The sequence below is a fragment of the Rhamphochromis sp. 'chilingali' genome (assembly GCF_963969265.1).
Source record: "Rhamphochromis sp. 'chilingali' genome assembly, chromosome: 18".
NCBI classification, from domain to species: Eukaryota; Metazoa; Chordata; class Actinopteri; order Cichliformes; family Cichlidae; genus Rhamphochromis; species Rhamphochromis sp. 'chilingali'.
Window position 1 is genome coordinate 25067608 of NC_137945.1, and position 65681 is coordinate 25133288.

The 65681-nt window shown below is 40.7% G+C and overlaps 1 protein-coding gene across 4 annotated transcripts; it reads right to left on the minus strand.

Moving 5' to 3' along the window:
- Nucleotides 1–50673: 50673 nt before the first annotated feature.
- LOC308386114 (uncharacterized protein) lies at nucleotides 50674–55983 on the minus strand. Of its 4 annotated transcripts, none has more exons than XM_080865434.1 (5): nucleotides 55882–55983; nucleotides 55780–55804; nucleotides 55547–55653; nucleotides 53387–53496; nucleotides 50674–52412 (listed from the first exon to the last, which is right to left on the minus strand). In XM_080865434.1, the coding sequence occupies exons 3-5, from the start codon at nucleotides 55651–55653 to the stop codon at nucleotides 52402–52404; spliced, it is 228 nt and encodes a 75-aa protein (XP_080721560.1). In that variant the 5' UTR covers nucleotides 55780–55804; nucleotides 55882–55983; the 3' UTR covers nucleotides 50674–52401. The 4 variants fall into 4 exon arrangements, 3 of the variants coding, with proteins under 3 accessions (XP_080721560.1, XP_080721558.1, XP_080721559.1); XM_080865432.1 differs by having other exon boundaries at nucleotides 53374–53496; XM_080865433.1 differs by lacking the exon at nucleotides 53387–53496.
- Nucleotides 55984–65681: the final 9698 nt, after the last annotated feature.

Consider the following 65681-nt stretch of genomic DNA (forward strand, 5'->3'; position numbering starts at 1 on the left):
ACTTTATACATAATGATGATAATAGCTGGTTGGTTTCTACAGGTTGGCTACAGCAATAACGCGATCAAAGTAGCTTTACAGTGCAAGCTGTTTATGATGAAAAACACTGATTTGGCTGATTTCCCATACGAGTAAAACGTGAATTTTTAATCATTTGTGAAGTTTTACATATTGCTCACAAAAATGAGGAGGGGGGTAGAAGTTCACATCTGAGGGGGTGAAGCTTCTCTGCAGAAGTTCTGTTTCATCAGATGGTGTAGGGTTGCATCAGCAAACAGCTGGCTTCTAGTTCATCAATGAAGCATTAAACTAATCCACCGAGTTCTGTCACTGCAGATCTGAGGGCCCCAGTTTGATTAAAGGAGGGGACCGGGGAAAATGGCTTTACATAAAAGCATTATCAGTTATTTATTCAATAAATGTGATGATTACTTCAGGATAACAAAGAGGGTAAAATGTGAATAACAGACCTATCGTTACCATGAACACAAAATAATTATCTAAACGTTACTCAGTGTTGCTCAAACGTTACTGGGACATAAAATCTGCACGTGAAGGATCATCAGTCAAATCTGGTGATTAAAAAAAAGAAGAAAAACATTTCTCATCATCAAAACGTCTTTCTGCTATAACAGCTCTCAATCGGACAAAGGGACTTGATGGCCGGCGCATGCGCATCTGCCCATGCCCTCATCCACTGAAGTCCAGCGAGGAGCCATGGAGGCGGCTCTGCTGCCTGTGTGCGGCTTTAACGTGGCCACACTCGCTCGTATCGTGATCACACACGGCTCCGCCACACTCCGGTCTCAAATTCATTTACCTGGAGACGCTAGAACCATTCATAATCAGTAGCGATCACACGTGCACGCGATTGGTCACCTTCTCCCTTGCCGTGACGTATTTTTCCCAGCATGCTCTGCAAGACCAGCTCTGGCTCAAATTTTGATACACGACGCTATTAAATAGCGGTAGAGATCTTTTATTGCAAAGTAGACGTGCTCCGGTTACCCACGGGTGTAAGTGGGCAGGGGTGCATAGAGACAGTCACCGCTCTGTAGAAAGTAACGCTAACACAGGGCTATAAATAAGCCCGGACAATGAGGGGATGTTCGGCTGGTCCGATGGTGGTGAGATTTCAATTGATTGCTACAGTGAGTTACAGAACCTCTACGTTTCTTCTCTCCCCTCCCTCACCTCCGGCATTGACTAGCCTTTTGTGGGATTTAACAGACTAAACTAAAATGTGAGATATACTTAATCAGCTTTACTGCAAGTAGAAGATCAGAAAATGAATTCTGCTTTTTCCTTTTCAGGTATTTCTTTTTCCACAGATTTATTACACCTGACAGTGCAGCAGGTGTACTGCAGAGTCTCATCATCTAATACCTTCGTCTCTAAAATCTTGGCTGAATTTTCTCTACTGTTAAATCTTTGCGTTTTTATAGAACTTTTTTCTGCCACACAAGAGAGTAGGCGAGATTTATAGCATGACCTGATAGACTTCCTCTCACACCTGTACTAAACCCACAGTACAGATTTGGGCTCAGCTTGTTTTTCTCACTCAACTGTTGTGGTGGCAAAAGGGGCCTCAGAATATCACCATGACACACTGACCACGACAAAAACACTCAGAGGAATCTTATTCTGAGTGGATGAGCAGTGGCAGAGACAAGCTGATAGAAAACACAGACACAGTGACACTGAACACTGGGTCATAGAGTGTATGTATGAGAATACAGAAGCTCAATATCTATGTTGACTCATGTTTGTGTGATTTACAACAGTACTTCAACACAGCTCACACTGTTACACTGGAGGCAAAAAATAACCCCCAAAAAGAACAAAGCAGGTGATTCTATCAGCTGTAATGGTGTCATCTGTCCACAAGGTGTCAGGATTGGTCCATTCACTGTTCAATCCTTTGATATCCATGAATTTGAAACACTTCTTGAGGCTATTACATCAAAGTGTGAACATTAAAGCCAAACTTTTCTGTCTTTTTTAAGGATGTTTCAAAACCAATATTTGCAGAAATAATGCAATTTGTTGTTGTTATTATTATTGAAGATATTACAAATTATTAAACTGCTGCTGAAGCAGTTTTCATTGAATAAAAACTGAGCTGAGAGTGCTCCACCTGTCCACCTGGAGTCTGCTTCTGTCTTGGTGACACAGGTCTGTCAGTTTGGTTTAGGGATTTGATTCTGGCTTTGGATAAGAGGGGGCCTGCTTTCAAATTCCATAGGAGCCCATGTGGTCCCTAATTAACTCTATGAAAATTTATGCAGTCCATGTTTAGTTAGCAATTGATCCAGGTTTCGTCAGTGTTTTACCTATGTTACCGGCAGCTGCAATTCACAGATGTTCACTGAACACCTTATTTAGGGTCAAATAAGAGGTGTGAGAAGAAGTTTCCAAAATACAAGAAAAAGTCATTCAAACAAATTAATTCTCAGTTAAAAGCTCTGTTACATCCAGTTCGATGAGCAATATAGTGTTCTGATTATTACAGTCCTACCTGAGAAGAAATGACCTGCTCTCATTATACAGAGTGAACAAAGAAAACAAACAATGAGACCTCTCATCCAAGAAGCTTCTTCAGTTCTAAAAGCAAAGGGCTGCTTTTTTAACCCTAGTAGGAGTTGTCCCATCATTTTTTCTGTACAGTGACCTGACAACTAAGAACAGACAGACAGCATCTACTATCTTTTAGACACTACTGGGATTTGAGCCCGGGGACCTCCGACTTACTATATTGCTTTCTCGGCTGGCACTTTAACCAACTTAGCCACAGTGCAACCTAACCTCCCACAAAGATACGTAGCTAATCAACACTGAGAAATCAGGTATGTAAAAGCTCTGCGCTACAACCAGATCATCAGGATAACAGTCTGGTGAGGAGTAGTGGTGGAGACCAGGAGTGCATGCCAAAAGTACCTATGATCTCCAATTTCTAACCTCTTTGAAAAGTTGGTAGGGGATTTGCTAAGGACATAGGAAAAGAGAAGAGACATTCAGTGAGATTTGGATAGACCTTAAACTAGCCTGTCCTTAACAGTGATGTTCACCATTATGAAACTACAATTTGCATAAGATGGGCTACAAAACAAAACACTCAGTCCACACGTTGAGCAGAAATTAAATGAAGCTTATGCATAAGTTCAGTAAGGAAGATCTGTAGTCATTCATATGCCTGCTTTCCTGGGTGTTTGGTATCACATGTCAGCACAACAGGGACAAATGTCAACATAGTATACTCAAATAAAAGAAAAGAATACTTCCGCATGCCAGTAGATTTCAGGTTTTTTTTTACATCCCCCACTTTGCCATGCCAGATGTGCCACCTCCTTCAGCCACTGAGCAAGTCTTTTCATGATGTTGTGTTGACTGTTTTTCTACAAACAAGTAAAATATAATGCCTGCAAACTGTAGTTGTGTACTGTCTATGGGGGAAAGTGTCAAAAATATGTGGAACCAAAGATCCACACATCCAGATACCACATTGGTCTTTGCTGTTCACTGACAAGTGAACTGATTGTGTTCATTTTAAGCAGTTCGCATCACTGCATTAATCGGGTCCTTTTGACTGTACTGGGGGCTGTAATTCACACAGTCAGTGTCCTGTTGCCATGAATATGATCTGAAACCAGCAACTGAGCCCATAAACTCATCACTCTCTTTCCTGTACTTTCTCAAATAAAGTTGGCATTAGAAGCATGTATTTTGTTTAGTTATAACTATGAAGGCTGGTGTAATTGTACTGAGTACTGCTACTGCAAATCAAAATCAAAAATCTAAGGTTCATTGAGATGTGCGAACTTGTAGTACTTTTTTATGTTGAGACTTAAAGTTTTCATTATTATTATTATGTAGTATAAAATTTAGAATGTCATGACAAATACGTTAAACCACATAATTTATGGAAATATGCTATAATTTAATGACCAATACATTAATTGTCTTTAGTGTATAGAGATGGTGGCATTTGGACTTTGATCGATTATTATGTGCAGATGAACTGACTGAAATTTTGTATGTATGCATAACTTAAATACATACTTTTAAATATGTCACTGGCAGGACGGCTCTTTCAGGGTATCATCATAAGTTGAAAGAGATTTCCAGTGATGGTCCATCTCTCTAACAACAATCTTCTTTTCCTCCTCGAGTCTTCTTACTGCCATGATGATATCGAATGCCCTTCTCTTTGCTCTGAGGCTGACAGAGTCTGAAATGCATTTAGAACAAAGTTAGAGACCAGTTCACAAAGAACGTCTGAAGTCATAAGTGATTTTAGGTTGACAGCTGAAGCTTGTGCTTCACGTGTGCTTGTTGTTGCTGCTTAGAACGAATAAGATAGCTGCACTTAACATAAAGTCATTGTGCAATCAGCATCAAACTTTTGAATCTGTTTTTGCTCAACTTCTGCCCACTCCTTTATATCACCGACACAGTCATCCAGTTGACTGTCAGTCACTGCCAACCGAAGCTGGCTTAGAAGAGCTTTTGTGGCCCACATTAAAAAGTTGGGATTAAAAAACAAAACATTAAAGACATGTTTACTCCAAATATTTAGAACACAGAGGAGTAAGCATCTAAAAATACAATACCAATATCATTATCTTCTGATATTGGTGGGTCAGAGAGGTGGCCAGGTTGTCTAACATTTGTTGGTTCCAGTGCATGGTCATAAGAGTTAGCATGTCTGTCCTGCAAACAAAGGAAACATAATGTTACCATTTTCTCTCGTCATAGTTGGACACTTCAAATCTAGTGCAGGATTTGGCCTTCTCACATGCTTTGGACTAATGTTTTGTGGTAACTGCAATCCTTGAAAGAACGACACTGCTCCACCTCCTCTCCTAGTGTCAAACCAGCCCCATCCTGATATGCTCCACTCCATTTCACCTGGATATAAGCACACGCACACACACAAATGCACATACAGGTGGCGCTGTCACTTGGTGTTCGCTCGCTCTGTGGTAGAGTATCACTTCCTGTTCCTGCTCAAACACAGTGGTGTTTCTGAGTAGCTTATTTGCTTAGCGATTTAATTAACAACTTTTAAATACATTCTTCTTTCATAGTATAATCTTCACGTGCTTCCTCCGAAGCACACTTTCTGTGTACTCACTACCTAATTTATAGCCAAAGTATTCACTCACTGTCTCTGTACTGTCTCGCTAGCCTAGCTTAGCTCGTAGCCGACTCATTAGCACCATGGCTACTTCACCTGTCCCTCCTGCACTTTCTTGCTCATTGTGTCAGATGTTTAGTTACTCCTCGGCCTCCTTTAGCAGTAATGATATCTGTAACAAATGTAGCATATTTGCAGCTCTGGAGGCCAGGATTACTGAATTGGAGACTCGGCTTCGCACCCTTCATTCACCCGCAGCTAGCCAGGCCCCTGTAGCTGGTGCAGCCGAAAATAGCGTAGGCCCCGCTAGCTGTTCCCCGGCAGGTCCCAAGCAGCTGGGGAATCAGGGCGGCTGGGTCACGGTGAGGAGGAAGCATAGTCCTAAACAGAAGCCCCAGGTACACCACCAACCCGTTCATGTGTCTAACCGTTTTTCCCCACTCGGCGACACACCCGCCGGGGGTCAAACTCTGGTAATTGGCGATTCTGTTCTCAGACATGTGAAGCTAGAGACACCGGCAACCATAGTCAATTGTCTTCCAGGGGCCAGAGCAGGCGACATTGAAGGAAATTTAAAACTGCTGGCTAAGGGTAAACGTAAATTCAGTAAAATCATAATTCACGTCGGCAGTAATGACACCCGGTTACGCCAATCGGAGGTCACTAAAATCAATATTGAATCGGTGTGCAACTTTGCCAAAACAATGTCGGACTCTGTAGTTTTCTCTGGTCCCCTCCCCAATCAGACCAGGAGTGACATGTTTAGCCGCATGTTCTCCTTAAATTGCTGGCTGTCTGAGTGGTGTCCCAGAAACGATGTGGGCTTCATAGATAATTGGCAAACCTTCTGGAGGAAACCTGGTCTTGTTAGGAGAGACGGCATCCATCCCACTTTGGATGGAGCAGCTCTCATTTCTAGAAATATGGACAAATTTATTAAACCCCCCAAAATATGACTATCCAGAGTTGGGACCAGGAAGCAGAGTTGCAGTCTTACACGCTTCTCTGCAGCTTCTCTCCTCCTGCTACCCCCCCAAAAACCCATCTCCATAGAGACTGTGTCAGCTTCCAAAAAGACAAAAAACAAACTAAAAACCAGCAACAAACAACTTAAACATAAACAATCACAAAGAAAGAACAATACAGTATCCACATCTGAACCAAAGAGTAAAACAGTGAAATGTGGATTATTAAATATTAGGTCTCTCTCCTCCAAGTCTCTGTTAGTACATGACTTAATAATTGATCAACAAATTGATTTACTCTGCCTTACAGAAACCTGGTTGCAGCAGGATGATTATGTTAGTTTAAATGAATCAACACCCCCGAGCCATTCTAACTACCAGAAATCTCGAAGCACAGGCCGAGGGGGCGGTGTGGCAGCAATTTTTCACACCAGCCTATTAATTAATGAAAGACCAAGACAGACTTTTAATTCATTTGAAAGCCTGATGCTTAACATTCTCCACCCCAGCTGTGAAACTCAGAAACCAGTCTTACTTGTTATCATCTATCGTCCACCTGGGCCTTACACAGAGTTTCTGTCTGATTTCTCAGACTTTATATCTAATTTAGTTCTGAGCTCAGATAAAATAATTATTGTGGGTGATTTTAACATCCATGTAGATGCTAAAAATGACAGCCTCAACATGGCATTTAATCTGTTATTAGACTCAATTGGTTTCTCTCAAAATGTAAAAGAACCCACCCACCACTTTAATCACACTCTAGATCTTGTTTTAACATATGGCATCGAACCTGAACATTTAACAGTGTTTCCTGAAAACCCTCTCCTGTCTGATCATTTCCTGATAACATTTACATTTACAATAATTGATTACACAGCGGTGGAGAGTAGACTTTATCAAAGTAGATGTCTTTCTGAAAGCACTGTAACTAAGTTTAAGAATATAATCCACCCACTGTTATCATCTCCAATGCCCTGTACCAACACAGAGCAAAGCAGCTATCTGAACGCTACCCCAACAGAGGTCGATTATCTTGTTAATAATTTCACCTCCTCACTACGTACGACTCTGGATACTGTAGCTCCTGTGAAAACTAAGGCCTCAAATCAGAAGTACCTGACTCCGTGGTATAATTCTGAAACACGTACCCTAAAGCAGATGACTCGTAATCTGGAGAGGAAATGGCGTGTCACAAATCTAGAGGATCATCATTTAGCCTGGAGAAATAGTTTGCTGCTTTATAAGAAAGCCCTCCGCAAAGCCAGAACATCTTACTATTCATCACTGATTGAAGAAAATAAGAACAACCCTAGGTTTCTCTTCAGCACTGTAGCCAGGCTGACAAAAAGTCAGAGCTCTTTTGAGCCAACCATCCCTTTAACGTTAACTAGTAATGACTTCATGAACTTCTTCACAAATAAAATTTTTATCATTAGAGAAAAAATTACCAATAATCATCCCACAGATGTAATATTATCTACAGCTACTCTTAGTACCATTGATATTAAGTTAGACTCTTTTTCTCCAATTGATCTTTCTGAGTTAACTTCAATAATTACTTCCTCCAAACCATCAACGTGTCTTTTAGACCCCATTCCTACAAAACTGCTCAAAGAAGTCCTGCCATTAATTAATTCTTCGATCTTAAATATGATCAACCTATCTCTAATAATCGGCTATGTACCACAGGCCTTCAAGCTGGCTGTAGTTAAACCTTTACTCAAAAAGCCATCTCTAGACCCAGCAGTCTTAGCTAATTATAGGCCAATCTCCAACCTTCCTTTCATATCAAAAATCCTTGAAAGAGTAGTTGTCAAACAGCTAACAGATCATCTGCAGAGGAATGGTTTATTTGAAGAGTTTCAGTCAGGTTTCAGAGCTCATCACAGCACAGAAACAGCTTTAGTGAAGGTTACAAATGATCTTCTTATGGCCTCTGACAGTGGACTCATCTCTGTGCTTGTCCTGCTAGACCTCAGTGCAGCGTTCGATACTGTTGATCATAATATCCTATTAGAGCGATTAGAACATGCTGTAGGTATTACAAGTACTGCGCTGCAGTGGTTTGTATCATATCTATCTAATAGACTCCAATTTGTGCATGTAAATGGAGAGTCCTCTTCACACACTGAGGTTAATTATGGAGTTCCACAGGGTTCAGTGCTAGGACCAATTCTGTTTACATTATACATGCTTCCCTTAGGCAGTATCATTAGAAAACATAGCATACATTTTCACTGCTATGCAGATGACACCCAGCTCTATCTGTCCATGAAGCCAGATAACACACACCAATTAGTTAAACTGCAGGAATGTCTTAAAGACATAAAGACCTGGATGGCCGCTAACTTTCTGCTTCTTAATTCAGATAAAACTGAGGTTATTGTACTCGGCCCTGAAAATCTTAGAAATATGGTATCTAATCAGATTCTTACTCTGGATGGCATTACCTTGGCCTCCAGTAACGCGGTGAGGAACCTTGGAGTCATTTTTGACCAGGACATGTCCTTCAACGCACATATTAAACAAATATGTAAGACTGCTTTCTTCCATTTGCGCAACATCTCTAAAATTAGAAATATCCTGTCTCAGAGTGACGCTGAAAAACTAGTTCATGCATTTATTACTTCCAGGCTGGACTACTGTAACTCATTATTATCAGGATGTCCAAAAAACTCACTGAAAAGCCTTCAGCTGATCCAAAATGCTGCAGCAAGAGTCCTGACAGGGACTAGAAAGAGAGAGCATATTTCTCCTGTTTTGGCTTCCCTTCATTGGCTTCCTGTTAAATCCAGAATTGAATTCAAAATCCTGCTCCTCACATACAAGGTCTTAAATAATCAGGCCCCATCTTATCTTAATGACCTTGTAGTACCATATCACCCTATTAGAGCGCTCCGCTCTCGCTCTGCAGGCCTACTTGTTGTTCCTAGAGTATTTAAAAGTAGAATGGGAGGGAGAGCCTTCAGTTTTCAGGCCCCTCTTCTGTGGAACCAGCTTCCAGTTTGGATTCGGGAGACAGACACTATCTCTACTTTTAAGATTAGGCTTAAAACTTTCCTTTTTTCTAAAGCATATAGTTAGGGCTGGACCAGGTGACCCTGAATCCTCCCTTTGTTATGCTGCAATAGATGTAGGCTGCCGGGGGATTCCCATGATGCATTGAGTTTTTCCTTTCCAGTCACCTTTCTCACTCACTATGTATTAATAGACCTCTCTGCATTGAATCATATCTGTTATTAACCTCTGTCTCTCTTCCACAGCATGTCTTTATCCTGTCTTCCTTCTCTCACCCCAACCGGTCGCAGCAGATGGCCGCCCCTCCCTGAGCCTGGTTCTGCCGGAGGTTTCTTCCTGTTAAAAGGGAGTTTTTCCTTCCCACTGTCGCCAAAGTGCTTGCTCATAGGGGGTCATATGATTGTTGGGTTTTTCTCTGTATCTATGAAGCGCCTTGAGGCGACTTTTGTTGTGATTTGGCGCTATATAAATAAAATTGAATTGAATTGAATTGAATTGAATACACACAGAGACAAAATAAAAATAAATGACTCAAAAGGTGTTTGTGTTGCTGTGAAGTGTTCAGATAACGTGATTAAAGTCAGAATTCCATATCTGACATTTGAAATCATTGACTTTGGCATGAAATACTGAAAGAAATGGCTTCATGCTAAGAAGGTGCTGGAGCTCTGGACAGCTTTTTGTTACTCTTTCACGTTACGGCCAATACTCGCAGACAACATCCATGCAGAAAAAGTGATATGTCTATTGGCCAGCTTTTGTTGCAGGTACAAGGCATAAGCAAAAATGTCACCCCTGTACATATTTAGAGCACTGAGCAGCACTCCATACCTACACACTGCAAGCTCCAGTCCCTCCTCATCTACCTTGCTGCTGGATCTTTGGGAGGTCTCTCTGGCTGCTGACCACTCCCCTCCACAAACACCTCGTCCACAGACCTAAAATGCATTTAATTGCTGCTGACAATGATTTACGCAATCTCCTCAGGGTTAAAGGTTACCGTAATTCTATCTATGTAATTATAGTGTTCAGTCTTACATGTCTGGATGTGCTGTGCATGTAGTGCGCACATCGTCCCACATCTTCATCCTTTGCTATGAAGCTGCCGTCAAACATGGCCTGTTCCTCACATCTGAACAAAACAGCAATACATAATACATAATGATACAAACATTGCTACTACACATATTTTGCTGTACCCAGCTACATTCTTGAAATGGTAATGCTTGCGGTTTCCATCCACTGAAATTGCAAGCATGTCTGGGGCACATGCATGACATGTGAAGGGATCCTCCTTTAAAATCTTGTCTAATTCATATCTCACGGCTTCCCACTCAAAACAACCTGTCTGACAGTGGAGATCTTCCCCATCTGGTTTAAAATGAAAGACGTCAACAGAAAACAAATACGCTATAAGTGACTTTTAAATCCCCAATAAGATTCTGTGGTTTGTTTAATGTGCTTTTGTGTCAAAACAAATGACTTTCCTGTTTCTCTGTACAGATATTTCAATTAATTAATACATTAAATGTATGGATTTGTGTCCATACAATCTATATCTTCAAATTATCTTGAGTGAAACAGTACTGACCCTTATGTGAGTGAGTCCTGGTTGATCTTGACCCCGCATAGAGTCCATTTCCATCTTTGTCTCTTTTTTTCCAGTTTACTGTTGGTTCAGGTGGTTTCACTGGTACTGGAGCTTTCTTTTGCTTCAGCTCACCAAGTAAGTCATCAAGGTGTTAAAGCTCATCAATTAGTTCCTGCTGATCAGTCAGATTATCTAGGACAATTAAAGGTTGTTGAATTTTGAAGTCACTCATGGGAATAAGCAGAAACACACACACACACACACAGAGAGAGAGAGAGAGAGAGACCAATAGAGAGGCAGAAACAAAGACAAACAAATAAGGGCAGCAGTAAGCACAAAAGACTGACGTGGTTCTTAAAAGTGCCTTTGGGAGTTTTTCAAAAAGCAGATTTAGGAAGCACTAATAGGCTGATTGATGAAGAACTGTTGAGAACATTTTTCTTTGTTTTTGATGCAAGTTACCCAAAGTCATGCGCCCAGGTTCGGGAATTCCTTCACACTAGCATCTATCCCAGGAATACATGAATCCCAGGACATGAACCAAATATGATCAAATTAATGAGGGCTCGTTTAGCTCTGATGGAAGCGTAAAATGTCGCTCACAAAGGTGTATGAAATGATCTGAGAGGGAGATTCCCTCTTGCCACTTTTCCCAAGTGTTGATGTATGTTAAGCACTGAAAAATCATCAATTCATCCGTTTTTTAAAGTTAAAAGTTTTTACATGTAATTTGTTCTAAAAATAGAGCCGACTTTACATAGCATGTCTTCATGTTTGTTAACATGTACATGTGCTGTAACCAAAGACTGATTTTGTCATGAACTGGCTGTGTGGAGGCAGATGAGAACCCAAACGCAAAACTCACGGAAATAAAAAGCTGAACTCAAAATCACTGCTTTATTGCAGGCTTCACAAAGAAACAGAGCTAAACTGGGAATGCTAACTGAGGGAACACAGAAAAGCACACAGGTTCAGCGAGGAGACATTGACAACACGACACCAAACTGAGGGAGACATGCACATAAATACACAGAGGGTTAACGAGGGAAGTGGGAGCACACGGGAAACACAGCTGACACAGATAATCATAACAAGACACGGCAGGAGTAACACAACACTGACGGGAGACTGTCAAAGTAAAACAGGAAGTACACAGAGGTGCAGACAGGAGGAGAGAGAGAGACAGGAGAGCACAGGCATAGCGGGCTGGGGAAACATGGAATAACATACAAGGAGGGGAGACGAGGGCTCACAGATACACAGAGGGGCACACAGGGGGGTAAAAGTCACAAGGGGAAATCAAATAAGAAACAACTTAACAGAGCAACCCAAGAAGCATGGCCTAAATAAAGAACAAAATACAAAAAGACATGAAAACTAAGAATGCTGGGCCAACATGACCCGGGATCATGACAGATTTGAAGTAATGGATATAATATAATGAAGTATATACTTTTATGTTAATTGCATTTTACTTTCATTGATATATTTTTTATGAATTTTGGTGTCTATGTTCTGTGCATCACATGACAATAAAAAGATTTTTTTAAACAATCTGCTTTGGATCTAGTTTTTTATAATAAGTAGAAATCTTATGTTATGGTTGACGTGGAGGACTCACACGAAGCGCCTTGAGGCGACTTTTGTTGTGATTTGGTGCTATATAAATAAAATTGAATTGAATTGAACATGCAGGAATCCGAAGTTAGAAGCTCACAAGGAATTTATTTACATGGTTCTCAGGGTGTATATAGAAAAGGTGCAGAGATAGTGCTATGTACAAAAGTGGGGGGACAGGGCTCCAGGGAAATCCAGGGGAAAAGGCACTCGCTCCTTTCAAACAATCCACGCACACAGTCAGGCTCTCTCTCTCTGACACTCACCACACAGGATACAGGTAAACAGTCCAGGGATGCGAGTCAGCAAAGAACAGCAGTCACTTCCTGGCTTAAATGCTGGCCACACTAATGAGGCTCGGGTGTTGTTTCCTCTGAGGGGCGTGGCTGAGGGCGTGAGCCCGCAATGAGTTCCGCCTCAGCGAGAAAAAGAACGAGAGAGAGAGAGAGAAAGGCAGAAACAGCTGATCAGCGCCCTGCTGATCCTGGCTGTGACATTTTAACCCAAACGTTAATTGTAATATAACCCTTGTGATGGGTTTGAGTTTCGACCCAATTTTTGGTAACCTCAGCTTGGTCAATTTAACACAATTTTTGGACAGTTATCGTAACCCAGTGTGCTGGGTCAAACCAGTAACCAAACCCTGTTAAATTGAAAAAAGCCAGCGTTGGCTCGGTCCATATTTGACCCAGCGTTTGGTTACAAATTAGATCATTTTTAACCCAGCATTTTTTCGTGTGGTATATTTGAACTGGGACGCTCTCAACCAGTTGTGCGTGCAGTAATTTAAAGACTGAAATTGTGCCTAAAAAGGATCGGATTATAATAGTTGGTGATTTTAATATTCATGTCTGTTGCCCTGATGGTCTGCTGGCTCAGGAATTTTTAAATTTATTCAGTCATTTTCCGTTTACAGTCCGTTGAAGGCCCTACACATCAGCAGGAGCACACTCATGACCTGGTGTTATCATATGGTTGTAATTGACATTTCTCGTGTGCATGAGTTTAAAGTTCACACTCCACCCCCGCCGCTGCTCTCTTCTCCTCCACTTTTATGAAGAAAATCTTTACCCTGAGATTACTTATTGGGCCCACCCCAGATGAGCTTCCAGGAAACCTGTACTCAGACCATGAACCCTGTGAACCCATTAAAAACCAGGCTCTCAAAACGTGTTCCTCAGCCCTGGTTAAATGAATCAACCCGAGCAGTCAGGCGTCAGTGTAGGAGAGCAGAGTGAAAGTGGAAGAAAGACAATTTGCAGGTTTCTTTTGAAATGTTAAAAGAATGTTGGAAATTTGATCAGAATACGGTGAAAATGAGAGAAACAGACATTTTTCTCAGATCATTGTGTTAAATTGTCATAATCGCCGTGTTCTTTAAGACTATCAGCTCTACTCTAAACAACCCTGAAAGCCTCTGCTGACACATGTCATCAGTTCCTTTCTTTCTTTGTAAACAAGGTCGAGTCTGTCAGGTCAGCAATAGTACTTCCTACAGATGACCCATCAGTGTTTATTCCATGACTGTAAACATGTTTCCATTTGTCACTTCAGTCTTTACTCTGAAATACAGGAAATGACATCATGGCTCAAAATTTTTGTCGTTCAAACAATTCTTTATTTAACATTTTTTTAACTTTATTTAACAAAATACATTCAATAAAAACTTGAGAACAGGAAACTGATTTTTACTCCAACCACTGAAAAAAAAAGGTAACAACTGAACACAAACAGAGGAACAATTTATAAAGATTAACATGGAACTACAGGAACAGTTTGATTCATGGCCTCATTTGAACTTTAAGGAGAGCCGACCTGAACTCTGTGGAGCCTGATCTCCAGGGTTTTAAGTTGGACTCTGAAACCAGAGGATGTTTCTCTCTCTTCAGATTCACTCTGATCCTGTGATGGGAACGATTTCAGCCCTGCGTGATCGCGCTGATGTTTGCACAGAGCAGATGATGAAGTGAATGTTTTGGCACATTGGTAACAGTGAAACAGTTTATTAGTAACGTGGGATCGTTTGTGTGCAGAGTATGAACTGAGATTACTGAAGCTCTTGTCACACTGCTCACAGCTGTAGTTTCCTTCCATGTGTGTACGTTCATGCTCGTTACGACTACCTGACTGTGAGAAGCTTTTGTCACAGTGTCTGCACTTGTATGGTTTCGCTCCTGTGTGGACTCGTTTGTGTGTTTTAAGCTGACCTGCAGTGGTGAAGGATGACCCACACTGATCACAGAGGTGCTTTTTGACCCCACTGTGAAAGAGTTTGTGTCGTTTTAAGTCACCTGATGTGGGGAAGCTTCTCCCACATTCTTTGCAGTATTTCAGTTTGTCTCCAGTGTGTTTACGTTGATGTATTTTTAGGCCGGCTTGCTGACTGAAAGTTTTTCCACAGATGTCACAACGAAAGTCTTTCCCACCACCACAGCGATGACAGGGTTGAGAAGTGGATCCATCTGTGTCGCTCTGCTTCTAAACAAAGACACAAAGACAGTGTAAGTCAGTCCTTCAACACTTTTATCCTGAAAGTCGCCTGAAATAAAGAGCATCTCTGCAGACGTCCAATTACATTTTACTGTTTCGATTAACACACTCAGTTTACTGGGCTACAATAACTACAATACTACCACCATAATACTACAGCAATACTTATTTAATATTACAGTAACATCTGACTTACACTTAAATGAAATGAAAACCTGAATAATGGCTCAGAGCTACTCTTCGGTGCAGTAGAAGTGCTAACATGCTAACACAATTTAATGAGCAGACTTGTTCCAAACAGTCAGACTGAACTTACAAGAATAAAATAAAAATACAAACCTCACAGTAACTGCACTTGTAGAGTCTCTTTCTGGTGTGGATCTGTTGGTGTTTTCTCAGGTACTGTGGAGTTTTAAAAGTCTTCTCACACAGGTCACATTGATAAGGTCTCTCCTCAGTGTGGGTAAACATGTGGTGTTGTAACTGTGCGTCTGTTGTAAAGTATTTACCACACTGATCACACCAGTACACATCTTCTCCGGAGTGAATGCGTAGGTGTATATTTCGGCTCCATAGCCGGCTGAAAGTTTTTCCACAGATGTCACAGCTGTATGCCTTAATTCCAGAGTGGGTAACTAGATGACTCTGTAAGTGGCTACTTCGAGTAAAAGCTTTACCACACTGATCACAGCTGTAAGCTTTAACTCCACTGTGGACGACTTGGTGTGTTTTTAGGGATTTCTTCCAGGAAAACGACTTTCCACACAAGTCACAGCTGAACGGTCTCTCTCCAGTGTGGATGAGCTGATGTTGCTTTAGTTTAAACTTCCAGGTAAAATCCTTCCCACACTCGTCACAGGTGTTTTTTCTCTCTCTCTTTCTTCTGTGAGGTTTGTCGGCCTCCTGAGAGCGCTGACTTCTCGGTCCATGTTGGTCCTGCAGTGACAGAGATACAAGCAGAGGCAGTGAGTGAAATGCAGTCATTGAACAAACTGAAGCTTCAAACTCCCTCCATTAACACTAGTCAGGGCTCGCAAAATTTCAAAATCCCTGGTAGCCCTTTGGGCAGGGACTCAAAACAAACAAAACATGAAACACAAATTACAACATGTATAAAAATTACAATCATCAACTCAAATACTTGGTTCTAATTGAACAGAAATTTCTATGAACTTGTAAGAACTGTGTAGAACATGAATCAGTCTGTGTCAGATCCTGAATTCAAAATTTCCACTGAAGTCACGGGTAAGTGACAAGTGGAACCAAGATCTAGGACATTTGCTTTTTGAAGTTTGCAAAGACTGCTAAATTTTGCCAGTGGTAGTTCACTCTTTACAACATAGTACGCTGTTCTAAACAGATTTTTCAGGTTTATTTTTAGTATGTTATTTGCAATTGTTGTTTGTTCTGGGAAAGATATTGCAGACTGAGCAATAATGCATTTCTTGCATTTCTCATGGGTTCTAATGGGGGCCTTTCTTAAAATGACTGGTCCCAGTAACAAAGGCGCTTGTCGACTCAGAAATCGAGGGAAAACCAACCACACACCCGGCAGAACATTATGTTATTTATACAGGTGCACATAAGTGGTCCGCATGTGCGCATTCGCTGTCAAAATAAAAGACGCGCACCAGATAAGAAGTTGCAACGCGCGTTTGCGTCCATATAAAAGGCAGTGTTTTTGTCCGCTAGAGTGGAATTTTCACGGCACATTCTGCACCACATCTCTGTGCGTTCATCATTTGTTTGAAGCCAGCTCACCTCCTGCAACCACTTTTCCGAGAATACGAGCTTCTTTTGTGGTTCGGACTCCTTCTGACATTTGTTTGGAGGTGGAGGAACACCAAAGTAATTGCTTAAAGGAGCTTCTTCGACATCTTTAAGAGTTCTAAACAAATGTCTGTCCTCCTCCAGAAAATCTTATGTACACAAACACGCGTTGCAACATCTTATCTTGTGTGCACTTTTTATTTTGACAGCGAATGTGCACCTGCGGACCACTTATGTGCAGCCCCGGTTATATAGCTCATCATATTGCAGCCACAGAAATTATTTTGTCCATGAAACCATAAAGCTGCACTTTCTTTTTGCCTTATAGTCTGATTTGTCATAACTTTTCCGTTTTGTGGTAAGCTTTTCTTTGGCTGTCACTTCTTCACCCTGACCTGTCTTATTTGGCTCAGCAGAAGTAAAACATATATCCTGCTGCTTTTACACACACACACACACATAACGGTCAGCGATTCTCTGCGCGATCAACCTCTCATTTTAAACCTGAAGGTGGAGTGTGGCACCAAACACCTTAAAGGTCCCCTATCCCCACCTACTGGTAGTAGTAACACATTACATCCAACCTGGTGTTAAAGATAATTAATCATTGTTCAAACACTCTAAAATCATGCCCATCCCTCCTACTTGTACACAAATATTAATGCTAACACTCAGAATAGTAATAAATGTTGTGGCAGGTAATTTCAAATGCAGCGATTCTATCAGCCCAACAAACATCAGTAAACACACAAACTGTTTGTGTGCAGTTTGTCTCACAATGTGATTTAAAGACTGCAGTAAAATCCTCTGCAGGTTAGTGCAGGATAAGCAGGTAAGTTTACTGTAATGTGATGGATTTAAGTAAAGAACAGTGTGTGACTGGTGCACAGTGACTGTGGTGCTCATGTCAGAGTTAGATTACATCAAGTGTAGCAAAGATTAACTTAAACTTAAGCTCATGATGCTGACATTCATTCACTGAGCTCCACCCACATACCAACAGTATAGTGTATAATATAAAGACAGTACTGTCAGTGTAGAGAAAGGAAATCAGCCAGGACAACTCATGAAACATCTGCTGACATCTGGATGAATTCACAGCTACATTAAAAAAATATATATATGTATTTTCTACTACTTACATTTTCAAAACAGGCTTGTTACTTTTGGTTTAAGGCATTTGAGGGGAGTTATTTCATCACTGCGGGCTTCAAAGATCAAACTGATTTGAGCCTAAACAGTAACACATGAAATCCAATCCTGCATCATACACCAGGCTGTGTGGTAAAGTCCTATAAATGGAGCATGTAACGATCACCGTAACACAAACCGTAAATTTTATCTGAGTTTAAAGGTTTAAATCACCGTCAATTTCATCCTTCTATGATTCAGAGTTTGGCGACATCCTTATCATACAGAGTTCCGTTGGCTGAGTTGGGAAAAAGTTCTCAATAGAGTTTTTGAGCTCAGCAAGGAAATCTGTCAGTTCATGGACATGACATGTATGATGCAGTGAAGGCATTTCAAGTGAAGCTGTCACAAATGCACCAGTGCAACCTGTCTCACTTTCCCTGTTGCCAAGTAATGTTGAACCAAGTCGGCGCACTTTGCTGATAAACTGAGCGCACTGAGTTCGCGGCGCTTTGATGACTGTGAAGCACAAACAGAGAATTTCGAGCTGCTTCTTTATGTGGAAACTGCACCTGTGCAGATTCAGATGGAGCTGCAGTGTAATGGTACACTCAAGGCAAAGTACGACACTGAATGGCCTGCACAGTTTATTAGTTCCATTCCTGCAGCAATGCCCCAGCTCCGTCTACATGCAGCTCCAACCTTGTGTATGTTTTCATTTATTTTTTCTGGGGTTTTTGCAGCATGTTCATATTTCTAACTTGCATAATTTTGACCGGATATATATTTATGAAGATCAAAACATTTAAAGTTAAAGTTGATTTTTTAAGTTTATTTATTCTGGAATAATATTCTTGTCTGTTTTTATTCATATTTATGTTTAAAAAACATGGTTTTAGTGTGTTCAATAAATGTTTATCTTGTTTGGCCCGCGACCTAAAGTGTGCCTTGAGTTTTGCTCCCTGTGCAGTTGAGTTTGACACCCCTGGTGTAGAGGATGGAAATCAGCCAGGACAACTCATGAAACATCTGCAGACATCTGGTTGAATTCAGTTGTGTACATCCACAGAGAGCAGCAGGTCAGCTGATCACAGCCTGTACATTAAGAACATCGACTGGAGCTCTCAACAGAAATGATTGTGAGCTGTGACTCTTTTCCCCACACTGAGCCACTACAGCTGATTTTAGGGTTGAATCCTGCTGAATCCCACTTTAACCTCTTCCCTGCCCATTTTCCTCTTTAGAGGCAAAGTCACCCTCTACAATGTAGGCATTGTATTATTACATGAATATTACATTACATTAATAAGATAAGATAAGATAAAACTTTATTAATCCCTCGGGTGGGTTCCTCTGGGAAATTCGGTTTCCAAAAGCACTGCACCGACAGAAGTTACAGAATATTATATATACACACACACACACACATATAAACACAGAGACAAATATAAATAAAATATACGAAGGGGATAAATAGAATAAATAGGAATAAATATAAAAATACAAGTGAATTGCACATTTCAAGTATTGAGTCTATTGCACCGTTGACTATTTACAAAAGTATTGCACAGTGAGGTGAAGAGGCACTACAGCTTAGTTGTTCCCCCCTCCTTTGTCCACCTGTCTCCCCTCCCTCTCCCCTCCAGAGAGGAGTTAAACAGTTTGATGGCGTGTGGGACAAAGGAGTTTTTAAGTCTGTTAGTTCTTGTCTTGGGGAGAAGCAACCTGTCACTGAACAGACTCCTCTGGTTGTTTATGGCCGTGTGCAGAGGATGCTCAGGATTGTCCATAATGTCCAGCAGTTTTTTTAGTGTCCTTTTCTCTGCCACTGTCACCAGAGTGTCCAGCTTCATGCCGACCACAGAGCCAGCCTTCCTGATCAGTTTTTCCAGCCTGGATGAGTCCCTCTTTGCTGTGCTGCTCCCCTAGCACACCACAGCATAGAAAAGTACTCCAGCAACCACTGACTGGTAAAACATCCTCAGGAGCTTCCTGCAGATGTTAAAAGACCTCAGCCTCCTGAGGAAGTACAGTCGGCTTTGGGCTTTTTTATACAGGTGCTCTGTGTTGCATGACCAGTCCAGTTTATTGTCCACCCACAGCCCGAGGTACTTGTACTTGTTGACCACCTCCACCTCCTCCCCCTCTATCTGAACCGGCAGTGGACCTGCTCTAGACCTCCCGAAGTCCACAACCAGTTCCTTAGTCTTTGAGGTGTTGAGTTGCAGGTGGTTTGTGCACAGCAAAATCTCCAGTGTTAAATTAACACTAGAGAGTGTCTATATGGGTCCACACCTCGGAGTGTTAAATACAACACTGTTGAGTGTTAAATGAACACTTTTGACAGTGTTATATGTTTAAAAGTAACCTAGTCAGTTTTGAAGATTAACAAAGACTAACACTGAGCAGTGCTGATTTTCTAACACTGGAATATTTCTAACATTTTGAGTTATTTTCCAGTGTTAGAAAATCAGCACTGCTCAGTGTTAGTCTTTGTTAATCTTCAAAACTGACTAGGTTACTTTTAAACATATAACACTGTCAAAAGTGTTAATTTAACACTCAACAGTGTTGTATTTAACACTCAGAGGAGTGGACCCATATAGACACTCTCTAGTGTTAATTTAACACTGGAGATTTTGCTGTGATGTGACTCCATGCGACAATATATAGCAATAATATAGCACAAGGTTCAGTTAGTTTTGCATAAAATATATATATCAGTACTTCATCTTTTAACCCTTTAAGACCTACCATAGAACCAAGTTTGTCAGAGCTTATCTTTATATTTTTACATGCCCTTAATGCCATTTTTGGGAGCATTTCAAGTTGCTATACATCAATATGACCATTATATCCCAAATTTTAATATTATGTATGCATTGAGTCCATAGTAACTACACTCAACAAAAATATAAACGCAACACCTTTGTTACTGCTCCCATTCCCCATGGGATGGACGTAGAGACCTAAAATTCATTCCAGATACACAATATAACCATCCCTCCCAAACAGTGGTCACAAATCAGTCCAAATGTGTGGTAGTGGGCACATCTGCCATATTGAGATAATCCATCCCACCTCACAGGTGTGCCACATCAGGATGCTGATCTGACATCATGAGTAGTGCACAGGTGTACCTCAGACTGCCCACAACAAAAGGCCACCCTGGAATGTGCAGTTTTTTGCGCTATTGGGGGTCTGGGGACCCAGAACCGGTCAGTATCTGGTGTGACCACCATTTGCCTCATGCAGTGCAACACATCGTCGCATGGAGTCTATCAGATTGTCAATTGTGGCCTGTGGAATGTTGGTCCACTCCACTTCAATGGCTGTGCGAGGTTGTTGGATATTCGTGGGAACTGGTACACGCCGTCGTATACGCCGGTCAAGCACATCCCGAACATGCTCAATGGGTGACATGTCCGGTGAGTATGCTGGCCATGCAAGAACTGGGACATTCTCAGCTGCCATCTGCCCTGAACAATGTGAACCATGATTCATCCGTGAAGCGCACACCTCTCCAACGTGCCAGACGCCATCGAATGTGAGCATTTGCCCACACAAGTCTGTTACGGCGACGAGCTGGAGTCAGGTCAAGACCCCGATGAGGACGACGGGCATGCAGTTGAGCGTCCCTGAGACGGTTTCTGACAGTTCTTGCAGAAATTGTTTGGTTGTGCAAACCAATTGTTCCAGCAGCTGTCTGGGTGGCTGGTCTCAGACGATCTTGGAGGTGAACCTGCTGGATGTGGAGGTCCTGGGCTGGTGTGGTTACACGAGGTCTGCGGTTGTGAGGCCGGTTGGATGTGCTGCCATATTCTCTGAAACGCCTGTGGAGACGGCTTATGGTTGAGAAATGAACATTCAATGCACGGGCGACAGATCTGGTTGACATTCCTGCTGTCAGCATGGCAATTGCACGCTCCCTCATTGCTTGTGGCATCTGTGGCATTTTGCTGTGAGACAAAACTGCACATTCCAGGGTGGCCTTTTGTTGTGGGCAGTCTGAGGTACACCTGTGCACTACTCATGATGTCAGATCAGCATCCTGATGTGGCACACCTGTGAGGTGGGATGGATTATCTCAATATGGCAGATGTGCCCACTACCACACATTTGGACTGATTTGTGACCACTGTTTGGGAGGGATGGTTATATTGTGTGTCTGGAATGAATTTTAGGTCTCTACGTCCATCCCATGGGGAATGGGAGCAGTAACAAAGGTGTTGCGTTTATATTTTTGTTGAGTGTACATAAAGTGCAAAAAAACAAAAAGAAAATAGGTTTTTTTGGTCTGTTTCTACACATATTTCTAGTTAGAGAAATTTCAGAGGTTTATCCCTCAAAACTGTAAATGCAAAAGAGTTGCACATTGTTTCCAACCACAGGAAATTTGTTTTGAGTATTTTTGAGATTTTTATATACTGCAGGAAAAACAAAAATAAATATTATAATGCAAATTTGCAAAACAAACAGCATGTGCATCAAAATAAACTATTACCAACAGTGCAGTTTGAGTTCTAAGCATCCCAGAAACAATACAGAAAAGAATAAAGTCAAACATGACTTTTAAAAACACCAGTATAGGTATCGCTGAAGGCAGGTTTTGGCAGGTAAAGTCGGACATGTGATAGTTCGCGCTGGCATCTATTCCAACGTAGGAAGTGCTATGAACAGCTGATCGGATCGGCAAAGCGTGTTTCTGGTATGTTATGTTTTTTTGCTGCAAGTGCTTTTTAAGCAATTTTTGTTTAAGTGCGGTTCTACCGAGATTTTAAAATTGTTACGCAAAATGGAGCATTCCTGCTCCAATAGGCCTTAAAGGGTTAATGGAGTATTTCTTAACACTAGTATCTGTCACCTTCTTTGTCGAACTCATTGTTTTCTCTGCAGTGGCTGAGCTGAGTCCAAGTAGCGTAAATGTTCCCCTGCTGCTCCGTCAGACTCTTCTCCTCCTGCTGATCAGCTGGGACACAAAACAGAACTTTGTTAGGCTCCACACTGCACTGAAGAGTCAAAGTGTCTCATATGTTCATCTGAGAGCACAAACAACAAATTTTAGCTTCCCTGGGTGGACAACTTGTTTAAAACATACACAAAATGTTTGAGCACTGATACCAAATTCAGCAGTATGGCACACCAGTACCAGGAGAGCAATTCCTCTTTAAAAAGGCCCTGGCAAAGAACGAAAACAGAACAATCAATGGAGCTGCATAAACGAGTACAGTGTTTCCCAACCACTGTGCCGCGGCATATATACGTGTGCAGTGAGAACTGATCAGGTGTGCCGTGGAAGATTAAACTATCTGAGTGGGTTTAGAAATCTGAGCCATGATCTGAGTAACCCTCATCACTCAGTCACACTCCGATTCTCTACTTGTCTCAAGTCCACTGCACTACTTTCAAGCATTCTGCAACCTGTTCTCTAATGTGTGCCTTCCTCCTCTTTGTATATACTCCTCTTATATGTTATTTATTCTTACTGTCTTACTATTTATATTGTTTTCCATGCACAGTTGGTGTGGAGCACCCACAATTTAGTTGAATATGTACAAAGACAATAAAAGACTATTTTATTCTATATATCTTTGTTCCTCCATTTCAGTTTTGTTTGGAGCTTTAAAAGATCTGCAGTACATTTAAATGTGATAAGAACACAGATTCCCTCTTAGGGTTCGAGGCTGTATTTGTTTTTAATATGCATCTCTGGCCTATCATTATTATTTTGCTAACAGTTAATCGGACTCATTTACTGAATACTGATCAGAATTTATCAAATTATCTTTGAAATGATTCTAACAACAGGCCTCTCAGAGTGAGGCCAGTTTTTACAATCACATGCCCTGTGGTGCGCTGATAAGAGAAAGGCAGCTGTGTTTTAGCCAGGAACACATTTATTTTTACCTTTCTTTTAAATGGATTTCATTATAGCACTTTTACCCCAACACGTTGGGTCTTTTGGAGCCGGAAGTGACCTTATATTGATGAACGGTGGCGCTAGCTAGCTTGGTTAGCAGGCTGCATTCATAAGCTGTGCAGGTGCCACAGAGATGCTAATTAGCGCTTAATAACAGACTAATAAAACAACAGAAACTCTGATTACAATGAGCTCATTTAAAAGCTTTCTTCTAATAAATTATTTTCTTCTCTGTGTTTCACAACCTTTTGCTGATATCTTTCTGTGAATTAGTTTAAAGCAGCTTGAGTCAATTTAGTCAGATTTTTTTTCCAACTGGTTCACAAAAACTTGAGAAGAGACACCGAGGAGAGCAACAGAAAGCCTCATTCAGGAGCTAAACTCAAGATTAACTAAACTCGGATTAATATTAGCTAGGTGCTTACCTTTAAATCAGTCTAGACAATAAACTGAGAGAAAAACGCCATAAAGCGGGAACTCGGCTTCTTCTTCTTCAGCTTTTGGATTTTTTGGCGGTTAAAGCTTTAAGGCGCATTACCGCCACCTGCTGGACTGGACTTTTCATATCCTAAACATCCTCAATTGGCCACAAATTTGTTGGAGTTTCTGTTAATAGAAAAGATGGAATTCAAGGATCTTGTTATTTGGTTTGTTTGTTTTCACCATTTACTCTACAATTTTCTGCCAGTGTATAGCAAACCCCACAGCTCAAATCAATGAAGAATTTAGTATTTTTAAAATATTGCTTAAGCTGGAACCAGCAGCTATATAGGCCTAAGTTTTAATCCAAACATGTGATAGAGGTTTACCACTTCGGCGCCAGCTGTGGTCTCAAGGCTGGAGCTGAACAAAAACACCCTGATAACAGAGCCATGTCACTACAACCAGGGCTGGAAAAGAAAGGTGGGCTTTGGTCCACTGTCTTCCATACAAAGGATGTTTGAAACACGGTCATTGACTGCAGCCATGCAGATAAGTAAGTGGTTGCAGTCAATAACAGTGTAGTGTACATCTGTATTGTTTTAAAATAAGTTTGACACACCACAGCTAAAGTGTAGCTTTTAATTACTGTCACCTGCTACAGTGTAACTAAGAATACAAAGTGATACATTAAAATTTCTGGGGTCAACATGAAGAGCTTAATTCCTTTCTTGCTCAGTGTGGTACTTAATGGATTGAAAAGAAAAAAGATGGCACCCTTGTAGTTCACACAAGGGTTGTAGTGATGATTCAGGGTTTTAATTTGTAAGGTATTAATTTTGAGCCATCATAAATGTTAAAACAGGAAAGTATACTATTTAACCTATGTTAAGCCAAACTTAATATAGCTGTTTATATATAGCTACTTATAATTTTAAGAGGTACAAACACCAATGAGTAGACCTCCCAGAATGGGAACAGCGCTCTTTGTGTGGTTTGAGTAAACAGTCAAGTTGTTCACAACTATGACTGAGAAGAATCCGCCTGTGTACAGCAGCAGGCTGCCTTCCTAGAACTTGGATATCCCCCGTGCCCTTGTCTCTGCATTGTGTGCATTACCTCTCTTGGAAAATTAAAAGTACAGCAGCTTTTTATGCTTTTTTTCATTCACTGTCTTTTTTTTTTTCTTTTTTTTTCCTGTCCCGTTTGGCTCTTTTGCCATCAGAATTATTGTCTAAAGGCAAAGAAAGATGCCCAATGGATTTACTTTACCAAATTGACCATCCCAGCCTTGCCATAATGGTCTATTTGATTCACCTTTTATTGTTTATTTTATTTTCACTTGCTGAATACGGGACAGACTTGACTGGAGGAAAGAAGGGGAGAAAGAAAGAGGGAAAGAGAAACAGCTGAGAAGAGGGACGGGGGAGAAGGGCAAAAAACAAAAACCAACAGAACTGGCAGAGAAAAAAAAATGCATATATCGATCACCTGGATCACCTGTTGAGAAAGAAAAAAGAAAACAAGCAGAAGAGAACAAGAGTAATAGAATAAACAACATCACAATGATCTATGGGAATATAACAGTAAATACTAAATATTAAACATTATTGTGCAGCACATAAGATCAACAGAACACAGTGTGCTTTGAGGTAGGAGCCAAAAAGGGTGTAGTTTGTGGGTGTGATCACCCATGTGTACACCTGTGAGCATGGACGCGCTTGTTTTTTTTTAAAAGGTTCCTTCATGTAATAATCTGCTAGAGGGTGTGGGGGGGCCACAGCCCCGTCCTCCAGGGCATGAAGCAGGTATGGAGGAGATCAAAACTCCAGACATCCAGAGGCCCCCAGAACACAAGAGACCAAGGAAGACTAACAGAGGGGCAGCCGCGCCACTGTCCCAGAAAGAGCTGAGGAGAGTCCCAGATGAGGGCTCACTCAGCAGCCGCGGAGCAGAAGCCAGGGGGGGTTGCAGTGACGTGCCCGTGAGCTCCGCCGGCAGCCAGCTGTGCCTGAGTGACCGAGCCCCAGGTCGAGAGGCCGGGGGCACCCCACCTCCGAAGTGGCCCGAGCGAGCCCCAGGCTCCAGGCCCCGACAAGCGGCCGCCAAGGAGTGAGCCGGTGTGTACCTGGACGCCCATCCCCGGACACAAAGAACCACCAACGCACCGATGTCTGAGGGAGTCCGCCACTGGCAGGGGAAGTGGTGGTGGGGGGAGATAGGCCTCCAAACCTTGGAGGGCCTGAGGTGTCCCCAGAGAGGTGGCGTCTGATACCCAACCTGACATATAGACACAGACATACAGGCACACACAGACACAAACATCCATTCCCACCCTCATGCTCTCATATGCACTCACTCCACACTCAACCAACATGGAGACAGACATAAAGAGACGCTGTACACACGATCACACTCCCCAAGCGTACTCTACAAACCGGGTCTAGGTACCCTTGCCCCTGGAGGGGGGAACTGCACCCAGACCCAGGTGGTGTTACCCTTTTCCCTGCGGTGGGGAGAGGCAGACCGCCCCGACTCCGCAGCAGCAGGGAGGCCCCACACTCCAGACCGCAGTCGGACGGCCAACTCCTCCTCCTAGCCCCCCTGCTCCAGCGGGCCGCAGAGAACGGGGGTGAGAGAAGACTCCAAACCTCCCTCCACCCGCTCATTGTAGTGTTGATGCATGTGTGTTCTAAGGTGCATTTAAATGAATTTTTCATTCACTGTCAACTTACACCACAGGTCTACTCTGAAGAAGATTCTTCAAAACATTCAACAGAGGCACTAATCTTTCTAGGAGTTGAAATCCCAGCAAATTCACCCCTAAGTCAGACTGTACAAAACAGAAAATAAAAGAGCTACATCTCAGACTCTACAGGCTTCAGTTAGCATGTTAAATGTGAAAGTTCAGTCAGAAAAAGACTGAACAAAAACAGCCTTAGTTTAGCCATTAACTAAAGTGACAAACATTGCTCTAAATAATACTCCCCTAATCCAAGTAGTCACCCAAACCTGGACGTGGATTTAGAGGCCTGAGGACCATCTCACACATTTATTTAGAATAAAACAGGTTTTTTGTTTGTGTCATGGAGGATGTCAACATAATGTGTACAAGTACCCAGTAAACATCGGTGCAGACAGCTGTCCAAAAAATCGCAGCGTTACAAATTCTATATTTGACCTGGATTTTCACTTTGTGTATATTAAGACATCCAAATGAAAACATGTTAAACAAGCAAACACACATGTATGTGAGCTCTGATAATGAGCAACTGTCATTCAAGATATTTAAGCTGCCCGCTGATTGAAGAAAAAAACTAGAATATAAAAAACTGAATTTCAGCACAAACACATTAGAATCTTGTGGACGTATGCCTTTTACATGTTGGTAAAATGTTTAGGATGAGATGGAGATATAACACTCATGCACCCTGAAAATTATGAAGGTCTAAATATGTATCAAAGGGACTCACTGAACATCAGTGGATTTCTATGGGGCAAACGTACTTAAAGCAGCCACTGTGACCATTGCTGCAGAGCAGAATGAAGAATACTGATGGGGACTGTGAGAGTTTGTAGGTAAATTCCTGCTCTTACAGGATCAGTGAGTGTCTGTTTAAAGATTATTAACATACTTTTACATGACTATGGAACACCAGCATTTCTGCAAAGGACAGAACCACCTGCTTTAAACTACCATGATGCTCTGTGATATGTTGTCATGGCAATATGAAGTCAAATAAATACATACAATACATACAATATACAAAAATGCACATTTGAAGGAGGACAAGAAGACAGGCAACTGGAAGAGCTTTTGAAGCAGGAAAACTTTTTTGGATTTCTCTTAATTTACCTGGAAATTTTGCGAATACAAGTCAAGGAGGAAACAAGGAGGCAGGTTGGATTATATTTGAGGACAGGACGCATGAAGGAGAAGCATGAGGAGAGAGGAAACAGCAGAGCGACGGTGCAGAGCTAATCACGGATCAAGTCGAAGAAGCAAGCATCAAAACTGAGTAAACATAACACACAAAGAGTTAAAAAATTACTGTGCTGATTAAGGAAACATTAAATTTGGTTAGTTTGGAGTCTGGAGCTTCAGGTTTGTGGGTTCAGTTGGTCTCAAAATTGAGGAAAGACAAAAATGTTTCTTTTGAAAGGTTGTTGGAAGATTTTTAATGTAAGAAATATCTGGGTGTTCATCTGCTTTTATTTAAAAAAAAAAAAAAGTTGAATTTTATTTATTCACATTGGAAAGGGAAAATTGGAGGATCAGAACAATAACGTGGCCAAATTTACTGTTTCCTTAATCAGAACAATAATTTTGATCTGAACTAGAAATTTTGAAATGGGTTATTTTCTTTCTTCTCTACTGATCACTGTGTCACATGTTGAGTTACTCGTCAGTCTACATTAATGTTAATGGTAATTTTAAAAAATGCAGTTTGTTCGTAATTTTGTAGAAAAAGGCTCTGCACCTGTGAAAAAATTAAGTATCCACACCCCCAAAATCACTGTAGATCAGAGTAGCTAAGCCCTGGTTAACTGCAATTAACAGGAGATGAAAAATATTGGAATGATTGAAAGAAACAAAGATTGCTTTAGGGTTTGAAGATTTGACTTTCTTATTGAAAGAGACGGAAACAAATCTATGTGTCACACTGAGAAAAAAACTGAAAGTTTAAAAGATCTGGAGGTCCAACTGTTGTTATACAAATGTGCAAACTTGTTTTAATGACATTAGAAAGAAAAATCAGATGTTTAAAAAGGTAATAAATCAAATTGATTTTTATATTACTTGAAAAAATGATGTTGGTTAGCGCGGCTGTATTTTGAAAACTGCTGGGTCACCAGTAGGCTGAGATTTAATGTGATAAACTGAGGATAGGTAATATAATCTACACACTCGCTATTATTGTTGTAATCCATACAACTCCTTTATTGTTGTATCCATACACCAGGTAATATTTTATCAAACATCAATCATAATTGGTGATCAATGCAAGTTTTAAGCAATAATTTTATTTGCATTCACAACTAATTTACAAAATATGAAAAGAATCTTGTTTTTTTAAGATAAAAAGACGTTTCTAACTGACTTTAAACTTTTGAGCTGTAGAGGAGATTGATGAGCACGCAATAAAGTGAACTTGTTAGGGAGAGTTTGCAATCAACTAAATTTTTGATGATAGATACAGCTAAAAAATTAGCGTTTTTTAGACACTGATGTGTGAACTGATCACATGGTTATAAACCAGGTGAAAATTGACTTCAAACTTTTGAGCTGTAGTGTAGATTGCAATGATAGCGTATAGTTATCTATTACAGAAGAATATATAAAAGTATGAGGACAGGGAGAGACTGTTAAAAAATTATGAGCTGTCTTGATGCAGAGAAAGTGGAGTTTGTCATCCTTGAATGATGGGATTCAAGGATTGAATGATGCTCTACCTCTGTGCTCAAGTTCAGACATAGGCTTTAAGCAACCATGAGCCACTGATACGCGTGATAGATTAATCAGCATGTATCAAGTGGGCTTCTTAAACAGCTCTGATAGGAGAAAGTCAATGAGCACGCAATAAAGTGGACTTGTTAGGGACAGTTTACCATCAGCCTTGCTAAAGTTGAACTTCATTTGTATTTAAAGACAGACTTTAAAGAAAATTCGTATTTGAAACTGGTGATAAAATCCAGGTCAGATACAGTTACATACAAACATACAGTACACACTACTGCTCAAAGGTTGGAGGTCAGTTAGAAAAGTCCCTGCTTTTAATAGAAAATTGGCTTTAATGTAACATCACATGAAGGTTATCAGTAATGTTTTCACAGCTTTAATCAAATCCTTCATCATCCATAAGTTGTGATGGAAAAATGTCTGCAAGCGTGCAGGAGCCCATTTTTAGAGACAATCACTCCTGTGTTATAATGTTCATTGAGGTTTATCAGGTCAGACGACCAACAGATGATAAGAAATATAATCTTACTAATTATTAGAGTTGAAAAGTACTTTGCTAAGCAAAATTCAATGAGGTTAGGCTGCAACTTGAAAAGTTTACATAAAAGGTTCAGTTGGTGATGCATGAAAGAAAAATAATTTTCTTCTACAAATCTATTGGAGAATTCTGATTGTAAGAAATGAAAAATATTCAAAGAGTGAAACTGTTTCACACAGTAGAAATTTGTGTTCATCTTTTATATTGGGTTTTTTTCTGATTTTATTGTTTATTTGTGAATGTAGTTTTTATTTGCATGATTTTATTCTGTTTGTATCACATTGTTTCAGTGTGTTATTTTACATTGTTTTAATCCACTGTGGATTGGCTGGCAATGGGACAAATTAGCTGATAGTGATCACATGTTGAGGCATGGGTGTGTCCAGAGGTGTCCTTTCAGCTGTTTAAAGGTCGTATTAAAAGGAAGCAAGCTGAGCACTGGAAGGAGAGAGGCCCTAGATTGGAAGAGGAACGCATGAAGGCCAGGTGGAAAAGAGGGAGCCGCTGTGTGATCGTGGGGGGTGCTGACGTTTTATTCATGACTCAATACTTGAATGGCTTTATCCTGTTTATAAATAAACATTTAAAAAGGACATTGCTTCATTGTATGATTAATTCTTTGTCTGTGTCAGTCCTTAATACACACACATGTATACAATAATTCTAGTTCCCACAGTCTCCGGAGATCCTATGCTCCGTTTTCTCATACTTTTCTTCACTGTTTACCTCATTCTGCCCAATAAAATGTACATTGTTGTAAACAATGACTTGTTTTGGGCCATTAAAAAAAACTATCTCCATATGAGGACGTACTTGAAGAGAAAAAGTCACCACTTTGCATTTTACAAATCAAGTAAACAAACACGGGGCTGTTTATCATATAACTAACTTTTAGGTCTGTGGGATGGAAGGATGGGAGCTTTAAATGTTGTGCCTCCATAATTATTCTAGAGTCTTTACAGTGTTCAGCCCCTGCTGTGATTTGGTGCTACATACATAAACTTGAAATGAATTAATCCACCTGTTCACAGGAGTTCACAGGAAGATGACAACAAACATCAGAAGATCTTATTGTGCGCCACAGTAAAAGGGTGGTTTCTTGGGGCTAAAAGCACATAATAAACTACAGAAGAAGCTCACATAAAGCAGGAAATAAGCAGGCACCACTTGATCTGCTAATGCACGCTTCACACTTTTATTGTTGCCTCATTCACTAACAGTTCAATGGTGCAAGATTACCATACACAGAATTAGGATATCTGCATGACACATCTATGCTGTACAGCGAATGGATTATAATTATTACAAATACAGTAAACATATTTACATTTTAGTTCAAGCTCCATACAACATAGATATTTACAAAGTATGAAAATGAAACCGGTCTGACAAATAATAAACAGCGTTAATGACGTTTTTTTTTTCTTTTCTTTTGGTGAACAAATCTGAAAAGGGGCGGGGTTAACTGATATTAATTGTCAGAGGGGGAAGGGGGAAAATATCATGGCTAGTTTTGTTTGAAAGGCATCAACAGAAAAACACACACAGAAAAAAGTGATGAGATGAAGAAAGACACAATAAGTCTGCTGTCATTTTAGATGTCAGCAGCTACTTCGTATAGTCCTATATCTCTGATATTAGAATATATTTAAATGAGTTAAAATACACCTTTATTTCGATAGAGTTCAGATGGATGCCTCGCATGACTAATGAGTAGATCTCCTCCAAAAAAATAACAGACTAATTCACTCAAACCGCTTTCTAATAAAGAGGAAGCACTAATGTAACTCACCTCCTCAGTCGAGGTGCAGGGGTTACATTTTAACTCTCTCTCTTACATTCAAACCCTCTCTTAGTTCACACTAGAACAGCCACACCATCATTTGGTTTAATATGAGTGGAACAACTAAACCGCACAGACTTTATTTCATCAGTTAGTTCAACCTTTTATTAATATGTGCAAAGAGCTGCAAACTAATATTTAAGCATTGCAAACAATAAATACACATTCCAAAATAAAAACACCTCTGCAAATGAAGTGGAAACGTTTGCTCTTGCAGCGCTTTGCATCAACATGTATAGGAGGCACTTTTGAGACTTGATCTGTGCATAGGTGCATCTTTGATGTGCAGCTCAGAGATCCACAATTCAGCACGTTTCTGTTTCTCTGACCGTCAGGCTGCTGACCCGAGGTCACGTCAGAGCTTTATTTTTCATCTATATGTAACAGACAGTTGGTAGCTCTTCTTCCACGCATTTCATACCACACAGCAGGCAGACTGCTGGTTGGTTGACCAGAGTTTTTCAATACCTTTCTGCATTAACACATCTCGAGAGGCGTAGGCGCCAAAAAGTGAATCCGAAGCCGAATGTAGCAGCTGCAGCACGGCACACAGAGCAAATATTTTCATGGGGTAGTATCAGAAATAAGACCTTTGAATATGTAGTCCCTTTAACTTCTTTCCTTCTATTAAACCATTCATTCATTCTTTTTCCTTACGTCCTTCTGACCTTTTCACCGTGTTTTCTTTGTGTCTATATAACAAGAGTGTAAAGTTAATAGCAGTAAATGTCAAGGCTTTCTGATTCTCAGTGAGATAGAGCGAGCTAGAGGAGCAGAGAGGGATGTGTTAAATGAGGGTTAACTAACACACTCATCCCAGAACAGACTGCATGTACAAATCAAGTTCTCTCCTTAGTTCGTTTTCATCGTCTCCCACCCCATGCAGCAGACTGTGACAGCACTGAGCAGCTCCTTCAGTGGGAGACTGCGGCACCCACGGTGTGGGACGGAGAGATTTCGCAGGTCTTTCCTCCCCACTGCTGTCAGACTCCATAATAAAGACTTTAACTGATCAAACACACACATCCACACATGTGCAATAACACTAAGTGCAATAATCCTTTCTGGCATCGTTGTATTTTTACTCAGTTGTATATAGCATTCGTATTCTATTTTTATCTTATTGTATATTTTTATTCTATTTTATTCTACTGTATATAGTATATTATTTTATTCTATTCTGTACAGCTGTGTACTGTATTTATTCTTATTGTATTCTAATTTTTGCGTCATAACTTTTGCACTGTCCACTTCCTGCTGTGACAAAACAAATTTCCCACGTGTGGGACTAATAAAGGTTATCTTATCTTATCTTATCTTATCTTATCCTCCTAGTCCTCCTCCTCATCTCCTTGTAACCCTGTTAGTGAGTCAGTATTTTACTGACTCACTAACTGACACTGGCACTATCAGGGGTTTAGAAGCGGCGTATGTACACAGATTGAGGAGGATCTAAGTACAACGTGGATGACAGAGGAAATCGGGCGTGGCCCTCCTGTCAAAGTTCATTCCCACTTTTTTGTTTCAGAGACGGTTCAGCCTGATGCAAATTCACTGCGAGAAGAAAAATACCCTATAAATCTATTAGCAGCTATGGTTTAGGTAGCAGAGGGTAAACTAAGACGTCACTTGGAGATAACTGTAGATTTTTCCTTCATGGTTTCAAATGTAAGCTGGCTGATTTGGTTCATTTTTGTTTTAAACTGAGCAAACCTGGTCTTCTCCTGAGGACTGCTGCAGGTATCATGCGAGCATGTTAATTTAATAAAAAACCAACAACAACAAAAGAAAACCCAAAATAGAATGAAACTCATTTCAGGAGACAAATAAAACCGATAGAGACATTTTTTTTGTACAGATGATTGGCAAACGGAAAGTTTCTAAAGAGTCGTGCACACACAAGTAGACTACTACAACATGCTACTTAGTTAGGGGAGTTTGGGAATGACAACCAAGCGGAACAAAATTAGACCCAAACATTGTCATCGAAACAAAAACACAAAAAGCTGAGGGGAGGGAATAGAGAGGAGGAAAGCTGAGCTGGCAGCGGGGTTGCTGGAGGGAGGCGGGGAGGCAAAAGTTCTGAGGAACTTAAACGTTTTAGTCGCATGAAAAGAGACTTAAGCCACAAGTCTACTTACAAGAGAAAACCATCAAGAATCACAATGATTAATAAGTTTTAACACTTGGTATTTTCAAAGGCTTTTCAGAAAGGATGGAAGCGGTGGTTTTCCCGCGTACCGCTCCACTCAGTTCTTCGTCAGGCCGCCGCGCCGCCTCGCCAGCTTAGATCTGCTGGGAGAGTTTTACGTCTATCCTACCTCCGACGTTTTTCTCACCTTGGTGGCCAGCTCCTTCTCACGATCCACCAGCTCTCGATGTCAGCGGAATCGTAGCCACTGCTCTTGCTCGGCCTGATGGCGCTTTCAAAGGTGGTGCTTGAGATCTGCAAGGAGATGGAGGTGGACATGGACAGAGTGCCGGAGCTCATGCTGGGGGACAGAGACTTGCTCAGGGACTTGGTGGTGGGAGCCGTTCCCACGGGAGCCGCCTCTCCCAGCTTCTCTCTCAGCGCCAGAAGGTGACGGGTCTTTTCATCCACCTGGACGAAAGATGGGGACGAATGTGAGGTGGGGAGAAGAGGGGAGGTTAGTCATGTAAAGTCTGTACTCTAAGAAAAAACTTTTTAGAATAGCACTTTGATCTTTGAGTTGAAAAGTCTTTTTTTCCTCTACGATATTAAACAGAGATTCATTTCTTTATAAATCTTTTAAGGCCCCACCTCCTGCAGCTGCTCCATCTTCTCTAGCTCCCACTGGTGCTCTAGGATTAGGCTATCTAAGGAAAGAAGGAAACTTTGTAACAGGGCAGATATCTTTGATTGTGAAACAGAGATGGCCACAGTGCAGCAGCCCAGATTTACCAGTCAGGAGTTTTGGAGTATCCAGTCCCAAAGAGGTTCTTGAGAGAACGGGGTGGGGACAACTTGGCGTCTCGGGAGTAAAAGACCGTGCAGATGTCTTTGGTGATAATGGCAGGCTGGATGCAATGGTCCAGCTGCAGAGAGGAGATAAAGGGTGTGTGTTAGACGCGATGACATCAAGAGACTTAAAAACACGTACAAACAGGTACAACACGGCGGAGCAGCGGCTGACCTCCAGATACGCAGATAAGGTCATGTAGATCTTCTCTCCGTAGGGAGTGACGCGGTTGAGCAGGAGGGAGTTGTGCAGGGAGCTGTCCCACACTGCCTCAAAGCGATAGAAAGTGCTGAAAAACACAGAAAGAGCAAAAGTTAGCTTGACAGCATTATTTTTTATGAAGTCCTACTTGGTGCTAACATTACAGGGTCTCTGTTTACAGCAGTGTGTCATGTTGTTAAAAAAAAGTGAGTGACGTGAGCACAGTTCTGACATATCAGGAAGTGAACACAGTGACTGAAGCGATGTTCACATTCATCCTTTAATCATGACAAAACGTGAGGAATCGCACTGAGGTGAGACCTTGACAACAGACAAATCAGGAGCCACAGAGTGTCAAGTGTCAGCCGACACCAATCGGGACAATGATAAGAAAGAAATTCATTTACAGACACGTGAAAAAGCAGTTTAAGCTTCTGGATCTAGATTATTACACCACATCATCATTATACCTGTGATTCAGCAGCTGATGGAACCAACTTTAGCAGCAAAAACTTGAGGTAATCATTTTTTATTAGTGTTTCACAGCAGTGTGGACGGATTTCTGGCCCGTTTGTCTTTACAATGTTTCTTCGGTTCATTGAAGTTTGCAGATATTTATTCATTCACAGCTTTCTTAACGTTCAATCATGTTGAAGTCTCAACTTTGAGCCACTGCAGCACCACTCTGTTGTTGCTTTGCTGCTGCGCTCTGGAGTCACTGACCCAACGATGATCTCTTTGACTCTAGAGTACTTCATGGCTCACTCAGGGACCTGGACACTTTGCAGCTTCTTTGGCAGCAAAAAAAGCCCAAATAATCTTCACCCGAGCAAAACCGTTGGTATGAGGTGTTTGTGCTGATATGCCGTGTTTGGTTTTCACCAATGTTGAAGCTGTGCATTAGGGCTTAGCTTTTCAACTTTGCAAACCTAACCCATGCTGCCATGTTGTATTTAGAGGGAAAATGGTTTCTCCTGGAAGTCTTTCCAAACAGGCCATATTTGTTGAGTCTTTTTCTAATTGCACTGCCATGAACTCCAACATTTAGCATGCTAACTGTGGCCTGTAGAGCCTCAGATGTGTGGGGTGAATTTTCTGGGACGTCCACTCCTGGTAAGATTGGAAACAGTCTTTGAATTTTTTAACTTGCGAATAATCTTTCTTGCTGTAAAATGATCGACTTCAAAGCCTTCCCACATTCATGGGTATCAACAGCTGCTTCTCTCCTCCTCAGTATGTTACCACTTACCTGAATACACCACACCAGCAAACTGACAGTAGTGGTTACACTTACTGATGATCTAGTGCACTTGATTAGCACTTGGCTAATACTGACCCTCTTAAATAATTATGGAAATAGTCTTGGATGTACTTAGTTTTTGAAACATCTGAATTTCGGCTCAGTGTTTGTTAAATAAATAATGACCTGGTATAATGTGTTCTGTGCTGTTCATCTGAGGTTGCATTTACCTCATATTAAGACCTACTAAGGACCTGATTTTTTTTTAATTATGTCCTGATACATAAAACCAGAGAGCTCACATAACTGCATATGCTCAGAATAGACAGCACACATGGATACAAATTACTGCCTTGAAGCAGCAATCTTAAGACCATCACTATGAGCTCCATACAAGGTTACACTGTTCCTGTTATTAACAGCAGGGGGCACTATTAGCCACAGACTGGGAGCCAGATATGCTCTGCTGGTGCCTCATTGTTACAGAGGAAAGACTCTATAGTGAGAAACAGCTGAGGGGAAAACACTGATCTGGAAACGTCTGAGTGTTACAGAGGATATACATAGCACTGTGGTTCAGTGTCACACAATCACAAACAAATACAGCAAAGTACTAAAAAGGGTGTTGCCTCCAAAGATTGCTTTTACTGGTTTGGAGCTTAGGAGCAGAGATGGGCAGTAACGCGTTACTGCGTTACCCTGGCCAAAAAGGCTAAAATGACCAAAGAATAAGTGGGAAACAGCTAAATATGAGAGGTTTTTTAGAATAAAATTGGTGTTTTTTCCATTGTTTAAGCACTGCTTCCAGCCAAGAGTAATACCATATATGCCCTATAGCTGCAGAAAAGGATAACATTGTTATCTTTTTTACAAAAAAACAGCTAAACATGAGAGTGTTTGTGTTCTTGATTCTTTAAGCACCGGTTCGAGCAACGTTTAAGCACCGGCACCGTTTCAAAAGTACCGGTTTGGTACTGGTATCAGATAAAACCTAAACGATACCCATCCCTACTCGGGCTGTGGGTGGACAACAAACTGGACTGGTCATGCAACACAGAGCACCTGTATAAAAAAGGCCAAAGCAGACTGTACTTCCTCAGGAGACTGAGGTCTTTCAATATCTGCAGGAAACTCCTGAGGTTGCCAGAGTACAATTCTATGCTGTGGTTGGCATGAAGCTGGACACTCTGGTGACAGTGGCAGAGAAGAGGACATTAAAGAAAATGCTGGACATTATGGACAATGCTGGGCATCCTCTGCATATGTTCATAAACAACCAGAGGAGTCTGCTCAGCGACAGGTTGGTCTAGGACCAACAGACTTAAAAACTCCTTTGTCCCACACGCCATCAAACTGGTTAATTCCTCGCTGGAGGGGAGGGGGGGAGGAAACAGGAGGACAAAGGAGGGCAGGAACAACTAAGCTGTAGTGTTTTCTCACTGTGAAACAGACTTTAGCTGTCTTCATCTCATTAATGAGTACATTTCACTATTATTCCTATTATATATTCTGTATTTATAAATGTGTATATGTGCTATATTTTTATGCTTATGCTCGTACTCTCTCATTCCCCTTTACTTGGTATTCTAACTCTGTAATATGCAACTTCTGTCAGTGTTCTGATACTGGAAACTGAATTTCCCAGAGGAACCACCCGAGGGATTAATAAAGTTCTATCTAATCTGCATCTACAACAGAAAAAGAAAACCTGCTGCTTGCAACAGCATTGTGTTAGAAGCATTTTTACTGGAGTGAATGCATTTAACTGTACTTGCATCATCTGTTAAAAGTACTTATATATTGCAATAAGACTGCAAAAAGCAAAGGGGACTGAATTCTATAGTATGTGGTATGTGTATAAGGTGACACACGTATGCAGTTTCCTGCCATTAGTGTAATGTAAACTTGGAATCATCACATATCTACAGGTATTTGTACTGAATGGAATGAGCTGTGGTGATTAAAAGCATTAGCAAAAGCATACTTACTAGTGGCCTTTTCTTCTTAGGTCTGGATCTTGATGCCTCTGGGACTGAAGATCACAGCCAAGTCACCAGTTTCATAAACAATAAACAAACAAAAAGCAAATAAACAAAACACTTTCAGAGATCGCACAACTTTGGTTTTCATCTTCATATGATAATGTTCCTTGAATCAAATCTACCATACACACTCTACTACAGTGTATCAAACTAGTCTAAATACTTCCACAAACAATGACATACCCATCTTTGTCTTTTTGTGGCTTTCACCAAAAACTCTCCCCCTGGTGGATCCTGTGTTGACGTATGTGATTTTGGGAGAAAAACAAAAACAAAATCATTTTAAATGGTTACATTAAATGTAATAATATCAACATTCAATAGATTTAACTGTACATGTATCAGCTGGTGTAAAATACATGTTCCTTGATCCTTGGTCAGGGAACATAAATTACTGTTGTTTCAGCCATCGGGTACTCCTCTAAAATTCAGCCTGGACTCCAAATATAAAGCATACAATACATACAAACATACAAATCACCTTTGCTGGTCTTGTTGCCTGCGTGCTCCACTTGCCCCTCTGAAGTGCTCAGTGGGTCATCCTGTCCCTTGTTGAGCTCAATCTTCTCCATCACATTCCTCTCTTCCTCCACCTGCGTGGTCCTCACCTCCCGTGCCTCCATAATCGTTGCCTCCTCCTGGTTGTTGATCATTCAAGTTAGTTTACACAATGGGTCAAACTTTTAACTTTATCCTGCTTTACGCCTCCTGGTTTGTAGCAGACTAAGTATATATGACGTATGAAAGGGAACAGAGTGGAGTTAGAGTGTGAGGGTGAAGGAGAAGATGTTGTGACTCAGTGATGATGATGATGATGATGATGACCAAACGTCAGTCTGCTGGAAGTGCAAAATGCTACAGACCCCTGACTCCACCAAAACATCGAGCTTAAGACTACATACCTTTTCTTCAAGGCCCGTGTACAATGTGCTCTTTAACCTCTATAAACTTCAAATCCAAGTGTAGACACAGATGCCACACTGACAGACTGAAAAGAATTACAAAAGCTTTTGGTAAAAGGTCTCATGATGACTATCTAAATTGCATGTGACTTCACTGTGTTGGAACAGATGTACTATAAATGCCAGTTCATCTCACAACAGCTACTGAATGTGTTCATTTAAGTAACTTTTTTTTAAATGTTTCGATGTATTTGTATAAAGATGGGTATGTAACAACGGCCATAAGACACACTACAGCACTTTCAGCTTAAACTGATTTGTAATGGCCATTTAAACACCATTCAGCAATAGATCAACAACATTTAATTATTCAGGGACTGTTTCAGTTATTTCGATTTTCCTTCATCAACAGCGTACTGGTTACCACATTTAAGCAAAGGGTCACGGGTGTGATCCCAGTCAGGAACACAACTGCCCACAGGAAGAGCATCCAGTGTAAAAAGGTCCCGAATTAAACACCTTTGTCACAAGGGAGCAACAAAAAGTAGCTACACATCCAATACAATATTTAAAACATTACTTAAACCTTTAAACAAACTAAAGTAAAATGTGATCATTTCTGCCCAGATTACTAACGTTTAAATATCCACAAACGTTCTGATGCAACGTTATCTATACCCATCACTATTTTATTAAGCTACACCATCACTTGATTTTATGCCATTTACAGTGTGTAAGTACTTTAATACTTTAATTAACATAGATTCTCATTTACAGATCACATGTATTAGTTACACATTACATGTGTCAGTTACTGTGGAAAGACACTATTCACACAGGCTTTGAGTTCTCATCACTTTATACCTATACCTTCTTACATGACACTGGGATTGGACACGCTACTTCTTCATAAAGACACCCAGTCCCACTTTAAATATTGTGCTGAATGTTTGGAATGAAGATGAAGGAGTAAAGTAAAGAGGTGGTGATGGCAAAGGAGGGCAGTGGGGGAAAATGAGAAGAGAAGACAAAGCTTAAGATGGCGGGCATGATCACAGCCGGATTGGCGTCCTCGCGGTGGTGCCGTAATGTTTGGTGTTAAAACTCCAAATAATTCCGGTTATAGACCTTGTTTGGGCAAATAAATAAACTAATGATTGACATTTATAAGAGACAAAATGGCAAAGATGAAGAAAGTCGAAGAAGATCTGGAGGAGATTAAGCATTCACTTAACTCGTTGACGTCGGAAATTGAAAAAGTAAATAAGCAACAAGGAATATTAATGCCGATGATGGACCAAATCAAAGAACTAAAAAACCTGATTAAGGAGAAAGATAAGACAATCCAGTTTTTGGAAAGGAAGGTGGACGATCTAGAACAGCAGGCTCGACTCGAGGAAGTGATTATTACGGGTCTGGAAACTAAACACAGGACTTATGCGAGAGTCACCGAGTCTGGGACCGGTGCAAAAAGAGGAGAAGACGTGCCCCCGATGGAGGAGCTACAGTCGTTGGAACGGCAGGTTGTGGAATTCTTTTCGAATAAAAAACTTCCCCTGCATAGTAATAATATATCTGCATGCTATACCCTTCCTAGAAGGCACACTAATGCTCCTCCAGCAATTGTAGTGAGATTTGTAAACCGTAAACACAAAGTAGATTTGTTGAGACGGTCCAGCCTTTTGAAAGGAAGTGGAGTATATTTGAATGAACATCTTACAAAAAGAAATGCAGATATTGCTAGACAAGCTCGCATTTTACGGAAGGAGAAAAAGATTCAAGCAACCTGGACCAGGAACTGCAAAGTGATGATTAAACTGAATGGAACGCCAGAAGAAGCCAAGGTTATAACGATTAAGGATCTTGAGAAATTGGACACTTATACGTGATAATATGATCAAGATAGACAAACGGTTACGACCAATTATGGCTATGAGCCTAAAAACAATTAGTTCATCCTTTACAAGAACAAATGCTACTTCGGGTGGAAAAGGACAAAAGGAAATTGTAAATTGGACATGGAAGAAAACAAGATCAACGGACTTTAAAATATGTCGATAAATGAATGTGAGATTGCTTAGGATCTCTTTCTTTCCTTCTTTCTTTTCTTTTTTTGAGGTTAATAGATAGTTTTAGAATAATTATGCATAATGTTTGACGATTCAGATTATAAATCATATGATTTTGAAGTAGGTATTGACCCTGAAAGGAATGTGCTTAATACAATTAATGTCACATGTGATTATTTTACAGAGGAGCAATTCAGGGATAAGGTTGATATAGCCAACACATTTTCATTAATTCATATTAATTGCAGAAGTCTTTATAGAAGTTTTGCTTCGATTGAAGATTTTCTGTATAGTTTGAGAGGCAGGTTTCAAATAATTGCTCTGTCTGAAACATGGTTAGATGAGAATAGGGGTTGTAATTTCTGTATTGAAGGGTACGATTTATACTCTGTAAATAGAACTAAGACGAAGGCAGGAGGGGTGGCACTTTTTGTTAATTGTGACTTGAAATGTAAAAAAGTTGAATGTATGTCTGCTGCTATAGACGATTTAATGGAGTCTGTGACAGTGGAATTGGATATAGAAAGAAGAAGTAATATAATTGTAACGTGCATATGTAGGAAACCGGGGTCACAGATTGAGTTATTTACAGAAGCAGTAGAAGATTTATTGAGTAAGGCTAAGGGAAATAAGACTGTATGTTTATGTGGTGATTACAATATTGATCTTTGTAAAGAGGCAAATGATAAGGCTTCGTCAGATTTTTTTGAATTATTATTTGGTAAAGGATTTTATCCTTTAATTATAAAGCCGAGTAGAATAACGGATAAATCAGAAACACTAATTGATCATATTTTAATTAATAGTTTGGAGAGTAATATTATGAGTGGCCTCATCATGAATGATATAAGCGATCATATACCAGTCTCTTTTACTTTTGATTTAAATATGAAAAGAAAGGAAGAAGTTGGTTTCGTGAGTCATAGAAGGTTAAGAAATAACGAGGCAATTAATAAGTTTAGACAAGATCTCATGGAAGTGGACTGGAAGGAGGTTTATGTTAATGAGGTCAACGTTGCATACGGAGCATTTTTAAATACATATTTGGCCTTGTATGATAAACATTGTCCATTGATATCATTTAAGTATAAGAAAAAGAATATGAATATGAAACCTTGGATAACTAAGGGTCTTGCAAATGCGTGTAAAAAGAAAAAAAAATTATATAGGGATTATATAACACAGAGAACTAAGAATGCGGAAATGAAATACAAAGTTTATAAAAATAAGTTGGTATTAATATTGAGGAAAGCCAAGAAAGACTACTATAATAAACTTTTTCAGGAAAACAAGAATAATATTAAGGGCATTTGGAATATTTTTAACGAGGTATTGGGTAACAAGAACACACCCTTAGATCGGCCTAATTATTTTATTAAGAATAATCAAGTTGTCGAAGACAAGACTGAAGTAGTAAACGAATTCAATTCCTTTTTTGTAAATGTTGGACCTACTTTAGCAAATTTAATTAGGAAAAATGACGATCCAGAATATGAGGAAGCCTGGACAGGAGATAATAGAATGGTTAATTCCATATTCTTGGCCGATATTACCATAAAAGAAATAGTAGCAATTGTAGAAAATTTTAAAAATAAAAAATCTACTGACTGTGATGGTATAGACATGATTATAATTAAAAAGACTTTAGATTGTATAAGTATTCCTCTTTGCTATATTTTTAATCTTTCGCTACAATCAGGAGTATTTCCTGATCGAATGAAAGTGGCAAAAGTGATACCCTTATATAAATCAGGAGATAAGCATAGTTTTAACAATTATAGGCCAGTGTCTCTTTTGTCACAGTTTTCAAAAGTGCTTGAAAAACTCTTTGCGCAAAGACTTGATAGTTTTATTGAAAAATATCAACTAATAAATGAAAATCAATTTGGATTTCGTAAAAATAGATCAACGGCATTAGCATTGTTGACTTTCATTGACGATATTTCATCTGCAACCCATAATAATAAATATACAGTGGGGGTATTTGTTGATTTAAAAAAAGCTTTTGATACGTTACAACATTCTATTTTGATTTCTAAATTGTATAACTATGGTGTGAGAGGAGTGGCATTGAATTGGTTAAGGAGTTATTTAGAAAATAGGTTGCAATATGTACATTATCTCGGCAATACTTCTGAAAGATTGAAGATTGTATGTGGCGTTCCTCAAGGTTCTATTTTGGGACCTAAACTTTTTAATTTATATATTAATGATATCTGTGACGTATCAAAAAGGTTAAATTCTATTTTATTTGCAGATGACACAAATTTTTATCGCTCTGGAGAGAATTTGAAAGATTTGGTTGAAATTATGACTTCTGAGATGTTAAGATTAAAAAAATGGTTTGATGTAAATAAATTATCTTTGAATCTGACAAAAACGAAATTCATGATATTTGGCAATCGTGTAAAGGAGGATGAAGTCATTATGTCCATTGATGAAGAATTGATTGAAAGAGTTACTGAATTTCGTTTTTTGGGTGTAATAGTAGATGAAAATTTGACGTGGAAATCTCATATTGAGTATATTAGAAAGAAGATGGTGTAAGTGTAAGAGATTTATTAGATTATAAAACAATGCGCATTTTATATTTTTCATTGTTTTTCTCATATTTTAGTTACTGTGTTGAAGTTTGGGGGTATACATATGAGAATACTATAAAACCTCTAAACTTATTACAGAAGAAAGTTATACGAATGATTCATAATGTTAAATATAGAGAACATACAAATAAATTATTTATAAAATCAAAATTATTAAAATTAGGAGATTTTAGTGAAATTACGGACACTATTAATTATGTTTAAGGCTAAAAATAATATTTTGCCCTTTAAGTTACAAAGAGTATTTTTAATGTGTTCAGGGGGTGTGGAGTGGTATATTCTGATTGTAAATTTGTTGTTTGGTTTGGGTTATGACCGGAGAGAAATGTTAATATTAGTTTGTTCCCTGATTTTTGGTGCCCACTGGTGATATAAGTTCGATTGTACATAGGGGGCAGGGTTTAATAAGAATATTTTCTTCTTCCTGCTCCTTTTCACACATGGTTGTAGTGCTTTATTGATAGAAAGTCTGGTTGTTTTTTGTTTGATCTGTTGTACCAAGTGTGAAATAAATAAATGAAATGAAATGAAATGAAAGATAACATTTTACTAACCATGTACTGATCAGCTCTTTGAGGTGGCAAAATCATCAGCTGTGTGTGTTACTGTTCATGCAAACAAGCAAGCTAATGTCAGCCAGCTAGCTTCAACCGCAGCTGTGCTGCACCGATCTCACGGAACTGCAAAACCACAAGCTTTCTCACCAAAGTCATGCAGCTACCGCATTTACAATCCAGCGTGGCCGTTGTTGTGCACATCCTCCTTGAAAGACGTGTGGCGTAGGACTTGGAAGACGTATGTCTTTCAAGTATGTAGTTCCACAGCCAAATGTGGTTGTTGTGGCCGAGCGGTCAAGGCGATGGACTAGAAATCCATTGGGGTCTCCCCGCACAGGTTCGAATCCTGTCGACAACGGTCAGCTGTTTTGCGGCAGTCCAGACGTTGATTTGAGAAGAAGCCACGGCATGGAGATCACCTGAGAAGGTGCCAGGAGAAAGAGCCAGGCCTTTGCTTGTAAAAATAGAGCACGCAGAAGCAATGGACCCAGCTATGTCCTGACGAAATTAGGTACATATTCAGTAAACATGGCATCCTTCAATTGGTCTCTTAGCCACCCCAGACGTGTAGTCATCCAGGATCCTGTCTGAGTACCGCCAATGACTGATGCATCTGACAAATGCTGATTGCTTTGCAAGAGGATCGGGATTGGAGGGACAGCGGATTTCACCGGGAATGGGACAACAGCAGAAATAGCTTCAAACATCAAACATTACTGCATGAAAAGCACAAAGAGTGGACACATTTCATTGTTTGGAACACTGCTTTTCATTACAGCTCTTTGCATGTAAAAACTTTGCTCTTCTCCACAGCTGGCTGACGGATACGCAAAAGCGCAAGCAAGAGTGGCCACAGACCCACTATGCCGGCCTTTGTACACTCTCTCCATCTAATGATAGAGAGGAAGGATACATTCACTACTTCTAGCTTCCACTATTCAAATTCAGTATTTCCACAGTGTCCTAAAAGCTTCCTGAAAAGCCTTTACACAATTTTCCAAAACGCTGCTGTGCTGCCCCTTTAACCCTCCTCACTTCGCTCACAGTGAGATCCTTCCTGGGCTTGGTGTCATGGTACTCCAAGTTCTTGCCAAACTTTGCAACTGTTGTAGCCCCTATGTGTGGCTGTGCTAACGACAAGAACACTTTCACATGGACTTCAGGTGCACAAGCGAGCTTTGAAGAAGTAAAAAAACTCCTGGTGAATAGTCCTGCACTGGCACTGTTTGACCCTGCCTTGCGTGTTGTGATCTCTACTGATGCAAGTGACTATGGGCTTGGTGCTGTATTTGCTCAAGTGCAACCTGATGGCACAGAAAAACCTGTGGCGTTTGCTTCCCGCACACTGCCTGCAACAGATCAAAAGTACTCAACTGTTGAAAAAGAAGCTTATGCTTGTGTGTGGGCTGCAGAGAAATGGAGAACGTATTTGTGGGGCCGACGTTTCACTCTGCGGACAGACCACCAAGCTCTGACAACGCTGCTGAGCACCAAAGGGTTTAATAGGGCTGGCATGCGCATCGCCCGCTGGTCTGCCCGCCTCCTGTGTTTTGACTATGATGTTATTTACCGCCCAGGTTCTCAGAACTATACAGCTGACTGTCTCTCTCGCCTGCCCCTGCCTGTTTCGTCCCATCCCACATCGGATGCAGATCATGAAATGGTAGCCCAAGTTTCTGCTGCCATGTCCTCACTTCCATGTGCGGACTTTGACTCTGCCTGTTCAACTCGCCCTGAACTGGTTGCTTTGCGTTCACAAATACAAAGTGGCGGGCCTGCCTCAATCAAAGCACTTGATGTCACGCTTGCACCTTACTACAAAATCCGTAATGAACTCTCAACCCTAAGTGATTATGTTCTCAGAGGCTCGAGGCTCATTGCACCACTTTCAGTGAGACCTAAACTGATTGCACTGGCACATGAAAGTCACCATTGTGCGCACAAAACAAAGATTAAGAGATCTCTACTGGTGGCCAAAAATGGACTCACAAGTTCAGTCTGCCATAACCTCATGCCTCCTTTGCCAGTCCAATGACAAAACTGCACATACTAATCCTGCTCCTCTCCAACCCGTCCCGCTGCCTGATGGACTGTGGAAAAAACTTGGTCTTGACATTGTTGGGCCTTTTGATACTGCAATACCTGCTTGCAGATACGTCATAACATTGACTGACTACTACTCCAAATGGCCTGAGCTTGCCTTTTCACCTTATGCTACTACTGATGATGTCATTCAGTTCCTCTCATCTGTCTTTAGTCGTCATGGCAACCCAGAGAACATCGTAACTGACAATGGTACACAGTTCACCTCTGTAATGTTCACCTCATTCCTCCAGAATAGAGGCATCTCCCACAGCAGAACATCTGTCTACTACCCAGCTGCAAACGGAGCAATCGAACGGTTTCATCGTGCCCTCCGCACCTGTATCCAGACATCAATCCAGCAGTCGAAACCATGGAAGGCGACTGTGCTGGATTGGCTTCAAGTTTACTGTGCAACACCGCATGCAACTACTTCCCTCTACTTCCCTCTCCCTAAGAACTCCTGTGTGGCAGGAAGATGCGTACTATACTGGATGTACTCCCTTTGCCTCCTGCTGTGTCTCCACTGGATACGTTGCACGTCACTCAGTTCGGAAATATCAGTTGAAAATGCAACGTTACACTGATGGTAGGCGTCACGCACGGAAACCTTCTTTTCTACCAGGAGAGAGTGTGAGGATAAGGAAACCCCACCATGTTCCCAAAGGACATCCCAGATTTACCCCTCCTGTAACAGTAACAAAAGCCAAAGGCTTGAGTGCCTTCTTGCTGAGTGATGGAAAGAGTTGGAATGCCACTCATCTAGCACGCTGTCGCCCAGTGACTGAAAAGAACGCTGACACTGCTAGGCTGCACCACACTCAGACTGGCTCACCTACTGCCAGAAGACTGCCACGCGTCAAGTACAAGCCTCGCTGGCACAAAGACTATATTGTAGCATAATAGGTTGCTTGAAAAAGAACATTAGAGAAATGTTATTACTTGTTCTATCTTGAGTTTAAAAAGAACTGATTTTCTGCCACCAATGCACTAAGAAAAAATTGTCATGGAAAAACTGGAATAATAATTTCTTTTCATTTTACGTAGGAGTGCAATATAGTTTCAGGCTTATTAAGCTTTGCTAGTTGTAGTATTCTGATGGTATAACTATTGAGACATTTAAGTTCACAAGTGTATGTGTGACTGGTGGTGTTGTTGATCGGGAGGAAGCAAACAGTTTGTGACATCGCGTCACCCCCGCCAACGAACACCCCAGTCGAGCTTTCAGCCATGTGTGTCCATCACAAGCCCACCACCATGATCTCAGGTCTTGAGGCAACAATCATGAAAACTAATCATTCAATGCAGTCTCTCCTGTAGAGGCTAAGCCCAGGCTTGAAGCCACTAGGGTTGACGTTCGTTGACCAAGTATGTTTGGATAGCTTTTTCCCCTTGAAAACTGCCGTTTAATATTAGACATTCTTGTCTAATATTAAAAATAGACTGATCTGAAACGTGTAAGTGTGACAAATATGGAATAAGATACGAAATCAGAAAGGAGGCAAATATTTTTTCACAGCGCTGTAGTCTGTAAATGATCTTTTGGCTATAGTAGGTCTTTGACTTGTTCCTTTTTTAATTGTTTGTTTAAAATAGTTTTCTCTAGGTTAAGGCGTACGGTCCAGGCCTTCAGAGCAGTGGTCTGACTGTTGGAAAACCCACTGAATTCACAGTTGATGCTTCTGTATTTATATATGTGTATATATGGTATTCTGCTCACATTATGTAACTTCTGTCAGTGCTGTGCTATTTGGAAACCGAATTTCACAGAGGAACCCACCCGAGGGATTAATAAAGTTCTATCTTATCTTAAGCAAGGAGGAAAAGCTCCTCTGAAAATTATAAATTATAGCCCAGGAATATCTGGCTTTGTATATGATCACAAATAGGTTAAATATATTGCATGTACCGTATTTTTCGGACTATGAGTTGCACTTAAAATCCTTTAATTTTCTCAAACATCGACAGTGCGCCTTATGTATGAATTCTGGTTTTGCTTACTGACCTTGAACCGATTTTATGTAATACACGGCGCTCAAAAATCTGTCAAAAAATGTTTTAGTACGACTTTGCTAAGTCACGAAGTCGCACCGCTCGATGGATTGTCGGAGCATCACGGCTACGTAGTCAGGAGCCTCGCGGAGTGATACGTACTGCGCTTCAACATAATATTACTGTATTGTGTGTGGATAAGGACCCCAAAATAGCACCTGTTAAGAGACATGCTGACGAAGCGGATTGCAAACTCAAGGCTGTCAGTCACGTAGTAGAACATGAGAATAGAGCAGCTGTGAGAGATTTCAACATGAATGAATCAATGGTACGGAAGTGGAGGAAGCAAGAAGAAAGAGTTGAGTAAAGTTTGACTTATCTGACTGTTTTGTTTTGCTTAATGCGTTTTATAATCCAGTGCGGCTCATGTATGAAACCAGACCTGTTCATTGACAGTGCTCCTTATAAACTGGTGCGCCTTATGGTCCGAAAAATACGGTGTGTTAAATCTGATTGAACTATAATCCCTCGTCTTCTGCACAGGATGGTGAAGTCAATTCTGTGGCTGTCCAGGTTAAGGATAATAGCAACAGCACATACACCTGCACCTGCACCCCACGTAAGCCTGTGAAGCACACTGATGGTCTCCTGGGGAGACTGATAGTCCATTCAGGGTGAGTATGCACTCACACACACTCACTTTCACTCTGGCATGCAGGGTTTGTCTTTCTTCTCACTGAAAAGTCTCTTGAGTTTTGGTGTTTTATGCCCACAGATGAATATCGGAGCAGGCTGTCATCCAAACAGGACTTTTCAGCCTGCAGAGTTCATCATTGATGCAGGTATATGCTCAGTGAAAGCATAGATACTGTGATATTTTTTTTTTCATTTTTTAATCATTCAAATAAAATATTTGTCAGTCTCATCTTTTTTATATTATATATTAGACTACGGTGGGTTGAGCTTTTCCACTGAAGGACCCACTTAAGTGGACACAAACACTGAGGACCAGGAGGATGGCACCTGCAAGGTCACCTGCTGACCCACTGAACCAGGAAATTACATCATCAACATTAAGTTTGCTGACCAATATGCACTGTTAAAAAAAACATCCTAAAACAACGGTAATATTCCGGCAGCTGGGGCGCCAAAATGCGACCGTAAAATAACAGAAAATAACTGTCCCATAAAAATACGGTCATTTTCAGTAATGAAAATAGAGTTTGTTGTGCTAATTTGACATGGGATTCTGCCTTTTCCAAGTGCTTTTAGACATTAAATTAGGAACATTTTTACGTGATCAAACAATGAAATTACCTATAAACAACAATCATAATACGTGAATGTACAGAAATATACAGTTTAAATAACAATTGATTGCATGCCCTGAGACAGACTGACAGAGGCGAGGCTGCCATATCGCACCATGGGCCCCTTTGGCCAGCACTAGTAGAGCCGGGGCGCGAACCGGAAATCTTCCGATCACAAGGCAAACTGCCAACTCTTGAGCCACGAACGACCTAACTAGCAGTGATAATAATACGTATGTGATGTAACACAAGCTTATAGGGATCATGTTATATACTTTTCCATAGCATTACATTTGAATTCAACAGTTCAATCTTTCAAATAACGGACAGATATTTGTGAAATCATGATACATTTGTGAATGTATTTTAACAATCTAAATATGCATATGTACAGACAGATACATTTAATAATCATGACAATTATGTTGTATTACATTACAGTGATTTAACGTTAATTTACATTCAAAATGTGAAGTCAAAGTCTATTTACGTAACTTTAATGATATTCTAGAAGAACAGAACATTACTGTAAAATGCACAGTAAAATACCTTCATATTAGGGTTTTTTCCTACGGTCGCAGCCATACCCGCGACCTTGTTGTTAGTTCACATTCATTGGCTGATGCTTAGCAGCATGTTATTTATATTAATTGCAACTCCTACATCTACATTTCTTTTTCAAAATATATAATTAGCACAGAGTGTCCGTGCAATGTTTTACATTGTGGTATGCAGAGAAATCTTAACAAAGAAGCTCACAAAGAGATTGAACTTGTTATTTAACCCCAAACTGGTAGGGAGAGCTCTTTATTAAAACACTTGCCAGTGCTTCAATGTGCCTCAATGTTCAAAAACAGCACAACAGAAGTCACTCATGGTACAGCACTCCCTCTACAAAACAACAACTGTCAGTGACTCAGCACCACGGCGTAAACACAACATTCAAGATAACAGTTAAAAGTAACGTAACCATAAACAATAAAACAAGAACATCTAAACAGCAGCACATGTCCCAAGGCATGATGGGAGAGAACTAGCTGTTCCCCCAACACACCACAATATGTTTTTTTTAGTTTTTATTCCTATTAATTATATTATCACTTGTTACCTCTGAATTATTGAATCAGACCTAGGTGACATGAAATTTTCAGCAAAATTATAATTCAAATACTCCTTTAATGATTGATTATTCTCATTAATTTTTGAGCATTTTATATATTTTTCCATGGTATTACATTTGACTTTAACAGACCATTCTCTCACATAACAGACAAATATTTGTGAAATTATGATACATTTCTAGATGTATTTTTACAATCTAAATATGCATATGTACAAAAAAATATATTTAAAAAACAAGTAAATTGTGTTTTATTACATCTACAGTGATGTTATGTTATTTTACATTTGACGTGTCAGATCACAGTCTACTTATGTAAATGTAATGATATTCTAGAAAAACAGTACACATCTGTAAAATACACAGTAAAATAATTTGACATTACTATTTTTTGGAACAGTGTAGAATTTAAATGCTGTTTGGGGAAAAAATCATTTAAAAGTGTGAAGGAAGTTTGTCTTCAGGGATGATGGTTTGTTTTAACTCTTCTAACCTTTACTGCTACTGCTCCCCCCTGGAGCCTCCACCCCTGTTTTTACTGCTGCTCCTCCCCCTGCTTCCCCATGTACTTCCTCCTCTGCTCCTTCTCTTGTTACTTGTTACTCTCTTGTTTGCTTCTCTTCCTGCTGCTCCTGCCTCCACCTTTGGGTTTTCCAGGTTTTTTACTGTTTCTGCTGCTGCTGCTCTCACTCCGACTCCTGTACATGTTCCGCTTGCTGCTGCTGCCTCCACCCATGTTTTTCCTGTTGGGCCTGCTCCCACTGTTGCTCCTGTTTCCCCATCTTCTTTCTCCTCTGCTGCTCTCACTCTGTCTCCTTTCCCATCTATGGTTTCCTGCCTGTTGAGGCCTAACGTTGTTATTAATACAAAACTCCAAGTAGCTGCCATCTGGATAGCAGCTGTGACACCCTGACAGTTCAGTACAACGAAATATGTTTCTGAGGCCCATTGAAGACGCGAGTTCGTTAAGTGAATTTATCAACTCCTCTCTGGATATGGTTCTAACATTCTGAGTTTCAGAATTTGATTTGTCATAAACTTTTGTAAACACAAAGGCTCTGTCTTTGTAACTGTTAATCAGTTCATGGATGTTATTGTTACCCATTATGTCTGTACACGTGCTACATGGGGAGAGATAAGAGTAGAGCAGCAGGAAGTTTCCAGCGCTGTTTTGGCTCAATTGTTCTAGTTTTTGAAGAACTCGAAGTTCTGCGTGTTCAGGTTGTAAAGCCCTGGCTATAACCATGTTGTTGCTTACATAAACTTGACTGTTTTCAAAGTTTTGTTCCCCAATGACTGTCTCCACTTTTTTTTTATAGCTGTTTTCTCTGAGGATTTCACGAAGTGTGTTGGTGTCTTGCTGCAGCGGGATGATTGCAGCTAGACAAAACTGTCCAGCTATCCTGTACCTGACAACAAAGAGAGAAGAACGCAGAAGTTTTAACACAGAAATTCTGTATTTGCCAAATGAGAAACAAACATCTCAGATCATTTCAGACACGCTACCGGTACTCTGATACCTCTGTGTCTGTCACATATATGTGTCCACAACTTTAGTGATTAGGTCTGCTGTCGAGGTCCCCTCATAACAGACAGCCAGCAGATACTAGTTGTGTTGGTCTAGGTTAGTTAGGGTTAGCTATCCAAAAGTTTGATTAAACTTAAACTGAACCAAATTCAATATAAAGCATCTGTACCAGCCTGAGTTTTTGCCACTTAGCGCTGCTGATAAAAACAGAAACTACTGACAGATGTATAACAGCCCGGTCTTAGGGCAAAACAAACAGTCAATGTGTTTGCGTTAATGGGCATGAATTGTGATCTTTGTCTGTGTCAGTAAGCATAAATTTACAGTCATGGTACTAAGAACATACAACACCTGTGAACAGTGTTGGGGAGTAACGGAATACATGTACCGCCGTTACGTATTTAAAATACAAAATATGAGTAACTGTATTCCGTTACAGTTACTGTTTAAAAAGGTGGTATTCAGAATACAGTTACTTTGTTGAAATAAATGGATTACACTGCGGTACTTTCCTGTTTCATATTGTCACGGGTCAGGACTGTTTTGGGTTTTGTTTGACAGCTACGTTCTGTTGTTCCAGGCGGCAGCGTTACTGTTGCCATGGTTACAGGGCGACGCTCTCTCTCTCTCTCTCTGCAACTGTGTGTTTCCTGGGTGAGAGAGCGCCTTTTCGTTGTTGTTGTTGTGCTAAGCTAACAGGCAGAATGCTACAAGCATAGCTCTAAAGAATGTAGCATCATGGGCAGTGTAGTCCGTGTTGCAGGGAAAATGGACTGCCATACACGTTATGTGTCATGGTCCTCGTCAGCTGACAGCCGTCAGGTGCTTTTGTTTTTGTTTACCTTTCTCTCTCACCTCTGCTCTCTCTTTCTCTCTCGCCCTCTTCCATTCTCTTTCTCCTGCCGGGGCGGAGCTCAGCATGGGCTCCTGCCCCTGGCCTACACACCTGGAGGTGATCAGCACACCTGTCGGTGATCATGAGAGATTGGAACCCTTCTTAAGAGGGCGAGTCTGCTCTACTCGTCGCTGGATCGTTGAGCCTTCAGCGTCAGTCGTCCTGTATTTTATAAAGTCAGTTTGTGAGCATGTCTGAACCAGGAGACTAATGGTTTTTTTTCTGCCTGTGCATAGATTGCTTCTGGACTTGTTCTTCCCGTGCCCGGCGACTGAACGGGAGCAAGAGAGATAGAGGAAAGGAGAGGAGATGTGTTAGGACTGAATGGAAACCTTCCCTTCCTGGACTCCTGCCTCTTTCATTCCTGGACCCTGGAACCCCGACCCCTTTTTCCTTTGGCACCATTATGTGTATATATGAATTTCACTGTAGGAAACACTGTAAATAAATGCACCTTTTGAAGATACTAGTGGTCTGCGCGTGAGTCCGATCTACGAAACCTGACATTATGGGTCTGTGAGCGTGAGGAGGGAGAAAAAGGGGAGTGGAAAGGTACGAGTTGTCATCGAGGAAAAATGGGAGCTGGAAGCATGTAAATATAATAATAACCACTGCAGCCAAGAAGAGTGCCTGACGAGCCCAGTTGTAAGTAAGCTATTAAGACTCGACTGTACACCGTCTTCGTGTTTTCCTCTGAAAACAATAAGTTCCGTTGGAGCAGCCTTTCAACGCCTCTCTCTGTCTCTCGCAAGAAAAGTTGACCCACACAACAAAGTAAAGCTATTTTTCGACTACGAGCCGACAGGGACCCCGCCGTATTAGTCAGAGGTCCCTTTACTACAGTTCGGAGCCGCGGACCTTCAGTAATAGTAATAAATCACAGCAATAGTACATTCACGTTGTTGTAAAAAGCATGATAATATATTAAGTAATCCAAAGTATTCAGAATACGTTACTGTCATTGAGTAACGTAACGGAATACGTTACAGAATACATTTTGGGGCATGTATTCTGTATTCTGTAATGGAATACATTTTAAAAGTAACCTTCCCAACACTGCCTGTGAAAGGTTTTACATATCGGGATGTAAATGAAGTCATCTGGTCCTCAGCAGGTCTTATTCAAATATAGCCTCAGATAATCAATACATGACATTTTACACAGTCACTACCATTGAACAGTAGCTAAGCCAACATGCAGAGACAGTCTGAAAAACTAAATGACAGAAACAACCAGGGGCTGGACTCAGTTTTTCACACACTCTGGTTCTGCATTTTGGCATTTTGTTAAATAATGACTAACATGACACACCAAAATGTATTATGTTGTTGTCCATCTCAGGTTGTATTTACTTAATTTAAAGACCATATTTGTTTTTGTTCGGACATGTGAGACTTTGTGTTTTAACCCAGTTACTTTTTTCTAAAAGTGACCTAATGGTTTTTTTTAATTTATGAAGTATGTTTTGACTCAAACACAGCACTCAGCATGTATGACAGCATATGTGTTCTCAAACATGAAAAAACTGTGAATTAGATCAGAGGTGGTGACTATTTCAAAAACTACTGTGAGACTACAAAGGGCCAGATGTGATATAGACCAATTTTCATCTGTAGTTCTTGCAGGTTTATGGATTATTTATTAAACAGATAGGAGCTAAAGCACACAAGCACAGAAAGTAGAATTGTGGCAATAGTCTGGCATTCAAAAAATAGAGAATTCAAGCTCCAGAATATATCAGCAAGAACACATTAAGATTATAAATGACCAGGACTGAATCAGCAGAGTTTTGAAAAACAAGTTTCTGCCACAGACGGTATTAAGTCTGGGTAAACCTGCTGGTGAATTAAGCTGTGTCTTTTCTCTTGTGGGAGCCATACTTTTATGCAGACTCACTGACAAAGACCAAACTGCTCTGGGTGGAAATCCATCAGTTTCCAGGTTTGTGTGCCTCCATATAAATCTTTCAAAACAATCATGGTGCAGACGTGGAAAATTTTACATTTTACTGTGAGACCGGGCTGAACGAATGCAATAACCAGCACATTAAACCAAAACATGGAAGCTAAGGAGACAGTGGTTTTCCTGCCATGGTTAATGACATAATAAATTTCACTCACTCTTTCCTGATGGCTTTGACAACTTCAGTCAGCCAGTTCACATCCACAGCCAGACTGGTTCCAGCTGCCAGCAGGACATAAAGCATGAAGCAGGGCATCAACTTCATCTGCACCGTTGAAAACAACATGTTTATGATCCACTTTAAATCAGTGAACGCCAATAAACATCTAACCAGAGATGAATTTAAGGCAGCTAAATCCAAATTCAAGTAGTAAATCTCAAACTTTCTCACCTTCACTGCTTTGTTTGTCCTAAAACTGCAACAGAAGAAAGAAACCAATGAAATGTAGGAAAGTGAACTCAGACCAAACTGTGACCCAAGTGCTTCACATACCTGCACAGTTGGAAGGTCTGTGATCTTCACTCAGCTGTAAGGAGTGGTTTGATCTGCAGTAGTTGAGGTTTTTATATGAGCAAAGGGGCATGGCAACCTGAAAATGAGGAAGACAGAAACAAAAAACAGCACAAAGATCTTATCAGGTGTCATCACACATGTTCTCTAAAACGCTCCATGTGTGGACACAGTCAGCAAATATGACGAACTCTGTGAGTGCGCCAGCTTTTTACAAGCTTCCACAGATCATAGATCAGCTCAAATGGTGCCAGCCATTATTTGGAGAAAGCTCATTTCTACTGCTTGTATCAGTGATCTCATTCGTTTGGTCACTACACAGAGCTCGTGACTTAGAGTGATCAGTAAATCAACAGCTTTACCTACAAGGTCTGTGTCACTGCAGACCCTGATCCATCAATCAACCTGAACAAGACCCTGAGATACTTACATAAATTCCTCCTTTCAGGGCAACACCTCATCTGTGACCTGGAATAGTTACAGTAGTTACCAAATGATCAAAGGAGCAGTAATATTAATAGTATTAGTATTAGTAGTAATGGTATTAGTACTAGTAGCAGTAGTATGTTAAATTCCTGTTTTGGGGACTTGCTAAGATGCTGAAGTACAGTGATAATAGCTTCATTAACATCTGGAGCTTGAACAGATGAGTGACACAATATACATGAGTACTGTACAATATAAAGCGCCTTGAGGCGACTTTTGTTGCGATTTGGTGCTATATAAATAAAATTGAATTGAATTGAACAGCAGTACTTCAGGTACACATGGGTGTCCTGCTGCATCCGGTCACATCATGCAGAGTTATAGCCAACATAGTTCTCTGGACTTTCTGACACACAGTGGGATGATTAACACAGTTCTTTTTCTAAATATATTCTCCTTTTACTTTAATATTAATTTAATTAATTAATACTTTGTGATACACAAAACTTTAAATAGTTTGTCCCAAAAGGGCACAAACATCAGTACATAAGGATGGTTTCTTCACCAAAAAATATTTTATTACCCATTATTAACCCATTATTAGCACACAAAAACACACAGAGGGCTTTTTTGGCATTATCTGAATGACAAACCTTTAGAAGAAACAGACTGTGGTCAGTTGAGCTTCCTCATTGTTCGGCTGAGATAAGGGGTAGACTTCTGCTGCACGATGACAAAGTTAAACACTTGTTGTGTAACACTTTTGTGTATCTCACAACTAAAAGCTTTTTATTTAGCTCACACTTAAGCTAACATGCAGAGTCCCCACAGAAAGGCCCTGTGAGGGTTTGAAGCCTCCCTGCTGTGAGGTGACTGCACAAACCAGAGGAGAAGACCTGACAGTAGTAATCCTGCACCACCCAAAGCTGAGGTTGGAGGACTAGTTAAAGTGATTGTTCTGAGGATGGCACGTGTTTTGGCTGCAACCGGCTGACCGTGGTGGAAGTCGTCCCTCTGTGGCTCTGTGAGCGTGAAACAGTCATCCTGCAGAGGCTCTTCATGCAAATAGGATGCAGTTAGCGCAGTTAATCAACATGGCCGGAGCTGCACTGATAAACCATGTTATACAAACAAACGCTATACAGATGCAGACCATTTACCATTTAAATAAACCCCATTTACAGTAAAGTGATTACATCCTCTTACCATGCCTGCCAGAAGTTTCCACTGTAGAAAACGCAGTGTTTTCATGTTCCTGTTGTTTATCAGCACGGTGGCAGGTTAAAGAGACCCTGCTCTTCAGGTTTTGACCAGAATTATCAGATATTATAGGAGTCTGAGGTCGTTTATGTGAAAACCACAAGATTTCTCTCAGTGAGGACAAATATTTTCCCATTTTGATATATAACTTGTCCATGTTGAGGAGCAAATGGGCTCTGAAATCACATTTTTTCAGGTCAAATTTGTGGGTCTATGTTTACATTATGTGATATCATTGCACTGTAACATGAAGGTTCATAAATCCAAACTGTGATAAATATTAAAACACAACTTCAGACTGATAAAATGTAAAGCCTCACTTAGATTTTTGTTTACTCATCTTTTAGACTAGTCTAATTTTTTACTCTAATTTAAATTATCACCACATCAGTTGCCAGACACGTCCCTACTTTTGACTTGTGCTTTTCGTTTGTTAAAAACGGACATGCAGTCTTGTCCTTTCATACATGTGAAGACCATATAAAAGCACATCAACACATGGAGATCTTCACATGTATGAAGGCACAGATGATGTGTTTCCTTAGTTTGGACTAGGGCTGGGTACAGATTTCGATTTCTATAAACAATTAAATTCTGATTTGATTCAATTTTGACTCAGACATTCTTCTTCCTAGCGTTATTCTCGCTCTGCAGGTTCCACTTTTCTGCAAAGCCACCTATATTCAGCACGGTCAGGGGCATCGTTCAGGTTGGCGCCGATCTTCTTCACGTCGTCTTTAATTCGGTCCATCCATCGCCTTTTTGGTCTGCCCCTTGGTCGCCGGCCTTGGGGACTGAGCCGCAGTGCTGTTCTTGCCACCGAGATTTCGTCACTTCTGTCCATGTGCCCATACCATCGCAGATGCGCTCCTTGCATCTTCTCTGTGATTGGTACAATGCCCAGACGCTTTTGGATGTCGATGTTCGTGACGTGGTCCCATCACCCATTATTAACCCATTATTAGCACACAAAAACACACAGAGGGCTTTTTTGGCGTTATCTGAATGACAAACCTTTAGAAGAAACAGACTGTGGTCAGTTGAGCTTCCTCATTGTTCGGCTGAGATAAGGGGTAGACTTCTGCTGCACGATGACAAAGTTAAACACTTGTTGTGTAACACTTTTGTGTATCTCACAACTAAAAGCTTTTTATTTAGCTCACACTTAAGCTAACATGCAGAGTCCCCACAGAAAGGCCCTGTGAGGGTTTGAAGCCTCCCTGCTGTGAGGTGACTGCACAAACCAGAGGAGAAGACCTGACAGTAGTAATCCTGCACCACCCAAAGCTGAGGTTGGAGGACTAGTTAAAGTGATTGTTCTGAGGATGGCACGTGTTTTGGCTGCAACCGGCTGACCGTGGTGGAAGTCGTCCCTCTGTGGCTCTGTGAGCGTGAAACAGTCATCCTGCAGAGGCTCTTCATGCAAATAGGATGCAGTTAGCGCAGTTAATCAACATGGCCGGAGCTGCACTGATAAACCATGTTATACAAACAAACGCTATACAGATGCAGACCATTTACCATTTAAATAAACCCCATTTACAGTAAAGTGATTACATCCTCTTACCATGCCTGCCAGAAGTTTCCACTGTAGAAAACGCAGTGTTTTCATGTTCCTGTTGTTTATCAGCACGGTGGCAGGTTAAAGAGACCCTGCTCTTCAGGTTTTGACCAGAATTATCAGATATTATAGGAGTCTGAGGTCGTTTATGTGAAAACCACAAGATTTCTCTCAGTGAGGACAAATATTTTCCCATTTTGATATATAACTTGTCCATGTTGAGGAGCAAATGGGCTCTGAAATCACATTTTTTCAGGTCAAATTTGTGGGTCTATGTTTACATTATGTGATATCATTGCACTGTAACATGAAGGTTCATAAATCCAAACTGTGATAAATATTAAAACACAACTTCAGACTGATAAAATGTAAAGCCTCACTTAGATTTTTGTTTACTCGTCTTTTAGACTAGTCTAATTTTTTACTCTAATTTAAATTATCACCACATCAGTTGCCAGACATGTCCCTACTTTTGACTTGTGCTTTTCGTTTGTTAAAAACGGACATGCAGTCTTGTCCTTTCATACATGTGAAGACCATATAAAAGCACATCAACACATGGAGATCTTCACATGTATGAAAGCACAGATGATGTGTTTCCTTAGGCTATGTCCACACGTACACGGGTATTTTTGAAAACTGAGATTTTCCGTTTTTGTTTTAAAAAATAATCCCGTCCACACGTAAAGGCGGAAATGAAGGAAAACGCTGCTAGGAACATGCCAAAGCAACAGGTGGCGCTATATTCCTAAATGTTGGCCAATCAGAAGTCTAGAAGCCTCGGTCGGAAATAGTAAACAAAGATGGGGCATAGAAGCAGAACCGAGTCGTATGTGTGGAGGGACAGTAACTGTGTGTGTATATGTAAGCATTTAAACACTGCAGAGAGTACAATTAACAGTAACAGTATTGTAGAAATTCATTTCACCGAAACAATAATGTGGCGCACAGTGTGACGTCAAAAAAGGCGCAATCCTTTGACGCTGCATTTTCTCCGTTTTTCTCGTCCACACGTAAATGCAAAAACGGAGTTTTAGAAAATATCCACCCTGGCCAGCGTTTTTAGAAATCTCCATTTTCAGTGACTGAAAACACAGTTTACGTGTGGACGAAAGGTGCAAACGCATAGAAAAATCTGCGTTTTCAAAAATGCCCGGGTACGTGTGGACGTAGCCTTAGTTTGGACTAGGGCTGGGTACAGATTTCGATTTCTATAAACAATTAAATTCTGATTCGATTCCATTTTGACTCAGACAATCACAAATATTATAATTCTGATCTTCTTCTTCTTCTTCCTAGCGTTATTCCAGCTCTGCAGGTTCTACTTTTCTGCAAAGCCGCCTCCATTCAGCACGGTCAGGGGCATCGTTCAGGTTGGCGCCGATCTTCTTCACGTTGTCTTTAATTCAGTCCATCCATCGCCTTTTTGGTCTGCCCCTTGGTCGCCGGCCTTGGGGACTGAGCCGCAGTGCTGTTCTTGCCACCGAGATTTCGTCACTTCTGTCCATGCGCCCATACTATCGCAGATGCGCTCCTTGCATCTTCTCTGTGATTGGTGCAATGCCCAGACGCTTTCGGATGTCGATGTTCGTGACGTGGTCCCATCGTGTCAGGCCCAGGCATCCGCATTTCCATTGTGTGAAGGGCCTGTTCGTGCTTTGCGGTGGCTGGCCAACACTCTGATCTGTAAAGGGCCACAGGGGGCACTACGCTCTTGTAGATCTTCGACTTGAGGCGGTCGGGCACTCGTTGGTCGCACAGGATGGCAGTGACTTGGTGCCACTTCATCCAGGCCACATTAATCCTGGCTCGCACGTCTGGCAGGATGTTGCCGTCGTTGCTAATCATCGGTCCGAATTACTTGAAGTGAGATACCTTCGCCAAGTCTTCTCCATCGACGCTGAAGGTGCAGTCGGTTTGGGGGCCGGCTTCTAAGTACTCGGTCTTCTTGGTGTTCAACCTCAGCCCATACTCACTCAGGCGTGTCTTCCATTGCTGCATTTGGTGTTGCAGCTCCATTCGGGATTTATCTGCGAGGAAGACATCGTCAGCATAGAGGAGTATCCAAGGGTTGGGAGCTTGGAGGTCAGCGGTCACTGTGTCCATGCAGAGGATGAAGAAAAATGTAAAAATAAGTGTTTCTGGACTAAAACACAGCTGCAGCCGCCTTTGTCTTATTGACTTATCGCAGGGGTCGGCAACCTTTTTGATGAGTGCCATCTAAAATTTCCTCCGAAGTCAATGTGCCATTAGATTGCAGTAGCAATAAATTTAATAACGCTCTATATTAACAGTTACACACTATATAGCAGCGGTCTCCAACCTCGGACCGGACCGGTACCGGTCCGTGAGTCGTTTGGTACCGGGCCGCGAGAGTTGAAGCTCAGGTGTGAAATGTATCGTTTTCAGGGTTTTTAATTGGTTTTCAGCGTTATTTTGTTATCGTTTTTATCGTTTACTCGGTTTTCCTGGGTCTTTCCACGTGTGTTATGAATAAATTTTCTTTTTTTCGGTACCGGTACTAGTTTTATTTTGTTGTATTTATCCGCGACACCTTAAAGGCCGGTCCATGAAAATATTGTGGGGCATAAACCGGTCCGTGGCGCAAAAAAGGTTGGGGACCGCTGCTATGTAGAACAACTTTATAGAGTTATATTTGTTTGCAGATGTTGGCAGCTGTCAGTGAATAGTTATCAGCTATTTTGAAACAAAAAAAGACACTTTTTATCCATAACAGCACTGTACTGTACAACAGAAAATGAAAATGCAATTTATGGTCTCCTTACAACAATGATAAGAAAAAAAAACTGGGCCAATATGGCATGTTTGTTAATACAGAGATACACATGTTAATGTGATCTCTGGTCTCCCACTCACAGACACAGGTCTCCGAGTATCCAGCATTCAGACAGCTACTTGAGGACACTCATGTGAGAGAAAATCTGCTCACACAGATATGTAGAGCCAAATACTGTCAATAAGTCCTCTGCAATGTTCTGAAGACAGTTAAACTTGTCAGGTAGTGATGTCCAGCAGGTGAAAATGCAAGCTCCATGAACACGCACAGCTGTGGATTCCAGCTCCGTTTGTAGTTCTGCAAACTTTCACCTCCACAGTGTCGAGCTTTTCAGTTTAATCAGCTGCATTTCGATGTTGCATTAACTGGCATTAACTTAGCCAGGTAATGCAAGACAAATCTAGCTGCTCATTAAAGCTTTCTGGTTTGATAAAAAAAAAAAAAAAACATAGGTCCAAACACCTGAAAGTCCCGAAAACCCATTTTGAATTCTGTCTCGAGCCTACAGATTTATCCGTGTATTTCCGTGGTGCTGATGCTGCTCTAAGCGGAGAGCTCCTGAAGCATTTGAAGTGTTGGAATGTGCAAAGCAGGAACTCCAGCAACACTTGAAGGAAGAAGAACTTTAATAATAGACCAACGCGTTTCGGCTTGTGGCCTTCATCAGGGTCATAGTAAAACATTTTAAAATTGCTTAAATACAAGACAGGAAACAGAAAATTTTTTCAAATTAACCAGTCAAAACTTCATAGATAGGTCAGCTGACATATAATAGGTAGGTATTGGTTAATTGGCTAAGTCACACCCAAGTAAATACTGGACTAGATCATTACTGATGAGGAGGAGGGGGGGGTGACATAACCCCCATACGTCTGAAAATAACAACAAAGGCTTGCAAATCAAGCTTAATGAAGCTCTGCAAAAAATGAAAGAACTCCTCCAAGAAAAATAACAACAGGACATGAAGCAGTGCAAACTCCAAGGCATGGAGGAAAAATACAAAGCGCTTCAGGTAAAGCTTGATAAAACACTGAACAAAAATAAAGAGTTGCTTCAAGAACAAAAGCAACAAGAAATTAAACAGAAACAAACGGACTGCAAGCTTGAAGACGTGCAGGAAAAATACACAGCGCTGAAAATAAAACTTGATAAAGCCAGAGGTGGGACCAAGTCATTGTTTTGCAAGTCTCAAGTAAGTCTCAAGTCTTTATCCTCAAGTCTCAAGTCAAGTCTCAAGTAATGTCAGGCAAGTCAGAGTCGAGTCTCAAGTCACTGGTGTAAAAGTCCGAGTAAAGTCACAAGTCTGAAATTTTGAATTTCAAGTCCTTTCGAGTCTTTAAAAAGAAAAAAACGAAAAAATAATGTTGCAGTTATGCTAAATGTAAATATTAGACCATGTAATTTTTAAATCTGTGTTTTTCTCAACACATGACAAAATAGTGAACTTAGAAAATATACACAAATTGTGAAATTGCACCTCTTTAAAATGCAGCTCAATTAAACCTAGCTCCAAGGATAATTTTCACCGACAGTTCTGAGATAAGCTGCATGTTATTCTTGGATGCGGTTGTAGGACCGGTGTCGTGCCAAAGTAGGTATCCCCGACAGAATTTGTTTCCCCTGTGCTGGGAGCATGCAGGAAGTACTGATGTTTTCATTTTGTGAAAAATTAGTATCGTTACATTACCATTCAGTTTGAGGGTTACAACAGAAAATTATATATTTATTGCTCACGGGGTATCAGATGGGATTATTTTAATAAACCATAAACATTTTGGCTAATAACTATTTTTATTCTCCTGTAACTTTATTATATAAAGAGCTAAATCCTCCAAAGTTTCAGGAGAAATGCGTCATAATAAGAAGTGTTTGTGAACGAAAAATCAGCAATGTGGGATACTGTTTGTCCGTGATTTACACAGGGGGAACAAATTGTGGCAGGACCAGCCTGATATTATTTGTATCCCACTATAACTTCGTTGTATAAAGAGCTAAGATCTCAAAAATGTCAGGAGTAGTCAGTCATTATAAGAAGTGTTTGTAAACTAAAAATCAACAATGTGGGATACTGTTTGTCCGTGATTTGGACAGTCCAGCGTGTGCTCCCGACGCAGGGGAAACAAATTCTGTCGGGGATACCTAGTTTGGCACGATAGTAACTTCAGGTCACTGCAACAAGCCCAGGTACAGTTTACCGACGGATGGGTGCAGGACCTTGAAATGCACCGTGTAGAACGAAAGACCATCGTACGTATCATAAGTTTACCAGTCTCACAAATCGTCTTCATAAATACACAATCGTTAACCGTTTATTAATAGGACCTTTGAGCTCAACGGTAATTAATTAGCAGTGGAAATAATTTCTGGTACGCGTTACAGAAATGTAGCAGTGACAACAATACTGTATGCTGTAATCGTACTGGGCAATTGGTGATACAAAAAACTGTTTTATCCTGTGAATAAAAGTATATGTTTTTGTCAATGTACCAAAATAACAGAAGCGAAACGCAATATTGTGTCAGGACAATTCACTATTTATGCACAACAAACAAAGGAGCGACAATTTCTGTTCACCGCCAGACTTGCTTGTAACCTATATCACCAATTATGTTATGAAAATGACGCATTAACTACAACAGCAGACTGACCTTTGTGTAAATGCTTGGAGCAGACTAACCTGTGAGCTGGAGTGTTCTGGGACGTTATATTTGGTCTTTGAATGGCTGCAATCCAGGCCACCCGTCGCCTCTTTGTTACTTCGGAAACATGGCTCGAACAATTTCTCTTCAACAACGTAATCCGATAACAATCGATCTCTTTACCCGTCGGCTTCCCGTGGCTGTCATGCGACCGGCTATTGCAGTTAATAATACAACAGCTTCTTGCCATTTTTGTGTTTCTTTTTTATCGCTGTGATTTCAATTGAAAGCCTGCGTGCGCTCGTACCTCTTGCCACGAGTTCCCAGAATCCTTTGCGGTTTTACCCCTGAATGACGTCACATTTTCAATCTCTATATAATATGCATGTTAAATTTTATATTTGGGGTGAAATATCAAGTCTTTTCAAGTAAACCGGTTCAAGTCCAATTCAAGTCCCAGGTCATTGGTGTAAAAGTCCAAGTCAAGTCACAAGTCTTAGAACATTTTTTCAAGTCAAGTCTAAAGTCATAAAATTAATGACTCGAGTCTGACTCGAGTCCAAGTCATGTGACTCGAGTCCACACCTCTGGTTGTTTATGATCAGTAAAAAATAAAACAAACAGTGGGACACAGAGTTTTCTTAAAAATAAACACATGAAAAAAGTCTTTGGTATATTATCTTAATTGCCTCTAGATGCTCCCAGGGCTAGGACTCAGCTATCTCCAGCATGGACTGCAGGATGGAAGCAACAACAATAAAGAGGATGATAGAGAGGAGGAAGGCTCTGTGGATGACCTGCAGCTCAATGAGGCCAGTTTGGACAGCAAGGATTAGCAAGGTGATCCCTTCAGTCATCCCCCTGCACAGAGAGGAAGCAACCTATTATGCTACAATATAGTCTTTGTGCCAGCGAGGCTTGTACTTGACGCGTGGCAGTCTTCTGGCAGTAGGTGAGCCAGTCTGAGTGTGGTGCAGCCTAGCAGTGTCAGCGTTCTTTTCAGTCACTGGGCGACAGCGTGCTAGATGAGTGGCATTCCAACTCTTTCCATCACTCAGCAAGAAGGCATTCAAGCCTTTGGCTTTTGTTACTGTTACAG

Bases quoted from the DNA above. Each gene is read 5' to 3' on its own strand.
- LOC308386114 (XM_080865432.1), bottom strand. From the start codon at position 55,653: ATGAAGTTGATGCCCTGCTTCATGCTTTATGTCCTGCTGGCAGCTGGA. The intron at 53,497-55,546 runs GTGAGTGAAATT...GATCACCGACAG, and splicing joins GTCAAAGCCATCAGGAAAGA to GTGTGCTGATCACCTCCAGG. The intron at 52,413-53,373 runs GTAAACAAAAAC...CTTTGTTGTCAG, and splicing joins AGCAGAGGTGAGAGAGAAAG to GTACAGGATAGCTGGACAGT.